The 67,460-nt window shown below is 64.3% G+C and overlaps 3 protein-coding genes across 5 annotated transcripts; 1 reads left to right on the top strand and 2 right to left on the bottom strand.

The window, feature by feature from the left end:
• Positions 1–7,383: 7,383 nt before the first annotated feature.
• TRPM5 (transient receptor potential cation channel subfamily M member 5) lies at positions 7,384–28,779 on the top strand. Its single transcript, XM_066378247.1, has 26 exons — positions 7,384–7,463; positions 11,152–11,219; positions 11,517–11,643; positions 12,112–12,292; positions 13,633–13,799; positions 14,413–14,596; positions 15,771–15,835; positions 16,011–16,202; positions 16,539–16,641; positions 16,788–16,906; positions 17,322–17,666; positions 18,295–18,435; positions 18,530–18,653; positions 19,226–19,371; positions 19,836–19,948; positions 20,092–20,184; positions 20,333–20,591; positions 21,389–21,507; positions 21,656–21,788; positions 22,769–22,943; positions 25,754–25,907; positions 26,312–26,493; positions 26,780–26,912; positions 27,304–27,376; positions 27,872–27,929; positions 28,215–28,779. Exons 1-26 carry the CDS (start codon positions 7,434–7,436, stop codon positions 28,412–28,414), a joined length of 3,684 nt encoding a protein of 1,227 aa, XP_066234344.1. The 5' UTR covers positions 7,384–7,433; the 3' UTR covers positions 28,415–28,779.
• Positions 28,780–29,657: 878 nt separating this feature from the next.
• TSSC4 (tumor suppressing subtransferable candidate 4) lies at positions 29,658–32,831 on the bottom strand. Of its 3 annotated transcripts, none has more exons than XM_066378034.1 (3): positions 32,702–32,831; positions 30,928–31,057; positions 29,658–30,813 (listed from the first exon to the last, which is right to left on the bottom strand). In XM_066378034.1, exon 3 carries the CDS (start codon positions 30,790–30,792, stop codon positions 29,839–29,841), a length of 954 nt encoding a protein of 317 aa, XP_066234131.1. In that variant the 5' UTR covers positions 30,793–30,813; positions 30,928–31,057; positions 32,702–32,831; the 3' UTR covers positions 29,658–29,838. The 3 variants fall into 3 exon arrangements, with proteins under 3 accessions (XP_066234131.1, XP_066234212.1, XP_066234055.1); XM_066378115.1 differs by having other exon boundaries at positions 32,698–32,779; XM_066377958.1 differs by lacking the exon at positions 32,702–32,831 and adding an exon at positions 31,938–32,691.
• Positions 32,832–34,353: 1,522 nt separating this feature from the next.
• Positions 34,354–54,290, bottom strand: CD81 (CD81 molecule). Its single transcript, XM_066377835.1, has 8 exons — positions 53,979–54,290; positions 42,558–42,672; positions 38,004–38,101; positions 36,972–37,046; positions 36,552–36,656; positions 36,039–36,140; positions 35,021–35,107; positions 34,354–34,933 (listed from the first exon to the last, which is right to left on the bottom strand). The coding sequence occupies exons 1-8, from the start codon at positions 54,042–54,044 to the stop codon at positions 34,871–34,873; spliced, it is 711 nt and encodes a 236-aa protein (XP_066233932.1). The 5' UTR covers positions 54,045–54,290; the 3' UTR covers positions 34,354–34,870.
• Between the last annotated feature and the right edge of the window lie 13,170 nt (positions 54,291–67,460).

The following is a 67,460-nucleotide window of genomic DNA, read 5'->3' as shown; positions in this document are numbered from 1 at the left end:
CCCTGGCCGGGAATCGAACCTGGGACTTCTGCACGCCAGGCCGACGCTCTACCACTGAGCCAACCGGCCAGGGCCCAGACCACCCTTCTTATAGCGATTTGCACAGATGTTATCTTCCCGATAAGGTATTCCTTGACCAGCCCATTTAAAAGTAAAATGCCCCAATTACTGCTCCCCCCTGCTTTATTCTTCTTCATGCCATTTTAATGATTTCTTTCTTTCATTTTTTACTTCTTATGTATTTCTCTGTTTGTTGCCTGTGTCTGATCTGACACCTAGCACAGGTCGGTACGTAGAGGGTGCTGTGTCTTATCTGACACCTAGCACAGGTCGGTACGTAGAGGGTGCTGTGTCTTATCTGACACCTAGCACAGGTCGGTACGTAGAGGGTGCTGTGTCTTATCTGACACCTAGCACAGGTCAGTACGTAGAGGGTCCTGTGTCTTATCTGACACCTAGCACAGGTTGGTATCTGACACCTAGCACAGGTTGGTATCTGACACCTAGCACAGGTTGGTACGTAGAGGGTGCTCAGTAAATCTGTTAGCTGACGATGAGCCATGGGTGAGGGCTGGCTGGGGAAGAGTGGGGGGTGGACGGTGAGGCCAGACAGCAGGGAGTGGGGTCCTCAGATGCCCGTAGTTTAAGGAATCTAAACACTTCTCTTCCCCTGCAGTCCCCAGAACAGGGAAAATGGGCTTCTCAGTCCCCTCTGGGGCCAAGAGGAAGGGGCCATGGCACAGCTGAGGACCCATGGGGCTGGGGTCCCCCGAGCCTGATGCCCACATCCAGGAGCCCCAGCCAAACCTGCAGGGCAAGAGCCTGAGGGTCCACACAGACACAGACATGTACACACACATACACACACATACATGCACACATATACACACAGACACACAAATACATACATATACACACAAACACAGATATAGACACACACATACACAGACACACATATATACACAGACACACAAATACACAGACATATGCACACACACATAAACATATACACACATATACATGCACAGACATATAAATACACAGATACACACATTCACATACATACACACACATGCACACATATACACACAGACACATAAACACACACATATACTCACATATACACACATATATACACAGAAACACACACACATACACATACACCCACAAACACACATGCATATACACACATACACATACATATACACATAGACACACACATAGACACATACATATACACACAAAAATACACAGATAGACATGCACATATACACACAGACACACAAATACATACATATACACACAAACACAGATATAGACACACACATACACGTAGACACACATATATACACATAGACACACAAATACACAGACACACAAATACATAGACATATGCACACACACATAAACATATACACACATATACATGCACAGACATATAAATACACAGACACACATGCACATACATATACACACAGATGCGCACGTATACATGCACACACAGACACACACACACACACACCTGCTGGCCTTTGCACAGCAAGCTCGGGGCACAGGGGCCACAGTGGGTTCTAAGGATGCCGGGCTCTGTCCTGTGTGCTGTCCCTGGCCCTGTGGGGCCTGGGGGGGTGTCCTCATTCCCGTTTCACACCAGCAACCTGGACCCAGCGTGGTGGAGGCGGGTGCACACACAGGAAGGACACGGGGGCACAGGCACGCATGGAGAACCTTCCCCGAGTCTGGGCCGCCAGCCTGCCCAGCTCTCCACAGCTGTCCGCTGGCAGAGTGCACGGCCTGGGCGGGGACACTCCTCTCTCTGTGGCTCTGCTGTGTGACCACCAAGCACCCCCGGGCTCCTCCCTGGAGCTCCAGAACGCTCCCGGGACAGGACAGAGTGGCCGGAGGGGGTGTGGGGGGAAGATGAGCCGGAGTCCTGGCTCAGAGCATCCGGGGCCTCTCGGCTTCTGTCCCGCATCTGTGGCGGGCTCGACGCCTCCTCCCGGGTTGATGGAAGGACTGCTGGCCCTGGGCAGAGGGGTGGCCGAGGGCAGGCACTGCTGGGGGCCAGAGGCCGGGCCAGACGGGACTCAGGCCAAAGGCAGCCGCCTTCAGGCCCTCCCCAACCAGTCCCTGCTCCTGGGTCAGAGGTCACAGACTAGCATCCACCTGCTGGAAGCAGGACCCAGAGCTTATAAGACCCTGATTATCCCTTCGGGGAGGGGACACTGGCCATGGCCATGGGCACCAGGACCCACGAGGCACAGCTGCCCAACAGTGGGAGCCCTGGCGGGAGGGAGAGGCTGGGGGTCGCCCGAGGGGGGGCTACAGGAGAACAGAGCATGGGGCTCCGCAAGGGGCTGTCCGCTTCACAGGGCGGCGAGCAGGCTGCTCAGAGAGAACGTCCCTGAAGCGGAGTGGCCCGCTGGGCATTTGGCCTCCGTTGACGCTGCCTGGGTCAGCCCCGAGTCCACGAAGAGTGGTGCTGTCCTGCAGAGCCTGCCGGCACGGCCAGAGGAGGCCCCAGGCCGGCCGGACCCCTCGTAGGGCCATGTCTTCTGTCCTGTGAGACAAAGGGTCAGAGTTGTGTCGGAGGGCTGGAATCTTCCGGCACATCACACCCCGCGTGGCACCCGGCAGGCATCGGGGGCGGGGGGCGTTCACGTGGGGCCTGCCCTCAGCCCTCCCCTTCCCTCCCCGGCAAGCCTGGGCCAATGGCAGGAGGCCGATACAGGTGGCTACGGCCATCTAGATCTGCATCCCAGAGACAGCAGCCTGGGGGGAGGGGACCGCGCTCACGGGGGGTGGCCTTGCCCCCACAGGAAGCTTCACGTGACCTCAACCCCGTCCTGTGCGGCCCTGGCCCCGGGGCCAACTGTAGCAAAGGGACAGAAGCAGCTAAAAATAAAACCGGAGCTCAGGCCAGCGTGGACGTCCGTGCAGACGGTGTCAGTGGGTGCACGTCTGCCCTGGGGGGCAGTGGAGCCCCAGGTGAGCTGAGCCCAGCCTCTCCCACCCTGCCACCCAGACACCACAGCCCCCAGGCCACAGGACTGTCACCCAGACACCACAGCCCCCAGGCCACAGGACTGTCACCCAGACACCACAGCCCCCAGGCCACAGGACTGTCACTCAGGGACCACAGCCCCCAGGTCACAGGACTGTCACTCAGGGACCACAGCCCCCAGGTCACAGGACTGTCACCCAGACACCACAGCCCCCAGGTCACAGGACTGTCACCCAGACACCACAGCCCCCAGGTCACAGGACTGTCACCCAGGGACCACAGCCCCCAGGCCACAGGACTGTCACCCAGACACCACAGCCCCCAGGTCACAGGACTGTCACCCAGGGACCACAGCCCCCAGGTCACAGGACTGTCACCCAGGCACCACAGCCCCCAGGTCACAGGACTGCCACCCAGGGACCACAGCCCCCAGGTCACAGGACTGCCACCCAGGGACCACAGCCCCCAGGTCACAGGACTGCCACCCAGGGACCACAGCCCCCAGGTCACAGGACTGCCACCCAGGGACCACAGCCCCCAGGTCACAGGACTGCCACCCAGGGACCACAGCCCCCAGGTCACAGGACTGTCACCCAGGCACCACAGCCCCCAGGTCACAGGACTGTCACCCAGGGACCACAGCCCCCAGGTCACAGGACTGTCACCCAGACACCACAGCCCCCAGGTCACAGGACTGTCACCCAGGGACCACAGCCCCCAGGTCACAGGACTGTCACCCAGGGACCACAGCCCCCAGGTCACAGGACTGTCACCCAGGCACCACAGCCCCCAGGTCACAGGACTGTCACCCAGGGACCACAGCCCCCAGGTCACAGGACTGTCATCCAGGGACCACAGCCCCCAGGCCACAGGACTGTCACCCAGGGACCACAGCCCCCAGGTCACAGGACTGTCACCCAGACACCACAGCCCCCAGGCCACAGGACTGTCACCCAGGGACCACAGCCCCCAGGTCACAGGACTGTCACCCAGGGACCACAGCCCCCAGGTCACAGGACTGTCATCCAGGGACCACAGCCCCCAGGTCACAGGACTGTCACTCAGGGACCACAGCCCCCAGGTCACAGGACTGTCACCCAGGGACCACAGCCCCCAGGTCACAGGACTGTCATCCAGGGACCACAGCCCCCAGGTCACAGGACTGTCACTCAGGGACCACAGCCCCCAGGTCACAGGACTGTCACTCAGACACCACAGCCCCCAGGCCACAGGACTGTCACCCAGGGACCACAGCCCCCAGGTCACAGGACTGTCACCCAGGGACCACAGCCCCCAGGCCACAGGACTGCCACCCAGGGACCACAGCCCCCAGGTCACAGGACTGCCACCCAGGGACCACAGCCCCCAGGCCACAGGACTGTCACCCAGACACCACAGCCCCCAGGTCACAGGACTGTCACCCAGGGACCACAGCCCCCAGGCCACAGGACTGCCACCCAGGGACCACAGCCCCCAGGCCACAGGACTGCCACCCAGGGACCACAGCCCCCAGGTCACAGGACTGCCACCCAGGGACCACAGCCCCCAGGCCACAGGACTGTCACCCAGGGACCACAGCCCCCAGGTCACAGGACTGTCACCCAGGGACCACAGCCCCCAGGCCACAGGACTGCCACCCAGGGACCACAGCCCCCAGGCCACAGGACTGCCACCCAGGGACCACAGCCCCCAGGTCACAGGACTGCCACCCAGGGACCACAGCCCCCAGGCCACAGGACTGCCACCCAGGGACCACAGCCCCCAGGCCACAGGACTGTCACCCAGACACCACAGCCCCCAGGTCACAGGACTGCCACCCAGACACCACAGCCCCCAGGTCACAGGACTGTCACCCAGGGACCACAGCCCCCAGGCCACAGGACTGCCACCCAGGGACCACAGCCCCCAGGTCACAGGACTGTCACCCAGACACCACAGCCCCCAGGTCACAGGACTGTCACCCAGGGACCACAGCCTACAGGTCACAGGACTGCCACCCAGGGACCACAGCCCCCAGGCCACAGGACTGTCACCCAGGGACCACAGCCCCCAGGCCACAGGACTGTCACCCAGGGACCACAGCCTACAGGTCACAGGACTGCCACCCAGGGACCACAGCCCCCAGGTCACAGGACTGCCACCCAGGGACCACAGCCTACAGGTCACAGGACTGTCACCCAGGCACCACAGCCCCCAGGTCACAGGACTGTCACCCAGGGACCACAGCCCCCAGGTCACAGGACTGTCACCCAGGGACCACAGCCCCCAGGCCACAGGACTGCCACCCAGACACCACAGCCCCCAGGCCACAGGACTGCCACCCAGGGACCACAGCCCCCAGGTCACAGGACTGCCACCCAGGCACCCCCACCTCCACCTCTCCGGCTGCTCACACGGACACCCCAGCACACGTGCACACACACACTCACTTCTTCATTTCTCCCCCTAGCCGTTTGCTGCTCTGGGTCCCGGTGGTGGGGGGGGGAGCAGCCATGGACGTCAGTGGCCCACCGTTCCAAGCAGGAAGCGGATGGCCAATGAGTGAGTCAAAGGCCGCTTCTGAGGGTCAGGCTCCCTGAAAAATAAAGCCAGGTAATGTGAGAAGAGAGACCCAGGGCAGCCAGGTGTCTAATGTGGGAGAGACCTCAGTCCTTGTCTCAGAGGGGCAAAGTCTGCTGGGCCTCGCCTGCCTGGGAGTCCATCCACTGCTAGCCCGCGGTCCAGGGGCTCCCTCTGGCGGCTGGGGCTCAGGGCAGCAGGACAGGGGAACCAAGACGAAGGCTAGATGGCCAGTGAGTGGGGCAGGCAGGGGCAGGGGCAGGGACAGGGGCAGGGGCAGGGGCAGGGCTGCAGGCTGGTGATTGGGTTTTCTCGTTGGGGTAATAGGGAGCCATGGAGGGTTGCAGGCAGGGGGAGGAGCCCAAGCCTGGTGCTGGGCTGGGGGTGGCCAGGGAGGGATTTCGGAGGTCAAGGGGCAGGACTGGAATAGAGGAAGGGAAGGGGGCGAGAACTCTGTGCTCCTGCCCCCACAGTCTCAGCGGGTCTGAGAGACTCCCTCACTCTCCACATACCCCCTGACATTGTCAGGACCCACAGTCCAGCAGGGCGAGAGGCTGCCCGGCCTTGCCAGGGTCCCCAAGAGCAGCCTCTCCCCTTCAGAATGGCCTGTGGGGTCCTTGCCCTGGAGTCCCCATTTCTTGCTGGAGCCTGGTGTTTCCTGAGGGGTCTCAGACAGCCCCTGTCCTCCCTGGGTGGGCTCCAGGTGGAGCTACCCAACGTGCCTAACTAACCCTCAGGTGGCCGTTGTGGGGGTGACCTGGGTCCCTGTCTGCAGGGGCCGAGCCAGCGGGGCGTCCTCCTGTCCTGCCTGGGCCTCCAGCGCCAGCCGCGCCATCTGGTGGCCAACTGACCAGACTCGGCCCACAGTCCCGGTGCGCATCTGGTGGCCAACTGACCAGACTCGGCCCACGGTCCCGGTGCGCCATCTGGTGGCCAACTGACCAGACTCGGCCCACGGTCCTGGCGCGCCATCTGGTGGCCAACTGACCAGACTCGGCCCACAGTCCCGGTGCGCCCTCTGGTGGCCAACTGACCAGACTCGGCCCACGGTCCCGGGGCGCCCTCTGGTGGGCAACAGGCCACACTGGCGAGGACATTGCAGCGTTTCAGCATACCGGGCCCAGACTGTCTCCCACCCCTGCCCGAACTCCGGGGACAACTGGGAGACGTCCTGGCGGGGAGGGGCGGTCTCTCTGAAGAAGGGACACACAGAAGTATTATCCAGCTCTGACTCTTCACAAGCTCCCCGAGGCCAGGTCCCCGTTTTTCAGAGAAACGGGGCTCAGAGCGGTTAAGGAGCCCGAAGGGTATGCGGGCGGCGAGAGCCCAGGACCGTGGGACTCCACGGGGCACACTCCCCAGAGCACTGTCCTGTCCTGCGCCCAGATGAAGGGACAGCATTCATGCAATGCCCCTGGAGCCAGCCAGCCAGCCGCGCCCTGCCACCTTCCTGGGAGGACCCCACTCCCCGGGCGCCGACGCCCCATGGCTTTGCAGAACCCCAGGAGAGAGGGGGGCCGCCTCTCCAGGGGACCCTCTTCCGCACGCCCTTGTTGGGAGAGGTAAACTGAGGCTGCGTGGGAAACTAGGCGCGTCGGGGAGAGGCGCGGGCTGGACTCGGCGGCAGGCCCGCGAAGAGAACAGGGCAAGCGAGGTGCTCCAGGAGCCACCCCCACATTGGGGTCACCTGCCCGGCTTTGGCCAGAGCAGGCCTGTAGGCCCGGCTGTCGGGATTGGCGCCCCACCCCGTCGTTGGCCATGGCATTGGCTGCCGGGTGCCGGGCGTGGTGGGTGCAGGGGAGGAGCCAGCAGCCGGCTCGCTAGTGCCCTGCTCGGTGGGCAGCCCTCACCCCGCTCCTGGGCCAGCAGCATGTCCGGCTGTCAGGAAGAAAGCAGGCAGGTAGGTGCCCCTGCGGCCGGCTCCCAGCTGGGACAGGAGTGGGGGTGACCGTCCTGTCACCCAGCTGAGCGGGAAGGAAGGGCAGGGGGACCGGGAGGGGAGGGACGGCCCCATGGTCCTGGGTCCCGGATCCACACAGTCAGGAGAGGCAGGTGGGGGTTAGAGCCCGGGAATGTGGGGGTGGGTGGCTGGAAGTACCTGGGGCGATGCTGGGGGCCCCTCCTCGACCCCTCAGGGATTTGGATTCACAGTCAGCCCAGGGAGACCCCTGAGTTTATGCCGGGCTGGAGGGGCCACGGCCCCGACCGCTGGCCTGCTGAGCATGGGAGACAGTGGGTGCCTTCTCCCTGCCCCTCACGTAGGGGGGCTGGGCCCAGAGAGCCTGAGGGCCTGGGGTGGTCCCCCTGAGGGGCTCTGCCCACTCTGAGGCCCTTCCCCTGAGGGCCTGGGGTGGTCCCCCTGAGGGGCTCTGCCCACTCTGAGGCCCTTCCCCTGAGGGCCTGGGGTGGTCCCCTGAGGCGCTCTGCCCACTCTGAGGCCCTTCCCCTGAGGGCCTGGGCAAGGGGAGGCCTCTGCTCCTCCCCCGGGCACCTTCGCTGCTGGGGCTGACCACCTGCCCGTCTTTCCTCTCAGGACAGTGGGGTAGGGTTCTAGCCAGGGGCTCGTAAGACCCTCACTGCCCCACCCCCTCCAGGAACAGGGGGACAGGACACACCGGGCACCTGCTCATGCAAACGCTGCTTATTTGCATCCCCGCCCCAGCCGGGCCCATTTGCCTGGTATCTGCGCAGTCCCCGAGGTCCCCCTCGGCCCGCCCATCGCGTGTGAAGTGAGGGCCGGCGGCCGTGGTCCCAGGGAGAGCGGGGCTGGCCGTCCACACCCCTGCTCAAGACCAGCTGCCCCATCAGTGAGGGACGGCCTGGGAGGAGCCCCCCACGGCCCCCACCCCAGGCCGGGGCCGTCCCCACCGGCCTCCTCTCTGTGCAGGCCTGCCCGAGGCTCACGGGCATGAATGAGTATGTGGTGTTTGTCCAGGCCCCCAAACCCCCAACCCACACGTGCCCTGGGAGGCAGGGGGCCACAGAGAACCGTGCACGCCCCCTGCTGGAGGAACGGGTCCAGATGTGGCCAAAATGCCCCTACGGTGGCCAGGCAGCACAGGACAGGGCCCTCCCGGGGGGGCCTGAGGGCCACCCCTGTGGGCCCCGCTCTGCCTCACCTCCCAGCACGGAGCATGGCCCTCTCTGTGCTGCCTGGACTTTGGGGTTGAAGAGTATCCCCCAAGATTTGTCTGCTCACAACCTCAGGGCGTGGCCTGATTTGGAAAGAGGGTCTTTATCGATGTGGTTCGTTAAAACGAGGTCACAGGCCCTGGCTGGTTGGCTCAGCAGTACAGCGTCGGCCTGGTGTGTGGGGGACCTGGGTTCGATTCCTGGCCAGGGCACATAGGAGAAGCGCTCATTTGCTTCTCCACCTCCCCCTCCTTCCTCCCTGTCTCTCTCTTCCCCTCCCGCAGCCGAGGCTCCATTGGAGCAAAGATGGCCCGGGCGCTGGGGATGGCTCCTTGGCCTCTGCCCCAGGCGCTAGAGTGGCTCTGGTCGCGGCAGAGCGACACCCCGGAGGGGCAGAGCATCGCCCCCTGGTGGGCAGAGCGTTGCCCCTGGTGGGCGTGCCGGGTGGATCCCGGTTGGCACTTCAGAAAAATACAAAAAAATAAAATAAAATAAACGAGGTCACAGTAGGGTAGGGTGGGTCCTGACCCAATGACCGGTGTCCCTGCAAGAAGGGGGAGATCTGGACAGAGGGACACAGCGGGCAGAGCCGGGCATGAGCACCCCGGGCACCCCCCACACCCTGTGGAGCCTCCGGAGGCGGTGCAGCCCCGGGACAGCTGAATGCCCAGTCTGAGGGAGGGGCTTCGTCACAGCTGCCCCCGGACAGGGACACAGCTCCTGTCTCATCTCCCTCCTCCAACCCCAACACACAGTCCTTGTCCTGCAACATCAGCCTGTGTATTCAAACCAGGGCTGACCAGCTCGGAGAGGCCGTATTCAAATCCCCCCACCCTGCAGCCCAGGCGCCAGGTTCCCGCCCTGGGAGCTGGAAGCCGAGGATTTGCATAGCCCCGCCCCCACCATGCCCCCCACCCCCCCAGGGCTGGGCCCCAGGGCCTCGGTCCCCAAAGCCTCTGGAGCCAGTGCTGCTGGCGTGGGGTGCGGGGTGCGGGAAGTTGGGGGCAGGCTGCGTGGCCACACAGCCAGTGGGGTGCTGGGCTTGGCCCAGGGAGTTCCCAGCCCCCCCTGGCCCGCCCACCGCTCTGCGGCCCTCGGAGTGGACCTGGGAGAGCGTTCTGGCGTGGCCGTGACAAACGACCACCACGTGGGCCTCTTAAAATAACAAGAACTGGTTCTCTCCTGGTTCCGGAGCCGGGTGTCCCAGATCAAGGTGTCTCAGGGTCGCACTCCCTCGGGGGGCTCTTGGGGAGCCCCTTTCATGCCTTTGACAGCTTCTGGGGTCCCCCCACCCCACGTCCCTGGGCTCGTGGCCGACACCCTCCCCCTCTGCCTCCATGGCCACATGCCTCTCCCCTGTTTGCCTAAGGCCACCAGTCCCGGGCCTATCCTGATGACGTCATCTTGCAAAGAGCTTATTTCCACAAAAGGCTCCATTCACGGGGACCAGGACTCAGGACCCGGCCACACCTTCTTCAGAGACACAGCGGGGACACGAGTCCCTGTCCCGCCTGAAGGGGCCCTGCTCCCCCGCCGCCGTCCCCTCCTGGGCACACAGGTGGCCAGACCCAAGAATGGGAGCCACGGCAGGAAGGGTTTCTGGAAGGACCCATTCTCCTCTCACAGGGCTGTCCTGGCTGGGCACTGCCCCGGGCGCCTCCTGGCCCCAGGTGCCAGGCAGGGTGACAGGGACAGGCTGGGGAAACAGCTCAGTGGGAAGAGGGGTGCTGACACCCCCGGCTGGACTGGGTGACTATGGAGCAGCCAGGGGACCCGGCTCCACAGGTGGACCTCGCGAGGCAGCGCCTCTCGGGTCTCCCAGAACCCAGGACCCCACTGGGGACACCGTCACTCCTCACACGGGCACTGGTTTCCGGGGGAGGGGTGCAGGGGTGGACGCACTCCCTGCCGAGTTTGCAGAAGGAAGCCATTAGAGACGGGAGGTGGTGACACGGTGGCCCTGGCTGGAGGCAGGTGTGGGGAGACCCTGGGAAGCAGCTCCGAGAGGCACTGGCTGGTGGGCACCCAGCCCCTTGTCACACCGGCCAGTCCTGGGCCCCCGGCCCTCGAGATCTGCGCATGGCGAGGGCTACCGCACTGCCCCTCTGGGGGCTGCAGAGAGATAACGCGGGCCCAGCACTAGACGCGGAGACCAGGGTGGGGGGCCAGGGTGGGGCAGGCACTGGATGGGAAGAGCCTTCCCTCCCAGGCCTCCAGGACCCACCTGGGCAAGGAGGGGGTCCCTTCCTTCCCCACACGGTGTTCCCCAGGCCCCCCTCAGCCACCCCCAGCCCCCGGGGTCCCCTGCACCTGAGCATCAGCCTCATCTTCTCACCTGCCCACCCCTGTCCACCCAGGTCCACTCAGGGTCCCCATCGCTGTGCTGGGCCGAGGGGGTGTGGGCTGGGTGTCCAGGAGTCTAGGAGACCTTGGCTAAGTCTTCCGGGGGTTTCCAGGACGCCTCCTGCCAAAGCCCCCGCAGAAGTGGCGACAGGAGTGCCTGGTGCAAGGTGCCCGCCAAGAGGTGAGAAGTGGGACCAGGAGACGGCGGGCGGGTCAGGATGCATCCCCCATCCCCACCCGCTGACTGGGACTGGGGCGGGAGTTTCAGGGACAATGGGGACAGGGGACTTGGCTGTGATGGTGGGGCATCAGGCTGGGGGGAAGGCCCCGGGGGGCAGGGACGCCCCCTTGGTGAGTCCACCAGCCCTCTGCCAGCCTGTTGCCGGGGGAAAGGGGCTTCCCTGGTGAGGCAGCCCCCAGCCTCAGGCAAGCAGGGGAAGGGGGCAAGGCTCGCCTCTCATGTCCTCTGTCCCTGCAGGAAGGTCCCCAGGCAGGAGGCGGGGGGCGCCGGTCCTGGCAGCCTCAGGGATGTAGGAGGCAGGTGGGGGCTGGGCCTGTGCCGGGGCGAGATCGAATTCGGAGGGTCCGGGAAGAAACGGGCAAAGGTAAGCCCACCGCCGCAAACCCTGGTGACTGAGCACCAGGTGATCACCGGGACCCCCTGGGCCCCTGCTCCTCCCTGAAACCTGAGAATCCTGAGGCCCGCCCACCTCCCCAGGGCTGCTTTGGGGGCCCCTGCCCACCCCCCAGGGCTGCTGTCTGCAGGTGCCCACCCACCTCCCCAGGGCTGCTTTGGGGGCCCCTGCCCACCTCCCCAGGGCTGCTTTGGGGGCCCCTGCTCAGAGCCCTCATGTGAGCAGAATTCTGGAGCTGGCAGAGCCCGCCCTGCCCAGCGCCCTCCACGCGGTGCACTCAGGACCTGCCCCCTGCCCAGCCTCCCCTCTCAGAGCAGAAGCGAGGCCGCACTGGGGTGGAGACTGCCCAGGCCGTGAGGCAGGCCCAGACCCGACCCCCGCCCCGCATGCACAGTGCGCCCGCCCCGCCCCCTGAGCCGCTGGCCCTCCGCCCCGCAGTTCATCAAGGTGCCCAGCAGCCTGGCCCCCTCCGTGCTCTTCGACCTCCTGATAGCCGAGTGGCACCTGCCGGCCCCCAACCTGGTGGTGTCCCTGGTGGGCATGGAGAGGCCTTTCGCCATGAAGTCCTGGCTGCGGGACGTGCTGCGCAAGGGGTTGGTGAAGGCCGCGCAGAGCACGGGTGAGGCCCAGGGCGAGGTCAGCTCGGGGCACGGGGCACGGGGAGGGCCCCCCAGGTCCAGGGCGAGGTCAGCTCGGGGCACGGAGAGGGCCCCCCAGGTCCAGGGCGAGGTCAGCTCGGGGCACGGAGAGGGCCCCCCAGGTCCAGGGCGAGGTCTGCTCGGGGCACGGGGCACGGGGAGGGCCCCCCAGGTCCAGGGCGAGGTCAGCTCGGGGCACGGGGCACGGAGAGGGCCCCCCAGGTCCAGGGCGAGGTCTGCTCGGGGCACGGGGCATGGGGAGGGCCCCCCAGGTCCAGGGCGAGGTCAGCTCGGGGCACGGGGCATGGGGAGGGCCCCCCAGGTCCAGGGTCCCAGGCCGCCCCCCGGACCCTCGACCGTGGAGCAGCCAGACTGCTGACTCCGGAGCCCACCCCTCAGCGGTGGTCCCCACGGCCCCCTCCCTGCACACGGCCTCTCGTGGGCACAGCTCCTGGGGCTACAGCACAGGGACTCAGGGTCCCTCCCGCGGGCCCAGCGCCTCCGCCAGGAGGGTCCTGACCGTTCTGTGGGCCGAGGCCTGGCTCCTCCGCTTGAAGGGCCCACAGGCCTCAGCGAGATGCCTCGGGCGGGGTAGGGGCAGCAGTGTTCCACCACCACTGCCCACGGTGGATGCTCCCCTCTGGGGCGGGGTAGGGGCAGCAGTGTTCCACCACCACTGCCCACCGTGGATGCTCCCCTCTGGGGCGGGGTAGGGGCAGCAGTGTTCCACCACCACTGCCCACGGTGGATGCTCCCTTCTGGGGTGGGGTAGGGGCAGCAGTGTTCCACCACCACTGTCCACTGTGGATGCTCCCCTCTGGGGCGGGGTAGGGGCAGCAGTGTTCCACCACCACTGCCCACGGTGGATGCTCCCCTGTCCCGGGCGCACTCGGGCCGGCCAGTCGCCGGGGTTAGAATCACATCACTGAGCTCATCTTCAGACCACTCACTCTGCCTGCGGGAAACCCAGCACAGGAAGTGGGGTTTCTGAGGTCCGGTGCACAGCCCTGACCGTGTGGCAGAGAGAAATGGTCTGAGAGCCGGACGGGTTGGGGGCTGGGCCGGGTGGGAAAGCCTCCCTGGGCTCTGGCCCCGCACGGGCGGCCGGGCAGAGCCTGACCCGCTCTCCTGCGCTGTCCTGGGCCGGGCAGAGCCTGACCGGCTCTCCTGCGCTGTCCTGGGCCGGGCAGAGCCTGACCCACTCTCCTGCGCTGTCCTGGGCCGGGCAGGGTGGGGGCGGCTCCACAGACACCCTGCAGGTGGGAGGACTGGGCGCTGCCGGGCACAGTGAACAACCCCCCGCCCCCGCCTGGGCCTGCAGGCGCCTGGATCCTGACCAGCGCGCTCCGAGTGGGCCTCAGCCGGCACGTCGGGCAGGCGGTGCGTGACCACTCGCTGGCCAGCACGTCCACCAAGGCCCGCGTGGTGGCCGTCGGCATCGCCTCGCTGAGTCAGGTGCTGCACCATCAGCTTCTGGACGATGCCCAGGTGAGTGCCCGGCCCGGAGCCCCAAGGCCGTGGAGGAAGGTGAGCCCTGGGGGGCCAGGAGGGTGGCGCACGGCGGAGGCCCCCAGTGTGGTCTGGCGGGCTGACCGCACCTCACTGAGTGAACATTTCCCGAGTCCGTCTGCATGCCAGTCCACTGTGGACAGACTTCAGAGCCCTGCCCTCGGGGCTCACGGGCTGGGCAGAGCGAGGCCAGAGCTCTGAAGGGTGGACACTATGAGAGGCTGTGGGAGGACCAGCAGCCTGGGCAGCGCTGTGTCCAGCACGCGGCCAGCAGAGAGCAGCATGGCCCAGGGAAGGGTGTGGGCAGGGGGCTGCCTGGGCAACAAGGACCCACCCAGCCCAGGAGGGTGCCCAAATGCCTGCCTTGGCCACTGCCCCACAGGCCAGGGCGGCTCTGGGCGAGTGGTGTCTGTTTCCACTCCCGGGCCTGTCTAAGGTAGGACCAGAGGACGCCCCGAGCCCCTGCAGCCCTGCCTTCTTTCTGGGGGAACTCCTCGCCAGCAGCCCAGCCCTCTAGGGGGTGGGAACGGGGCTGAGGAGAAGCCTTGCCCCCTGGCCTCACTGTGGGCAACGGGGGGGGGGGGGTGCCCAGGAGCACAGCCCCGTCCACTACCCGACGGAGGACAGCGGCGGCCGGGGCCCACTCTGCACGCTGGACAGCAACCACTCCCACTTCATCCTGGTGGAGCCGGACGCCCCCGGGAAGGGGGACGGGCCCACGGAGCTGTGGCTGAGGCTGGAGAAATACATCTCCGAGCAGAGGACCGGCTATGGGGGTGAGGGCGCCCCGGGAGGCCCCCGGGGAGCACAGGGCAGGGGAGAGGGGAGCACAGCACGCGGGCAGGGCCGGAAGAACCACCGGATGTGTGTGGTGGGAGAGTGGGGGGCGGGAAGAATCCCAGGCGGAGCAGGCACCAAGCCTGCCTGAGCGTGGAGACCGAGGATGTATAAGGGGGTGGGGAGACAGGGGGCGTGGCTGGCGGAGTAACAGGGGGCGTGGCTGGCGGAGTAACCCTGTCAGGAAGCCTACACTTCCCAGAAGTGCCACGGAGGCAGCTCCGTGTCCGCTGGGCCTCGCCTGGCCGGGGTCTCCGGCGGGGGGCTGGGGGCTGGAGGCTTCAGGAAGGTAAATGAGATGTGCACATTGGACCAGGCCCGTTTCCTTCCACGGGCCACGGGGTGCGCTGCCACCAGGGGGCAGTGCCACCCAGTGAATGGGAGCCCCTGGGGGCGTTTGAGAACTGGGTTTTCTAAGAAATGCAGGTGGGTCGCTCACATGTACAAACAAGGTAGAGAACGGCTTACGGGTCCTCACGAGCAATATGAAACGTTCAACAACCGAGCACGCCTTACCGATGAATACACACCCACAGCTGTGTGTGCTCTAACCATCCCCACGCTGGCTGGCACAACGTCACGCCTTGGGGGTTAGGGAGGACCCTGCTCACGAGCTGAAGCTCCCCCACCCAGCAGACGGACCTGACGGGTCCAGGCATCTCTGGGGGGATGCTTCCCCCTCGGGAAGTCTCATTTCTGGCCCCTGTTTGGAGGAGAAACCATCCCAGGTCGTTCCTTGACCCCTTCCATCAGCGCAGGGAACAGCCGCTGAGCACCTGGAGTGTGGCCGGCGCAGCCAGGGGCCAAATATTTAACTGCAGACGTGTTACTTGCTGTTTTAACAGCCACAAAGTGGCCATGTTGGACACTGGTGTGGGGGGGGGGGTGCAAGAGGGGCGGGAAATTGGTGACCTTGTCCCCAGGTGACAGGGCCTCTGACATGTGGCCCCTGGCTGCAGCCTGGAGCCCACACTTCCCAGAAGTGCCTCTTGGTTTGGCATTTGATCGGAAAACGTGGCAGGTTGGTGGCCTGAGGCCTGGCCCCACCGGGTGGGTCCCAGGGTCCACCGCTCTCCCCAGTCTGGGAGGACCTCACCAGTGCTCTGTCCACAGGAACCGGCAGCATCGAGATTCCCGTCCTCTGTCTGCTGGTCAACGGGGAGCCCAGCACCCTGGAGGTACGGGGAGGGCGCGGGGGCCTGGCTGGCTGGAGCCCCCTGGCGGGCTGGCAGGGGCCTCTCGCATGGCCCTGCCCACTGGGACAGAGAGTAGAGGAAGGGGGATGGGGACACCCGGGGGCTCGGGAGGCCCAGGGAGCTGACTCGGGGCCCCGTCCCCGCCCTGCCGCCTCAGAGGGTCTCCCGGGCCGTGGAGCAGGCCGCCCCGTGGCTGATCCTGGCGGGCTCGGGGGGCATTGCCGACGTGCTGGCTGCCCTGGTGAACCAGCCGCACCTCCTGGTGCCTCAAGTGGCCGAGAAGCAGTTGAAAGAGAAGTTCCCCAGTGAGCACTTCTCCTGGGAGGACATTCTGCACTGGACAGAGCTGGTAGGAGCCCCCAGAGACCAGTCCGGAGGGTGGCCCTGCCCGCCCCCCCCTCCGCACCGTACCCCACACCGTACCCCACACCGTACCCCGCACCGTACCCCGCACCGTACCCCGCTCCTGGGCGGGGCTGGCCCTTGGGGAAGTTCTGTGCCCTGCTCCCATCCAGCTTCAGGCCCTTGTGGAGCAGGGGTCCCAGGAGCAAGCCCCCAGTTTGCAGTGGCTCTGCACCAGGCCAGTGGGTGTCGGGCACGCAGGGTGGCCGGCCAGCGCTCCTGGCTCGGGTCACACCGTGTGGCCGGCCGGGCCTCCACCAATACCTCTGTGCCTGCGTCGCAGCTGCAGAACATCAGCTCCCACCCGCACCTGCTCACGGTCCACGACTTCGAACAGGAGGGCTCTGAGGAGCTGGACACTGTCATCCTGAAAGCGCTGGTGAAAGGTGAGGGCCGCGTGCCACGCCCACGGGAGGCCTGGAGAGGGCGCTGGGCTCGCCCTCAGCCTGCCGGCCCCACCTGCCCCGCCCGCAGCCTGCCCGCCCCACCCGCCCCGCCCTCAGCCTGCCCGTCCCACCCGCCCCGCCCGCAGCCTGCAAGAGCCACAGCCAGGAGGCCCAGGACTACCTGGACGAGCTCAAGCTGGCAGTGGCCTGGGACCGCGTGGACATCGCCAAGAGCGAGCTCTTCAACGGGGACGTGGAGTGGAAGGTGGCCTGCCTGCCCTGGGGACCTCCCCAAGCTCCGGTTCTGGCCAGTGGAGGGCAGGAGCCCCTGTTGAGGGGGCCCTGGTGGCAGGCGGGGTCCAGAGGGTCACGGTCCGTTCTCTCCTGGGGTCACCGGGCACGGGGGAGTGGGGCAGGGCACATCCCAGGTTGCAGCTCACTCTTCAGAGCGCCCCCCGCCCTGCCCCACGGGATGCTTTGAACAACCCTCGGCTGTGGGCTCGCACCAAAGCCCAGGGGACCGTGACACCCTCGGCCGCCGCAGCCCCAAGCTCTGCCCGCAGAGGGACAGGCCGGGTGCCGGGGAGCGGGGTCCATGCCAAGGGGTCCCTTCTGCACCCGCTCCTCTCATTCACCCCGCACGCCCCCACCCCCTGCCCTGTGTCCCTGCGGCCACGCAGTCCTGTGACCTGGAGGAGGCAATGATGGACGCGCTGGTGAGCAACAAGCCGGAGTTCGTGCGTCTCTTCGTGGACCACGGCGCGGACGTGGCCGACTTCCTGACCTACGGGCGGCTGCAGCAGCTGTACCAGGCCGTGCCCCCCAAGAGCCTGCTCTTCACCCTGCTGCAGCGCAAGCTGGAGGAAGGCCGCCCTGCGCCCCACGCCCGGGGGCCGCCCACGGGGCCGCCCGCCTTCTCCCTGCACGAGGTGTCCCGTGTGCTCAAGGACTTCCTGCACGATGCCTGCCGTGGGCTCTACCAGGCGAGTTGGCCGGCCGGGGGACCGGGGGATGGGGGACAGGGGGCGGGGGGACGGGGGGGGGACAGGGGGCAGGGGGACGGGGGGGCGGGGGGGACGGGGGGGACGGGGGACAGGGGGCAGGGGGACAGGGGGCGGGGGGACGGGGGGGACGGGGGACAGGGGGCAGGGGGACGGGGGGACGGGGGGACGGGGGGGACGGGGGACAGGGGGCAGGGGGACAGGGGGACGGGGGACGGGGGGCGGGGGGACGGGGGGGACGGGGGACAGGGGGCAGGGGGACAGGGGGACGGGGGGCGGGGGGACAGGGGCACGGGGGGGACGGGGGACAGGGGGCAGGGGGACGGGGGGACGGGGGGACGGGGGGGACGGGGGACAGGGGGCAGGGGGACAGGGGGCAGGGGGACGGGGGGACGGGGGGACGGGGGGGACGGGGGACAGGGGGCAGGGGGACAGGGGGACAGGGGGCGGGGGGACAGGGGCACGGGGGGGACGGGGGACAGGGGGCAGGGGGACGGGGGGACGGGGGGACGGGGGGGACGGGGGACAGGGGGACGGGGGGACAGGGGGACAGGGGGCAGGGGGACGGGGGGACGGGGGACGGGGGGACGGGGGGCGGGGGGACAGGGAGTGGGCAGGCACCACGCCGGAGGCTGACGACCCTGTCCTCTAGGAGAAGGGGCCTGCCAGGCGGCTCTTCGGCCAGAGGTGGCCGCTGGACCTGAGCCAGAAGAGCGAGAACCCATGGCGGGACCTGTTCCTCTGGGCTGTGCTGCAGAACCGCCACGAGATGGCCACCTACTTCTGGGCCATGGTGAGCGGCGGCCACGCTGCCCTCAGCCCGGGCTTCCCCCGGGGTCCCCCGGGAGGGCGGGGTGGCGGGCTGGCCTCCTCAGACAGTCTCCTAGGGCCAGGAGGGCGTGGCCGCCGCTCTGGCCGCCTGCAAGATCCTCAGAGAGATGTCTCACCTGGAGACGGAGGCCGAGGTGGACCGCACCACGCGCAGGGCCACCTACGAGCAGCTGGCCCTGGGTGAGCCCCCGGCCTGGCCTCAGACCGACCCCGTGGTGCGGGTCCCGGGTGACCTCAGTGACCCTTCAGGGCCTATGGCCACCTCCCAATGGGAAGGTGGGCCTCCACGTCCCCACAGAGGGACAGATGGGCACACAGGAGTGACGGTGCAGCCCGACACCTGGGCATTTGGTGGGAGGGGGCCACTCAGGGCGACCATGAATCCCAAGATCCTGATGGGGGATAGAGGAGCCCCAGGTGGGCCCGGTGGGGATGGTCAGTCCCCACGGAGCACACAGGCCAGGTGGGAATGGTCAGTCTCCATGGAGCACACAGGCCCGGTGGGGATGGTCAGTCTCCACGGAGCACACAGGCAGGTGGGGATGGTCAGTCTCCATGGAGCACACAGGCCAGGTGGGAATGGTCAGTCTCCATGGAGCACACAGGCCCGGTGGGAATGGTCAGTCTCCGTGGAGCACACAGGCCCGGTGGGGATGCCCAGTGGGCGGAGAGGCCCATCCGGCAGGGGTCGGCCCGGAAAGCGGGGGGCTCCGGTGTCCGGTGTCCGGTGCCAGCGCTGGTCCCGCGGGCAGGCCTCTTCTCTGAGTGCTACAACAACAGCGAGGACCGCACCTTTGCCCTGCTGGTGCGCCGCAACCGCTCCTGGAGCAGGACCACCTGTCTGCACCTGGCCACCGAGGCCGACACCAAGGCCTTCTTTGCCCACGAGGGGGTGCAGGTGAGCAGCCAGCTCAGGGTGGACTGCGCGGTGTGGCGGGAGGACGGGAGACACCCGCGGACCCCTCCACGGTGAGGCGGCTGGACAGGAGACACCGCGGACCCCTCCACCGCCCCCAGTTCAGCTGCTGCCCCCCATTGCTCCCCACATCCCAGCCATGTGGGGTGGAGGGCGCAGGAAGTGGGGGTTCCTTTCCTGGGAGCTGCCGCCCGACTTCCTCCACTGGCCACGCTTCCGCACGGCCAGCCCATGGCCACCTCGGGTCTCAGCGGAAGCGCCACTTCCTCCGCTCGGCCTTCCCCGGACCCCGCAGCCTGGCCTCAGGCATGGAACACGCTCTCACTCCCCCCCCGCCCCCAGGATGGAGGCCCCAGGAGGCAGGACCGGGTGGGGATGGCAGGGCGTGGGGCACAGCACGGGCAGAGGTGTAGCGAGGGAAGGCCAGAGCCGTGCCTTTATTCCAGGCCTTCCTGACCAAGCTCTGGTGGGGGGACATGGCCTCGGGCACCCCCATCCTGTGGCTGCTGGCGACCTTCCTGTGCCCCGCCCTCCTCTGCACAAACCTCATCACCTTCAGGTCTGTCTGTCGCGGGGCCGCTGCGGCTGGGCTTGCTGGTCCTGCACCCCCGCACGCCTTCCCCGGGCACCGCACACGTCCTTGCTGGCTGGGCGCCTCTGGGCGTCCCTCCTGTGGGCCCTGAAGGTCCCCTGTGCTTGCAGCGAGAAGTCCCCGCTGAGGACAGGCCAGGAGGACCTGCAGGAGCTGGACAGCCTGGACACAGAGAAGAGCCTGCTCTGCAGCCCGGGCAGCGGGTCAGGGCCTGGCGGAGGGCGGAGAGGGCGGAGAGGGGTCCGGGGGGCAGCATCCGAAAGGCCGGGCTCCATAGGCAGAGCGGAGGCTCCTGGCGGGCGGCGCCCGGCCACGGCCTCACCGCTGGCTGTGGCCTCCTCTGTGGTGCAGGATGGAAGCGCCGGCCCAGGCCCCGAGGACTCAGGGCCGCCGCGGCCCCCGCGCGGCCTTCCTGCTCAGCCGCTGGCGCAAGTTCTGGGGTGCCCCCGTGACCGTGTTCCTGGGCAACGTGATCATGTACTTCGCGTTCCTCTTCCTGTTCACCTACGTCCTGCTGGTGGACTTCCAGCCACCTCCGCGGGGGCCGTCGGGGCCTGAGGTCACTCTCTACTTCTGGGTCTTCACCCTGGTGCTGGAGGAGATCCGGCAGGTCAGCGGGGGAGCCAGGTCCCTGTGGGCCCCCGCCCGGTCTGCAGTGGTGGGGGGGCGTCTGCAGCCAGTGGGGGCCCAGTGGGGGACCCCCGCCCGGTCTGCGGGGGGTGGGCGTCTGCAGCCAGTGGGGGCCCAGTGGGGGACCCCCGCCCGGTCTGCGGTGTGTGTGTGTGGGGGGTGTCTGCAGCCAGTGGGGGCGCCGGATCCCTGTGGACCCCCGCCCGGTCTGCGGGGGGCGGGGCGTCTGTAGCCGGTGGGGGCCCAGTGGGGGAGCCGGGTCCCTGTGGACCCCCACCCGGTCTGCGGGGGGTGGGCGTCTGCAGCCAGTGGGGGCCCAGTGGGGGAGCCGGATCCCTGTGGACCCCCGCCCGGTCTGCGGGGGGGGGGGGGGCGTCTGCAGCCAGTGGGGGCCCAGTGGGGGAGCCAGATCCCTGTGGACCCCCGCCCGGTCTGCGGGGGGGGGGGGGCGTCTGCAGCCAGTGGGGGCCCAGTGGGGGAGCCAGATCCCTGTGGACCCCCGCCCGGTCTGCGGGGGGTGGGGGGCGGTGGGGGCCCAGTGGGGGAGGCGGATCCCTGTGGACCCCCGCCCGGTCTGCGGGGGGTGGGGGGCGGTGGGGGCCCAGTGGGGGAGGCGGATCCCTGTGGACCCCCGCCCGGTCTGCGGGGGGTGGGGGGCGGTGGGGGCCCAGTGGGGGAGGCGGATCCCTGTGGACCCCCACCGGTCTGCGGGGGGGGGCGCGTCTGCAGCCGGTGGGGGCCCGGGCTGCCAGTGGACCCTCTCTGGCCCCCTGCCAGGGCTACTTCACAGACGAGGACACACACCTGATGAAGAAGTTCACGCTGTATGTGGAGGACAACTGGAACAAGTGCGACATGGTGGCCATCTCCCTGTTCATCGTCGGTGTCACCTGCAGGTCTGTGGGGCCCTGGAGGCAGCAGCTTCTGAACTGGGGGGCTGGAGGCCGGGGGGCAGGGAGTCCTGCCTTTGCCGACACCTGGGCGGCGTGCCCTGGGGGAGCCCCCCCCGCGCCAGCAGTCCTTTGCGGTCCGCCCCCCCCCCAGGATGCTGCCCGCGGTGTTTGAGGCTGGCCGCACGGTCCTCGCCATCGACTTCATGGTGTTCACGCTTCGCCTCATCCACATCTTCGCCATCCACAAGCAGCTGGGCCCCAAGATCATCATCGTGGAGCGCATGGTGGGCCCCCCGCTGACCTGGGCCCCGACCCTGGGTGGACAGTGGGCCCCCGCTGACCTGGGCCCCTCGATCCTGGGTGGACAGTGGGCCCTCACTGACCTGGGCCCCTCGATCCTGGGTGGACAGTGGGCCCTCACTGACCTGGGCCCCTCGATCCTGGGTGGACAGGGGGCCCCCCGCTGACCTGCGCCCCTCGATCCTGGGTGGACAGTGGGCCCCCCGCTGACCTGGGCCCCTTGATCCTGGGTGGACAGGGGGCCCCCCGCTGACCTGGGCCCCTCAATCCTGGGTGGACAGTGGGCCCCCCGCTGACCTGGGCCCCTCGATCCTGGGTGGATGGTGGCCTCTGCTGACCTGGGCCACTCGATCCTGGGTGGATAGTGGGCCTCCCGCTGACCTGGGCCCCTCAATCCTGGGTGGACAGTGGGCCCCCGCTGACCTGGGCAGGTGGTGGGGCCCCCACTGACCTGGGCCCCCGACCCTGGGTGTACAGTGGGCCCCGCTGACCTGGCCCCCGACCCTGGGTGGACAGTAGGCTTCCTGCTGACCTGGGCCCCTGACCTGGGCAGGTGGTGGGGCCCCCACTGACCTGGGCCCCTGACCCTGGGTGGAAAGTGGCCTCTGCTGACCTGGGCACGTGGTGGGGCCCCACTGACCTGGGCCCCTGACCCTGGGTGGATGGTGGCCCCACTGACCTGGGCCCCTGACCCTGGGTGGATGGTGGCCCCACTGACCTGGGCCCCTGACCCTGGGTGGATGGTGGCCCCACTGACCTGGGCCCCTGACCCTGGGTGGATGGTGGCCCCACTGACCTGGGCCCCTGACCCTGGGTGGATGGTGGCCCCACTGACCTGGGCCCCTGACCCTGGGTGGATGGTGGCCCCACTGACCTGGGCCCCTGACCCTGGGTGGATGGTGGCCTCACTGACCTGGGCCCCCTGGCCTGGGCTGTGCCTGCTCCTCCCCTGCCCCCACTCCAGATGAAGGACGTCTTCTTCTTCCTCTTCTTCCTGAGCGTGTGGCTCGTGGCCTATGGCGTGGCCACACAGGCGCTGCTGCACCCGCACGACGGCCGCCTGGAGTGGGTGTTCCGCCGTGTGCTCTACCGGCCCTACTTACAGATCTTCGGGCAGATCCCGCTGGACGAGATCGACGGTCAGCACCGGCCGGGGGGTGGGGTGTGCCTCGGGGCCAGGCTCCAGTGGGACCCACCTGGGTACGGTCAGCACCGGCCGGGGGGTGGGGTGTGCCTCGGGGCCAGACTCCAGTGGGACCCACCTGGGTACAGTCAGCACCGGCCGGGGGGTGGGGTGTGCCTCGGGGCCAGGCTCCAGTGGGACCCACCTGGGTACGGTCAGCACCGGCCGGGGGGTGGGGTGTGCCTCGGGGCCAGACTCCAGTGGGACGCACCTGGGTACGGTCAGCACCGGCCGGGGGGTGGGGTGTGCCTCGGGGCCAGACTCCAGTGGGACCCACCTGGGTATAGACGCACAGAGTCCAGTTTACCTAGGTTCCTTCTGTAATACACCCCGGACGTGTGGTCCTTGAGCCCCTAGCCTGGAAGTCCCTGAGGTCAGCCCCTAGAGCCCTCACACCGCACAGGGCCAGGCCTCAGGGCCCCTGACCTCAGGCCTGGGGCCGCGCCCTGTGATAGGAGGAGGCCTTGAGGTGGCAAGGGCTGGTCACCTGCCGGGGGGCTGCCTTGCCCTGGGTGGTCTGTGGTCTGTGCCAGACGGGGGATGGGCAGGGGTCGTGCATGCAGTGGGGGGCCATCCACTCCACCCTGACCATCGCCTGGCATCTGGGCCCCTCTGGCTGACCCCACGCCCCGGACCTCTGCCCTCCTGCCTGACCTGCTGGGCAGTGAGTCTCCCTGTCACCTACCTGCTGGACAGGCCTCTGCTGCCAGGGTGTGCCTCACTCACTGTCGGCTGTGTGGCCTGTCTGAGGACACGGTGTCTCCGCACCAGCCCCTGTGCAGGATTGGGGGGCTGGGGGAGGCTTCGAGAATTTCCCACAGTAGGTACAGTGTTGGGGGACAGAGCTGCTGCCTGGTTGAGGGCTGCCGGAGAGCCCTGGGCTGGGGAACGGGGACACCAGTCCAGGCCCCTGGGACGGCTGGGGTCTGTGAGGGGCGGGGACTGGCCTCCTGGAGGAAGGTGGGCCAGCTGCCCCTGTCAGGGGCCCAGGGCACCAGCCCCTCCGGACACTCCTGGGCCACAGGCAGTCACAGGCACGCTGGGTCACTGAGCCCTGACCCTGACCTTCGTAGCTAATGAGGCAAAAACTCACAGTAAACATTTGCCAACGGGGTGACGCGTGATTGAGGCACACGGACCGGCGGGAAAGGGGCTGCGCCGTCATGGAAATGGCCTCTGGCGGGGGTGTCCCGAGAGGCCCGTGCCCTCAGGCTGTCTTCTCTGCCCCCCACCGCCCACTGCACCCGCTCCGAGTCTGCCTACCCACGGCACTCATTTTCCGGACCATTAGTTACCCAGCCCCTGCTGCCATCATCATGCGGCCCCCGCCAGGGACGGCGCCGTGAGCCTCGGGCAGGAGCAGGATGAGGGGGTGCTTTCAGTGCGGGAGCGGGGCACCCCAGCCCCAGTGACCAGACCAGCCAGGCTGGTGTGGGGCCCCCCGGGGAGGGCAGAGGGCGTGCACACTCCCCGAGGGGTCCAAGCCCTCAGACAGGCCTGAGCTGCCCGGTGGCCGGGCAGAGAGAGCCCTGCAGGGGAGACTCTGTGGCCAGTCGGGCCAGGGTCGGCACCCTGAGGTTGGTGAGCCCGCAGGTGCGGGGCCGAGAGCAACTCACTCCCACACGGGCAGAGAGGGAAACGGGCTCGGGCAGCCCGCCGGCTGGCACCTCCCCGGGCCGAGGCAGCCTCTGTGCCCTCCCTGTGCCCAGCTGAAGGGAGGAAGGGAGTCCCAGGGACTTTCATTCCTGGCCCGGCCTGGTGGCGCCGTGGTGAGTCCCCGGGAAGCTTGGGGTCTTGTTCCCTGTTCACTGCAGAGCCGCTTTTATCGGGCAGGCCGGGCCCACCTCCCGGGGGCCTGGGGGAGAACAGGGGGTCGCCGTGTGCCCGCCCACCCACCCCTCATTACTCAGGAGAGAGGAGAGGGGGTGCGCCAGTGAGGGAGTCGGGGACACATGGAAACAGTCCCTGCCGCCCGGCGAGTGTGCACAGTAGGGCCGGGCACACTCGGGGACACAGACCTCTGCAACACCCAGACCGTCACAGTGTGAGGAAGTCTATTGTGCACATGCCTGTATACATGTTCTATTGTGCACACACCTGTATACACCCCGTAAAGACGTTCTGAGCGCCCAAAACCACCATGGGCCTCCTCCCCCTCACCCCCTGGACTGTCCTGTGGGCTAGGCTGGGCTGGGGCCCCAGGGATAGCCCTTGGAGGAGCTGGCTGAGGAGGGACCGGGGCTCCAGTCCTCAGGGGGGCCCCCCGCCCAAGGCGGGGGCTCGGCCTGCTCCCCCACGCGCTCCCTGGGACAGGGTCTGTGTCGTGAGAACCCTGAGAAGGCCCGCAGCAGATGCTGTTGCCCCCTGCCTGGACCAGCTCCACCGGGGAGCTTGGGGCAGAGCCTGGGGAGGGGATGGGGTGGGGTAGGGTGGGGTGAGAGGGCAGCAGAAACCTGGGGCCTTGGTCACCCCGTCCCTCAGGCCTTAGTCTGCCTCCAGAGCCCGTGGCCCTGGCCGTGACTGACCTGCCGGAGGAGGGGACGTGGGGCTGGTGCTGACCGTCCATCCGCTTTGCAGGGGACTGGGGTGGCCCGTGACGGGGACTTTGGGTACTGACGCCAGGTCGTACCCTGAAAGCCAGGCTAGCTGGTCACCTAGCCAGTGCTCTCCATGCCCAGTTGGCCGTCGCCCCCTGAGGGCGTCTGCCCGGGGCTGCCCCATGGGTGGGTGCCCTCACAGGGCCCCATGGGGCTGCCCGCCTTGCAGAAGCCCGCGTGAACTGCTCCGTGCACCCGCTGCTGCTGGAGGGCTCGCCCTCCTGCCCCAACCTCTATGCCAACTGGCTGGTCATCCTCCTGCTGGTCACCTTCCTGCTGGTCACCAACGTGCTGCTCATGAACCTGCTGATCGCCATGTTCAGGTGCTCCCCCCCCACACAGTCCTGGGCAGTCCCGGTGGCCTTGGTCCCGGCCATCGCTCCCCCTGCTCCCCACGGGCTCGAGCAGGGAGAGCCCTGGCTGTGAGGTGGCCCCCACACTAGCTCCTATTCTGGGGGGCGGGGGCGCTGCAGTGCAGACGGGTGGGGGGAGGTACGGCGTGCGGTGGAGTGGAAGCGTCCCAGTCCTGGCCCCATGAGCTGCCGCGCCTGGCACCGCTTCTGGGACTGAAGGCCTGGCGGTGCGGCCAGCGCCTGGGCTCGTCCAGCACAGAGCGGGCCGTGAAGACCCCCAGAGGGGCAGGCCCCGCTCTAAGACACAAAGCCAAGCCTGGGACGGAGGGCACGGGGTGGGCGGGCCCGTGTCTGAGGGGCTGCGCGGTCCGCAGCTACACGTTCCAGGTGGTGCAGGGCAACGCGGACACGTTCTGGAGGTTCCAGCGCTATCACCTCATCGTGGAGTACCAGGAGCGCCCCGCCCTGGCCCCGCCCTTCATCCTGCTCAGCCACCTCAGCCTGGTGCTCCAGAGGGTCTTCCAGAAGGAGGCCAGGCAGAAGCGGGCGCGCCTCGGTGAGGCCCTGGGGCTGGGAGGCAGGGGCCTGGGCACCCCGCCCTCCTCAGCCCCCCGGGCAGCGGGCACAGGCTGAGCCTGGAGGTCCCTGCAGCTGGGGTCCCCGCTGCCCCTCGACCTTGTGTCCTGGGCTCTGGGCAGCGGGCACGGCTGCATGGACGTGGATGGGAGCCTGCGGGTGGGCATCACTGGAGTAGGCATCACTGGAGTGGGCTCCCTGCCCTCCCCCCACCCCCCGAGCCCACCTGGCTCTAGCCGAGCCTGCGGCTGCCCCGGCCTCCCCAGAGAGAGACCTGCCGGAGCCCCTGGACCAGAAGATGGTCACCTGGGAGGCGGTGCAGAAGGAGAGCTACCTGAGCAAGCTGGAGAAGAGGAAGAGGGACAGCCAGGAGGAGGTGCTGCGGAGAACGGCCCACAGGTGTGTCATCGCTGCTGGGCGCCCCCGGCCCTAACACTGGGTGCGGCCCCCTGCTGCTGCGCTCAGGATGAGCCGGGGAAACTGAGGCCCTCCTGACCCTGAGCCGGGCTCTGCTGGGGCCTTGCCTGCCCTGCATTAGAACCCCGGCCTTCCCCCGTCTCCCCAGGCGACCCCAGGACGGTGCACCCCAGCCCCCGCCGTGCCGGCAGGGAGGGTGCAGAAGCACTGTGCACCCAGGTCAGGGGCGAGGGGAAGGGCCAGGGCACCCCGGATTCAGGCACCCAGAAAGGCCTGTGACTGCAAGCCCACCCAAAGGGCCTGGGCGACAGGGTGAGGGAGGACAGGGGTCCTGCGGCCAAGGGCGGCCTGCTGACCCCCTGCTCTGCCACAGGGTGGACGTCACAGCCAAGCACCTCGGGGGCCTGAGAGAGCAGGAGAAGCGCATCCGGGCCCTGGAGTCCCAGGTGGGCCGCACACGGACACGGGGTCGCCGGCACCCTGGCGGGGCTGAGCATGCAGGGTGGGGGGCCTGGAGACTTGAGAGGCGGGGTGCACACGGACACGGGGCTGCCGGCACCCTGGCGGGGCTGAGCATGCAGGGTGGGGGGCCTGGAGACTTGAGAGGCGGGGTGCACACGGACACGGGGCTGCCGGCACCCTGACTGGGCCCAGCATGCAGGGTGGGGGGCCTGGAGACTTGAGAGGTGGGGTGCACACGGACACGGGGCTGCCGGCACCCTGGCTGGGCTCAGCACGCAGGGTGGGGGGCCCTCCCTAGCGGGGTCCTTCACAAGCCCCCACACTGCCTACACAGACACAGAACTTCACCTTCCTTCGAGTGAGCCAGAGGGAGGGACCCCCCATGGCGGGAGGTAGCCGGGGAGGGCGCATGCGCCCTGCTGTCCAGAGAGCTCTGGGGCCTTGGCCTGGAGCTTCCCTGGACATCTTCCCTCTGGCAGGTCAGCTACTGCACGGTGCTCCTGTCCTCCATGGCCAACAGGCTGGCCCCGGGCAGCAGTAAGTGTGTGTCTGGGGAAGGCTGTGCTGTCATCTGCCTTCCCCTGCCCTGGGTGGGGACCTGCCCAGGCCTCTGATGGCCCTTGGCTGGTCAGTCTTCAAGGTGGAGCAGATGCCGTCTCACCAAGCAGACTGACCCAGCCAGGCACCAACGTGCCCTTGTGGACCCCCAAGGCTCTGCCCCAGCCCCTCCTCTTAGGGCTGCCTTCCCAGCCCTGCTCACCTCTGGGTGGTCACCGCGCCCTCTGCCCGGCCTGCCTCACTGGGCTCCCTGAAGCCCAGCAGCCTTCCTTCCCCAACAGACTCCTGGAACTTCGGCATCGGGAACCGGCAGACCTCTGCTGAGCACGGAGGGGGCCCGGGAACCAGGGAGCACCCAGAGGCTGGCCCACTGCCCCTGGACACCTGAGCCACGTGGACTGTCAGCACAAGGGGCCCATCGTTCCCCCTCGGTCTGGCCCTCCGGCCCAGATCACGGCAGATGAGGCCGTGACCCTTAGCTACTTTACCCCAGGTCCTGTGAGCACACCACTCCCCACCCCAACCCCACCATCATGGCCTTGTCCATGTCCTGCTTGGCACCTTCGGAGGCCTCGTCTTGGCCGGGGAACTCAGTGATGAGGTGCAGGCCTTCTCCCCATGGACAGAGCCTCTGGGAAGTGACCAGCCTGCGCTAGGACAGCATTTGAGTAACTGTCCATGCCCAGTGGGTGGGCAGCAGTCTCGGGGCCCACAGCTATCTCCTATCCAGCCTGTCCTGTCTGCTAAGACACTCGTGTTTCCAACGTGTTAGTGGTTAGAATTACTGCCCTTTAAGACCTAGACCCCTAGAAAAATAAAAATATTTTAAAAGGCCTGAGCCCAAGCGCTCCCTCTGCGTGTTGGTTCCCACTCCCAACAACTCACACGTGAGTGCTGGACCCTGTCCAGCCCAGGCAGCAGCCCCACGCCCCTGCCAGCCGCTCTGCCTTAGGTGGACCCGGGAGAACAGGCCCACACCCGGGCTGAGGCCTTGCGGATCACAATGGAACCCTGGGAGGCTGGGAGACATTCAGGTCACCAAGTCATAAGCCACGTGCAATGGGAGTGGGTTTACCCACCCTGTGGGGTTGGGGTCCCAGCTCCTACACTTTCCAAGGTCGGCGAGGGTGGCCAGGCCAGTCCCTCCTTCCCTTGGGAGCCTGGAGCCCCAGGGTGGGCAACACTGCAGCTGGCCGACCCCTCCCCAAGGCCTGCTGCCTGTCTCAGGAGAGCAGTGGCCAAGGGGACTGTCCTCACTCCCCTGCTGCTGGGCCCCCTGCACAAACCCTGTCGTCCCGGTGAGGGGCCCCAGGACACCTGTCATCTGCACACATGGCCTGGGTGGGACACATCCGAGGAGCAGGTGTGGCCAGGTAGGGGAGGGCCCCTACCCCCACCCCAGCCTCCTTGGACCAAGTTCATCAACCACCCTTGCCCCCTCAGCCTGTGGTCTGCGGGCTTCTGGGCAGAGGCTGATGCCCCAGGCCTTCTCCACGTCCTGCTCTGGACTGAGAGGGTCACCTCAGTCCCTTTAAAGAAGATCTGCCGCTGACGACTGGAGCCGGCGACTTAAAAACTCTCCGAGCCCATTACTCCCGAGTCAGGAGGCTCAAGTGTGGGAACGGGGCGACTGGGTGGGCCAGAGAGCAAAGGGGGTGCAGCCACACTGGTCCTGGGGGGCGAGGATCAACACAAAGACACCGAGCCTGAGAAATACCCAGCCTTTACTGCTCCCCTGTAGCGCCCAGCGGGTCAGGCCTTCCATTGTCCCTCTGGCAAAGAGCTCCAAACACCACTGCCAGCCAGAGCCAACAGCACCACCTACAGGCAGCCCACTGGCTCCCTGCCCAGGGGACGGGGCTCCTCAGGTCCAGGGCAGGCTCTGCTCTCAGCCCTCAGGCCCTGGGGCCTCCGGGCCACAGCTCTTGCTCCGGAAGTGGTCTCTGCTCCGCTTCCTGCTGCCATGGAAGCCAACCGTCTCCACCACCGGCTCACTGTGGGGGTCCCCCTCGGGCACGCCCACCTCCTGCAGGCCCCCTCGTGGGCCCCCACACTCCTCGGCGTCGGGGCTCCCGGGCCTGGCCAGGTGGGCCAGCAACACGGAGCCCTCGGCCCCGCCCGGCTCCCCCGCCTTCCTCAGGACCCTCTTCCTCTCGGGTCTGGCCTCCGCAGCTCGGGCCGGCTTGCTGAAGACGACTCTCCCCTCCCCGCAGCTGGAGGGGTCCTGGTTGAAGGAGGGCACGTAGTCGCTGGGCGCAGCCAGGCTCCGGGAGCCCAGGAAGGCCAGGGCGGCGGCCTGATTGCTCTGCTCGCTGGCCTCCGCCACGTCCTCCAGGCTGTACTTGGTCCAGCGCTCGGGGTGGGCCACATAGTCGGGAACAGGGGGCACCCTCGGGGGGACAAGCCTCTGGCTGGCTCTGCCCGGGAACTCTGCTGGAGGCTGGCTCGAGGGGGCCCGGGGCCGCTTGAAGCCCCCGCCGTCACCTACACTAGTCTGGCCGGCCGCGGGGGGAGCCGGCCGGGCCGCCCCCTCCAGGCAGTCGAAGATGCTCTGACTGCGCAGGGAGAAGCTGCTGCTGGTGCCTCGCAGGTGGAAAGGCTGCACCGCAGCTGTGGGGGGGCTCCTGGGCGGCGGGGGCGGCTCGTCCGGGCCAGAGTCCCCCTGCTCCTCCCCCCCGGGCGGCCCCTCTGGGGACAGAGCCTCCAGCTCAGCACTGCCAGGCAGACTCAGGTCGGAGTCCGAGTCGCTGAGGGAGACGGTGTCGGAAGGCAGGGCGTCATACTCCGTCCCCTGCTCGACCTCCAAGCCGGGAGGGGGCTCGCCAGCTCCTGCCCCAGCCATGTATCCCGGGACCACGCACACCTAGACCAGAACAGCCGTGAAGTTTGTGTCTGAGGACAGCCTGCAGTTCAGAGACCCTGCCCCCGGGGTCCCCGCCCACCCACCCCCATCCCCGAAGCAAAGCCCGTCCCTCACCTGGCTGTGTGCCACGTGCCAGTGCTGAGACCGGGAGCTGGTGAGCTGAGGGCTGGCAGAGGTGGCAAAGCCTGGGCTGTGGTCTAGGCCCAGAAGCCCCTGGCAGGACTGGTCAGCTGCTCCACTGTAGCTGAGAGGGAGGGAGAGAGAGGGAGGGACAGCGACCATCAGCGCAGACACCAAACATTGAGAAGTGGTGCCACCACCCAGGGAATGGCACAGACCAGGGATGCGGTCCTCTGACACGTCACCCCGCTCCGTCCCGACAACCCTCCCACGCTAAGTCTAAGCCAGACACCGAGGCCCCTGCCGGTGGTGGTGGTGGTGGGGCTTTGGTAGCAAGCAGCCAAAGGAGGCTGAGCCCAGAGCCAAGAGCAGCGTCCGCAGCCCTCCGCTCACTTTCGACTGGGGGCGACCGTTTACAGCAGGGGTCCCCAAACTACAGCCCACAGGCCACATGCGGGCCCCTGAGGCCATTTATCCGGCCCCCACCGCACTTCCGGAAGGGGCACCTCTTTCATTGGTGGTCAGTGACAGGAGCACATTGACCATCTCATTAGCCAAAAGCAGGCCCATAGTTCCCATTGAAATACTGGTCAGTTTGTTGATTTAAATTTACTTGTTCTTGTATTTTAAATATTGTATTTGTTCCTGTTTTTTGTTTTTACTTTAAAATAAGATATGTGCAGTGTGCATAGGGATTTGTTCATAGTTTTCTTTCTAGTCCGGCCCTCCAACGGTCTGAGGGACAGTGAACTGGCCCCCTGTGTAAAAAGTTTGCGGACCCCTGATTTACAGGGTGCTTGGCTGGTGCGTGGCACACAGCCCGGGCTCCACCTGCCTGGCCTGTGGGAAGGTTGTTCCTGTTTGCTGGGAGGTGCCCTGAGAACTCCGGAGGGGTCCGCAGCCAAGCCCTGGGCATCTGAGGGCTAAGTCCTCCGGGAACAGGGGGTGTCAGCACCTCACTGGGCAGCCAGGTCCCTGCACACGCGCCCGCGCGCGCACCCCACCTTCCCAGCAGAGCACGGAGGAGCTGCTGCCCGGTGTCCAGTGGCCCAGTGTGGCCGGGCACCTGCAGCCGTATCTCCAGGCCCAGCCCCCTTGGCCGCCCAGGATGACCCATGGCTGGTGTGCCCTCCTCGCCCCCAGCCCAGGGGGACCCCGGGGGTGACTCTAAGTGTCCTGCACGAGCCAAACACAGGCGAGACACCCCCCCCCCACGAATGAACACCTCCAGGGGACAAGGGGGGCACCCCGCGCTTCTGCTGGAGCGGAATCTGCCCGTCACACAGTATTGCAGGCCAGGCTGGGGACCCGGGCTGACCCCTGCCTCCCAGTCCGCACTGCGGGCCCCCGCCAAGGAGAAGGAGGCTGCTGAGGGGGCCGTTCCGGGGGCCCCGGGGATGGAGCCCCGGGAGAGGGGGTCGGGAAGTCCGCGTCTCGGAGCTCTCCGTGAACTTGGTGAGCTCAGAGGAATGCAGAACTGCCGCGCCCAGGCCGGGGACGGGGGGGTCCGGACAGGCCAGACGCCTGCGAGCGGGACGGGAGCCCCCGACTTCCTTCCACCTCGCTCCCCTCTTGGAATCAGAGCCTGTCCCCATCGGGGCCTGGGTCTCGGGGACCATGGGCCGGGCCTCACGGGACTCGCGGTCCTAAGGACCAGGCCTCGAGGCGCGGGGGACACAGAGCACGTCGCGGAAGTAGGCTGCGCACGGAGAGGCCTCCGGGAGGCCCAACCGGCCGGCGCCGCCGTGTTTCCACATCACAAACTTACTGGATTACTGCGGCCCCGCCGTCGCCATCTTGCGTCGCGCTCGGCCTTCTGGGAAACCGAGTCCTTCGCCGGCCAAACGACGTCGGCTGCCGCGCATAAAGAACTACATCTCCCACAAGGCACTGGGACGCTTCTCTCGAGGCCTGTCGGGATGTGTAACTCTTGCGCATGCGCCTCCTTCCTAGCCTCCCGTCCCCGGAAATGGCGCCGCTCTTTCGCGAGAACAGGCCCGGAATTGACTAAGGGGGCGTGGAGGGGCGGAGGCAGGACTGCGCGAGGTCTAACGGTCGGTCAACGCCGCATCCCCGAGGTCCCCAGCGCCCCCTACTGGAAGCCGTGAGGGCAGCGGCCCCTCAGGCCGGAAGTGCGTATTGCGCGCGGCGGACGCCGTTCGCAGCACTTCCGGCCGGAAGTGACCGCCCGCGCCCCTTGTGGGTCTTGGGAGTGGGACGGGCTTTGGATTGACCGCTGGTCTGAGCCCGCAAGGCCGTAGCCGAGGGTACCGCGGAGTGGGATTGGCGGCCGGGTCTCGTGGGCGGATTACTGCCGCCCGTAATCAGAGGATAGTTCTTGGCCCCCCCTGCGCCCTCCGCGCTGGGCAGCTTCATGCCCCACAAAGTCCAGGTGCCTCGGCCCCTGCCTGCTGGACGGCCAGACCTCGCACCCAGACCTCGGTCCCTGTCCCAGGGCTGCCGTCCTGGCGTGCACTGGGAATCCAGGGTTCAGGCCTTTTCTTCCCTGCAACCACCGGACACCTCATTCCTAAGGGCCCCCAACCCAGTGCCCTTCACCTGGCGTGCCGCCCAGTCCAAACCAAGCCCTAATTCTGCAGTGTCAACATTGCAGGATGTCCCAGGGCCTTGAGCGTAGGGGGCAGTAGAGAGGAGGCAGTCCTTTGGGCCATCCTGTTCCACCAACTGACCACGGTGGCACCAGCTGTGGGGGGCAGACCCGCTGAGACCCCAGGACCCCACCCCTCCATTACAGGGCTGTGGTTCATTTCCAAATCAGCCCCCAAGGAGGCCCCCGGAGCCCTCCTGGCCTCAAGGGATCAATTTAATGCACACACAGTTCTGTGCTTGTATGAGGTGCATGGTGACATCACCCGGCATTCCCCACGGTGGGGGGAGCAGGGACAGCAAGCTGATGCAAGAGGTAAATAGGCCAAAGTCCACTGTGGTGGGCGGTCCAGGTGGACTCCCCCAGGCGGTGGCCCAGTCCAACCTTTCCAGCCCCTGCAGGATGCAGCTTGGCCCACGCCACCCAGCTCCTCGAAGACACCGAGATGGGCAAGGAAGGGATGCCCGGGAAGGACAGTGCATCCACGCTCTACAGAACTGTCCCTCAGGAGGGAGGAAGGCCAGTATCACAGAAGGCCACCTCCAGCACCTCCTGCACCACATTCTCTGGCCCCATCCCTCCGGCCCTCTCCAGGCAGGGAGGGTTGCACAGGGCCCAACAAAGGGGCACTCGTCACGTGGAGTGCTCCCTGGGGAATCCCCATCAACACCCACCAACGGGGTGGGCAGTACACCTAGGTCCGGCCAGGGCCACAGAACTGAGCCCACCTATGCCAGGCTCCTCTATGCCTTGTCCCCCTACCCCCCACCCCCCAGTCTCAAACACTGCGGGCACAGGAAGGGGCCGGATGGTTTGTTAGCATGCCTGTTTTTTCCTTCTTTATTGAATGATTTTCAAGATGTAATTACAATGAAAGGTGACGCGTTAGAAAGGACAGGTGCATTGAAGGCGTAAGGCTGCTCCTAGACCCACTCTACAGACAGGTGGCAGGTAGGGAACAAGGATTAAAAACAAGGCGTGAGCAGTGTGGCTCATGGGGACAGGTGGGCGGGAGGGAGGTGCTCATGCCCCCCCCATGAGGTCTGGCTGAGCAGGCAGAGCTCCCAAGTGGCCCCAGAAGCAGAGGGGGGACCCTGCCCTGCAGTCCCCAAGGCCCACTCACATGCCACCTACAGGTAACATTTGCCCCAAAAAAGTAACGGGGGACTTCAGGACAAAAACAAACCTCAAAAGTAAAAAGGCTAGTAAGTGTAGCAGAGTAATACCAGAAAAATTATATACAAGGGCGGCGTGACGGCCCCTCCTCAGAAATGTCCAGGTCTCTCTGGGGGCACCGCAGGGGTCCCCGCGGCCCGACCAGCTGGAGCCTCAGTACACGGAACTGTTCCGGATACCACAGCAGAGCACCATGCTCAAGATCATCTCGAAGATCTGCAGGGGGGCAGCAGGCAGGTCGGTCAGCACCCGGAGACCCGTCGGGGCCCCGAGAAGATGCCCCACCCACCCCACCCCACTCACCATGATCACGGCGACCACAATTGCCGCAATGCCAATGAGGTACAGCTTCCCGGAGAAGAGGTCGTCAATCTTCTGGTGGCAGTCTTCCTGTGGGGGACGGTCAGCCAGCAAGCAGTCAGGAGTGCTGGTCCTCCGCTGCCCCCAACACACACACACACACACACACACACACCAGCCAGGGGCCCTTGCAGACAGAGCACAGGGGCCGGTGAACAGGGCCAGGTCTCTGCCGGCTTTTAACTGACACCCATTTTAAAACATATGTGGAGGTCCTGGCCGGTTGGCTCAGTGGTAGAGTGTCGGCCTGGCGTGCAGGAGCCCCGGGTTCGATTCCTGGGCCAGGGCACACAGAAGAAGTGCCCATCTGCTTCTCCACCCCTCCCCCTCTCCTTCCTCTCTGTCTCTCTCTTCCCCTCCCGCAGCCAAGGCTCCATTGGAGCAAAGTTTGCCCGGGCGCTGAGGATGGCTCCATGGCCTCTGCCTCAGGTGATAGAATGGCTCTGGTTGTAACAGAGCGACGCCCCAAGATGGGCAGAACATTGCCCCTTGGTGGGCATGCCAGGTGGATCCCGGTCAGGTGCATGCGGGCGTCTGTCTGACTGCCTCCCCATTTCTAACTTCAGAAAAGTACAAAAAAAAACCCAACAAAAAACAAAGAAAAGAACATGTGGAAACTGCCTTCTTCCACTCAGCAATCCCTAGGCACAGGACGAGCACTGACCTGGGAGGTCAGTGTGCCCTCCACCCCCACTGCCAGCTGGACTTGGAGCGCTGCCCCATCAGGAACTGGGCAGACACTTGCTTTCCCCACGGTCCTTTGGCAAAACCCAGTTCCTGGCTCGAGCACCCTGACTCAGGCCACGGCACCACCCAAGTGTGGCCGCATCCCTGCTAGTGCCCGCTGCAGCCCGAGTAGCCCGGCCGCAACCCAGGACCCTCAGTGGGCAGGGGCAGGCAGGGAGACGGGGGAGTAGGCAGGCCCAGCCCACCCCGGAGGGCCCTGCCTGTCACCATGCACCTTGAAAAAGTTGCCAATGACGGAGCTGCCGGAAGGACACAGGTTGTTCTTGAGCAAGGAGTTGGTCAGGCTGACCAGAGCGCTGGAACCACAGCAGTTGAGCTGCAGAGAGAGTGTGTCCGGGGTCAGCCACGTGCACGTGCAGGGGAATGACCCAAGGGGAGGTGGCCAAGGACACGCATCCCGCAGGCTGCAGAGGCCCCTGTACTGCCCGAGCCCGGCGCGGGAGTGGGGGCTGGGAAGGTCCCCTCCTTCCCTTCCTCCCGCTCAGCTCTGCTGCTCAGACACCCCCACGCCGGCTGACAGAGGGAGCCCATGGCCAGTCCCGAGTGCCCCCTCCTGCTCTTTAGGTCTGACCTGAGGCCGGACTCAACCCCTGCCAGGCTGCACCCCACCCCGTCCCCCAGCTCCCAGGCCCCCCACACCGCCCTCACCCTTGTCCCCCAGGCCCCCCTTACTGTCCCCACCCCCTCCCTCAGCCCCCCCGGCGTCCCCAGCCCCCAGGCCCCGCACCGTCTCGTGGAAGGTCTTCACCACAGCCTTGGCATTGTTGGCCTCGTCGTCCAGCATGGCCTGCTGCAAGGCCTGGTCGTAGAACTGCTTCACGTCCTTGGCGATCTGGGGATGGGATGCCATTGTGCCAAGTGAGGGCCAATCCCCAGGGGACCTGCCTTCACCTGGCTCTCTAGGACAGACCCAGCCATACCCTACCCACCACCCCCTGAGTTGGGCCCCCATGCCACCTCCCTCCAGGAAGCCCTCCATGGCCTTCCTACCAGGCTAGCCCCAGGAAGAGCCTCAAAAAAATACCCTGCAGTCAGACCTGTTCCCCCACAAGCTGAACAGGGATGCCCCGCCCCCCTCTCCAAGCTGGGACTGTGTCCCCACCACCACCACCCCCCACCCCCCACCCCCCCGCGGACCCAGGCTCACCTGGTCCTTGTTGACGAAGCCCCAGATGCCTGCGGCCACTTCACAGGCAAAGAGGATTACCAGGCAGGTGAAGAACTGGAAAGGCCACACAAGGGCCCAGCAGGGAGGGCAGAGAAAGAGAGGTCAGAGCAGGCTGGAGACAACTCAGGGCTTTCAGAAGCCCCAGACCAGCAGGGGCCAACTTGGGGCTCAACTTCCACAGAAAACCAGTCACCCATGGGTACGCGGGGGTGGCTGGCACTACCCACCCGCCTGCCCGCGTCCTGACTCCTGACTGGGAATGGGCCACATGGAGCCGAGAGGCACAGAGTCTAAGACCTGGCCCGACATTGTCAGTGCCCCCCAGGCCTGGGCTCGGTGGGTGGGAAGGCACAGGTGCCCCCCTCTCTCCACCCCCCACAGAAAAGGGGTCACCGCAGGGTGCTTCAGCTTGCCCCACTGGAGATACTGGCACAGGCTCCCACTCTGATCCCGTGGACCGGCCAGACCTCAGCTTTGCGTCAGCGAGGGACGTGTCAGGGGTGGGGGAGACCTGAGGTTGGGACTCGCTCCCTATTCTATCTGTGGCCTTTTCTTAAAAAAGAAAAAGAAAGCAATGTAGGGCCCGGACATAACAGTGGTGTTTAAGACCCAACAGGCAAGGAGAACCGGCATTCTGGGGAAGGTGCCCAGGCCACCGGGACCCCTCCTCTAGGGCCAGACGGACAAGGAGAACCGGCATTCTGGGGAAGGTGCCCAGGCCACCGGGACCCCTCCTCTAGGGCCAGACGGACAAGGAGAACCGGCGTTCTGGGGAAGGTGCCCAGGCCACCGGGACCCCTCCTCTAGGGCCAGACGGACAAGGAGAACCGGCATTCTGGGGAAGGTGCCCAGGCCACCGGTACCCCTCCTCTAGGGCCAGACGGGCGCGGGAGGTGCCCGAGCTCCTGAGCACGCGCACAGTCTCCCCCGGAGCTCCCGGTTCTGCCCATGGGCGTCAGCCCTGCGCCCTCCTCGCCCCCGACCCACTCCCCAGCCCAGCCCAGCCCCTACCGTCCCCAGCAGGCACTGCGACTCCTGGATGGCCCCGTAGCAGCCCAGGAACCCGACGAACATCATGACAGCGCCCACGGCGATGAGGATGTAGATGCCTGGGAAGAAGATCCACAGGCCCCTCAGCACCCTGCCGCCGGTCCAGGGAGGACTTCCCGGGGAACGTGGTCCCCAGAGCCCACGCCCCAGACCTCTCGCGGGCTGTGTGCACACACCACTGCCCAGGGAGGGGCCAGGCGCTCCACGCCTTAGGGAGGAACAAGGACTCTGCATCCCGGCTGCCAGTGGACGGCCCCGGGCCTCAGGTCCCTTTACTGGGCACCGAGTGGTTGGGACTCGCTCCCTGGGGCTCAGTTCTCTTTACTGGGCACCGAGTGGTTGGGACTCGCTCCCCGGGGCTCAGTTCTCTTTACTGGGCACCGAGTGGTTGGGACTCACTCCCCGGGCCTCAGTTCTCTTTACTGGGCACCGAGTGGCCCTCTGGAGAGTGCCCAGGGAACGCGACATCAGGGCTCTACGGCTGTGCTTTTCGACCACCGGGTCTGCGAGAGCTAACCACCCGGATGTTGTACGTAGATCATAGTCATCAGGGTGGTTAGCTCCACCGCAGATGGCACCTGGGCGCAAACCCGCGGAGGAAAACCACTGTGCTGCGGAGACCACCCCTGACCTCGTGACCCCTGCGACCTGCAGCTGCAGCTCTCTGCTTCCCCCGGGCCTCCGCCTCCAGGATGTGGCGGGTTGAGAAGGACCACCCCGCCCCCATCTTGGTGCTCTTGGTGGGGAGAGCCCAGCTGTTGGCCTGGGGGGTGGCGTGGAAGGGGGTACAGCCCAGGGATCCTGGGGCACCATCTGCTGCACCCCCGGCCGGCAGAACGCAGTGCCCACTGGTTGCACGGGTCTTGGGCAGGGGGTCGAACTGGATGCTCTGGGTGGCTCCTCAGGCTGGAGCTGCGGGCTGGGGCCCACTGGACGCGGTGGCCTGGTGACGGGGCCGCCCGGCCCTGCTGCCAGGATGCTGCGTGGCCGTGGGGGGCAGGGCCAGCTAGAGAATGGCACATGGGTAGGTTTGTCCCCCTGCCCTGCCGGCATGCCAGCCAGGCGGGGCACGCGTCCCTGAGGAGGTCGAAAGGGCCACGTGGAGCAGGGTGGAGGGAGCACGGTGGGCCCGGGAGGCTCCAGCCTGGCCATGCGGCCCTCCTTGGTGCCCTCAGCCCACCAGACAGACCCTCTGGGGAACGCTGACCAAATCTCTCCAAGGACCTCCCAAGCCCCAGACCGCTGGCCGACCCTGAGACTCTTGGCCCCTACAGTGCCCAGGGCCCGTCTTTCCCTTCCCGGCCAGCCCCAGACCAGACAGAGCCTCCAGGCAGCCCTGGGTGGACCTGGCTGAGGGGGGGAGCCTCCTGCCCCGGCTGCCCTCAGGGGGTCCTCGCATGGGGGCAACAAGCACCCCGAGCCAAGCCTCCCTTCCTCAGGCCCTGACCCCCACGATGTGAGGGCAACAAGCACCCCGAGCCAAGCCTCCCTTCCTCAGGCCCTGACCCCCACGATGTGAGGGCAACAAGCACCCCGAGCCAAGCCTCCCTTCCTCAGGCCGACACCCCACGATGTGAGGGCAACAAGCACCCCGAGCCAAGCCTCCCTTCCTCAGGCCCTGACCCCCCACGATGTGAGGGCAACAAGCACCCCGAGCCAAGCCTCCCTTCCTCAGGCTGACCCCCACGATGTGAGGGGCAACAAGCACCCCGAGCCAAGCCTCCCTTCCTCAGGCCCTGACCCCCACGATGTGAGGGCAGCAAGCACCCCGAGCCAAGCCTCCCTTCCTCAGGCTGACCCCCACGATGTGAGGGCAACAAGCACCCCGAGCCAAGCCTCCCTTCCTCAGGCCCTGACACCCCACGATGTGAGGGCAACAAGCACCCCGAGCCAAGCCTCCCTTCCTCAGGCTGACCCCCACGATGTGAGGGGCAACAAGCACCCCGAGCCAAGCCTCCCTTCCTCAGGCCCTGACCCCCACGATGTGAGGGCAGGGGCGGTACGGGGCTCCCACTCCATGTTGCTATGTGAGGAGGTCAGTGCCCGGGAGGGGAGTCTCGTGTTCTGGGTGGTGGAGGGGCCAGCAGACCCTGGAGCAAGTCCCCAGCCCATACATAGTCCCACAGTCCCCAGACCTCCTCCCAGCGCCGGGGACCTGTCCGGAGCTCCTGCACCGGCTCTGACAGGTGAGGTCAGGGGCCGCACTCCAGGCCTGCAGGGCTGCCCGCTGCTGACGTCACCCAGCTGACCCGCCCGCGCCCACAGCCGCACAAAGAACCGTGGTGAGGCCCCCCCACCGTCTATCCCTCTCCCCCCCCAGCAGGACCGGCCCACATCAGCGCCAGCAGGAAGCTCCCAGGGGCCAAGGCTGGCCCTGCACAGGCAGGGACTGGCAGCCGAAGGGGCTCTGAGAAGCTCCGCTCACAGGGGGGAGCACAGCAGAAGCCCAAGTCCAGAGGGTGCACGCTCTGTCCCCACCTCCCTCTGCCCGGTGGCCCAGCAGCTGAAGCCGCTTCCCTCGGGCAGGCTTTCCCGGCACCAGGGGAGGCAGCGTTAGGCCCAGGTGCAGCCCCGCGTGGTGCCCGGGTGGGGCACCCGCTCCAATGCCAGCCCTGCCCCACAAGCCTCCCTCCGGGGGCCACTTTCCCCACGGGAGCCTGGGCAGAGCCCTGAGGCCTGCCCCCTGCTGCCAAGGGCCAGAGCGGCCGCGGACCTCCGCGGGCCGCCCCCAACCCTCCCCGGCAGCCCTGACCCCAGCCTGTGTCCTGTGGCCCTGCTCTCGCCCGAGCCCAGCTCTGGCCTGAAGCAGGTGAGCCTTCAGGTCCTCCCCAGCCATGCCCAACTCTGAGCTTGGCAGCCTCGTCCCCAGGACAGAGCCCCCTTCTCAGACCACCTGCCCAGTGGGCTGGTTCAAGTCTGCCGCCAGCAAAGCCCATCGCTCATAGGACCCCAGGCCCCGGAAAGCAGACACAGAGGAGCGGGTGGCGGCAGCCCTCACATGTTTGGACAGAAAGATGAAGACGCAATGGGTCAGACCTGGCAGTTGCTGGCTTAACCTCCCAGGGGAGTGGGGGGAAGGAGAGGCCTGTGAGGAGCCCCCCACCCAGGAGAGAAACAGCCCTCAAGGGGCCAGGGGATGCCCCGAGTCCTCAGACACTGGTGCGCTGGCCCAGGGTTGGCGGCCCCCATGGGTGATCTCGGGGCGCTGGGCTCCTCCTGAGCCCCAGCCTGGGAGGAGCTTCGCAGTCTGGGGGGGACTGGGAACCTGCAGGTGGGGGTTCAGGACCCCCCTGGGGAAGCCACTAGAGCTCCAGGCTGCGGTCTCTGAGGAGGAGGGGCCGCCTGTGCGTCCCTGGAACCAAGCCCTCCCCCCCTTCCGGCTCAGAAAGGGCCGTGGACAGGGAGGGGACAGGCACCCCCCGTGTGGGATGGCAAGTGTGTGGGGACACCCCGCAGCAGCAGCCAAGTGCGTCTCCCAGGCCCACGGGGGCCTTGCACAGACGGGCCAGGGAGGCGGCCCCCCCGAGTCCTGAACCCCGAAGGCACAGACCCACTTCCCAGGCGGGCCTGTGGGGACAGGGAGGAGAGAGGAGCAGGCCCGGGGGACTACTCCTTTAAAGGGCAGAAACATCTCGGCCGATGCTGTTACAGAGCCCCACAAGGGCCAGGCCCCGCCTCCCGTTGGCTGGGACCCACCAGAGGGAGGGGTGCTCCGCTGTGCAGTAAGCCCTCCTCCCTTGGTCACCCCTGAGCCTGGGTTTGGGGCGGGTGGCTCAATCCCCCCCCCCCCCGAGCCCGACAGACGTCGAGGGTGCAGCTGGTGCCCAGGAAGCCAGTGGGCCAACAAGCAGCCTAATACAGCAGCAAGGTGTGGTTGTGGCTGTGGCTGTGGGTGTGGGTGTGGGTGTGGCTGGCCTGAGTCCCACGGCCCCCACCCCCCTCGGGGGCCTGAGTCTCCATCCCCAGGTCGAGGCTCTGCTCCCGCTTCCTCAGCTGCTGGTCTGGCTCCCCAGGCATCCAGCCCCACCCCGTTCCTGGGAGCCTCCCCCAAAATACCACCACACGACAGCCCTCCCACCCCCACCACTCAGCTGCTGCCCTGCAGCCCTAGCCCTGCTCCTGGCTCGGCCCCCGGAGGCGATCCGAGGGCCCCAACCAGCTAGTCCCCCCCCCCCCGCCCCACACAATTCCAGCTTTCCCTGGGAGCGTGGCTCCTGACCTGAGCCCGGTGCCGGACCACCCGGGGTGAGGGGGTGCCCAGGCTTCAGTGCCCCTCCAGAGCCCTCCGTGCCCTCTGGCTGCGTCTCACCCTCCTTCCCAGAGAGCCCCTTCCTGGTGGCTGCCTCCTCACCCCAGCACATAGCAGGCCACTCAGGCCTTTGCCTCCTCGTGGAAGCCCTCCCGGACTGCCCTTCTGTGGCCACCCACACCTGCACTGAACTCCCGATCAGATTCCCTGCTGAGCCATCCACGCTGGCCCCCTGCCCAGAGCCAGCTGGCCCCGTGTGAACTTACCTACGTAGAAGGTGTTGGGTGCAGGCCTGTCTTCGAGCTCCAAATAGAGGAGGTTGGTGGTCTGCGGGTCATGGCGAAGCCACAAGGCCACGCCCAGGATCACGCCTCCGGCCAGCTGAGGAGAGAGCAGGGCAGGCAGGTGTCACCCGTGGCCCAGAGCGCGGCACTGCGGTGTGAACCGTAACACACGGCGCAGTCCCACCGGGGGCAGGCGGGTGTCACCCGTGGCCCAGAGCACGGCACTGCAGTGTGAACCGTAACACACGGCGCAGTCCCACCGGGGGCAGGCGGGTGTGGGCCGCCCCCTCCGCCCGGCCGCGGTCCAAGGGCCTCCCACTGCCCCCCGCCCCGCCAATGTCCACGTTGCTGCCCTGGTTTTCGAGCTGCCCCAGGAAGGCCTGGGCACTGAGGACGCTGCAGCCATCAGGGACCACGCTGCAGGCCCCCACCACTAGTGAAATGAGACTCCAGGACAAGTGACCATGTGTCAGACGCCGGACACCCAGGTCCATCGGGTGCAGAAGGAAGACTCCTTCCGTGGAGCCGTGTCCCAAAGACTGCACGGGACATACTTAACGCCCAGAGTGCACTGGTTGTCCATCTGAAGGTCCAGCTTTAACTGGATGTCCTGTATTTTTATTTGCTGAATCTGGCCAGAGGCCACAGCAGACACCCAGCACCCCAGGGAATGTTGGGCCCCTCCCAGGGCTGGTGCTGCCAACAGTCCTGAGCACGTGGGCACCCCGCGGAGGGGGCTCCGAGCCTGCCGGCAGGGGCGGGGAAGGGGTCTGACACCATTGAGGCTGGGGGGGGACCGGGGCAGGACAGTGCAGGGAGGGGAGGGGGTCTGACACCATCGAGGCTGGGGGGGGGGGCCGGGGCAGGACAGTGCAGGGAGGGGAGGGGGTCTGACACCATCGAGGCTGGGGGGGGGACCGGGGCAGGACAGTGCAGGGAGGGGAGGGGGTCTGACACCATCGAGGCTGGGGGGGGGGACCGGGGCAGGACAGTGCAGGGAGGGGAGGGGGTCTGACACCATCGAGGCCCGGTGCGGGGGGACTGGGGCAGGACAGTGCAGGGAGGGGAGGGGGTCTGACACCATCGAGGCTGGGGGGGGACCGGGGCAGGACAGTGCAGGGAGGGGAGGGGGTCTGACACCATTGAGGCTGGGGGGGGACCGGGGCAGGACAGTGCAGGGAGGGGAGGGGGTCTGACACCATTGAGGCTGGGGGGGGACCGGGGCAGGACAGTGCAGGGAGGGGAGGGGGTCTGACACCATCGAGGCTGGGGGGGGACCGGGGCAGGACAGTGCAGGGAGGGGAGGGGGTCTGACACCATTGAGGCTGGGGGGGGGGCCGGGGCAGGACAGTGCAGGGAGGGGAGGGGGTCTGACACCATTGAGGCTGGGGGGGGGGACCGGGGCAGGACAGTGCAGGGAGGGGAGGCACTGAGTGAGGAAGGGAGGGGCTGGCGGTGCTGGAGGAATCCGGGTCCGCCCTGGAAGGGAAGCTGCCGCTGTGTTCTCCAGATCAGCCGGGAGGGAGGCTGCCCTGAGCAGTCGGGCAGGAAGGAGGGCCCGCTTATAGCCTGGTGAGGGACGGGGGCTCCCAGGGCCCTCAGAGGACTGAGTGTGACTCAGGGGTGGGTGGGGGTGTCCTTGAGGATGAGCCCACACCCGGCCCGGTAAGGCCTCCTCCTGCCCGAGTATCTGACCAACTCGGACAAGCAAGCGCCCAGCTGCCCTCCGCACCCCAGGTCCCTCCCCGGGCTCCCCGGGGCTCTGCAGGGGCGTACCTCAGGCACCCGGCAGCAGCTGGGCTCCCACCCCCGAGAGGGGTGAGTTGGAACCCCCAAGAAGACCTGGCACCCTTCACCCCCAAAGCCCTCAGCCCCCTTCTCCCAAAGTTCAACTGGGTCTCCTGGTCTAGCGGGGAAGGGGCGGCCATGGTTGCCACGGAAGCTCTTCCATCCTCAGTGGGTCTACTGTGCACCCGCTGGCCAAGGTCCCCTCCAGGGCTCTTCCATCCTCAGTGGGTCTACTGTGCACCTGCTGCCAAGGTCCCCTCCAGGGCCGGGCCCCCGGCACCCAGCACCTAGGCCCGCTCTTGGGAATCTGTCACACCCAGGAGAGGACTGGAGGCCCGGGGGGGACACGCCTGAGGGCCGCGGAGGACTGGGGGCCACGGAGGACTGGGGGCCCGGGGGACTGGGGGCCGCAGAGGACTGGGGGCCCGGGGGGACACGCCTGGGGGCCGCGGGGGACTGGGGGCCGCGGGGGACTGGGGGCCGCAGAGGACTGGGGGCCGCGGGGGACTGGGGGCCACGGAGGACTGGGGGCCCGGGGGGACACGCCTGGGGGCTGCGGGGGACTGGGGGCCGTGGAGGACTGGGGCCCGGGCAAGTGCCCCAGACCTGGAGCTGGCAGCCATCTGTGGCTCCAGGGGGGGTTGAGGGTTGCCGTGGCAACTCTGGCTTGAAAACATCACTTATTCTGTTTTGAAACTGTGGTCCAGAGACGGCTTTGTGAGATGTTCCAGGACCGAGGGGGAGGGGTGGGCAGCCTGTCCAGGGCCTCGTCTGTAGCCACAGAGACTGGGCCTCAGTGTCCCCACAGCAGCGGGGAGGCCAGGCGTGCAGTGGTGCCTGGCTAGGGCAGGGACCACCCCCACCGTCCCTGTGTAACCCCTCACCCCAGAAACTGAGGGGACAAGCCAAGTCTGGGGACACATGGTCCCTACTACCCACTGCCCCTGGGGAGTCACATAGCCATCACTCCCCGTCAGGGGAAAGGCTGCTGGCCAGGCCCCTCCAGATGCCCCCTGGCCCCTAGCCTCCCCTCCTAACCAGCAGTAAACAGGGAGGCTAATCTCGCCTACCCGGCACGGTGGGAGCCTGGCTGAAGTGTCCCCCACACCCCGTGGGCCCTAGGTCACCCCCCAGGCCTGCAAGATCAGCCACCCACACAGAGGAGCGGAGGGAGGGGTGGGAAGGTGTATGCAGGGCCCAGAACCCCAGAACCTCAGCCCAGGAGGGTGGGCCGGGACCCTAAACAGCACATGACGCCCCCGGTTAAAGCCTGGCCCTCTGAGACGGCTGCGGTCCCAGGCTTGCATGTAGCTAAGCAGGGACACGGACCGAGGTTTTATAAAGAACCTGCAAAACTCAAAACTAAGAAAACAAACAGCCTCCACTTTTCTGAACAGACCAAAGATCTGAACAGACACGGAGAGAAGGGGGGGATTCGGAAGGAAGTAAACCCGTTGTCATCCGTTAGAGAAAAGCAAATCACCCCAACCGCAGGGCACCGCAGACAAGAGCGCCGACCACAGTCTGCGCGGGGGAGGGCACAGCTCAGTCCTACCTCCCCTCTCCTATTGTGCCCCTGCCCACAAGGCTCGTGTCCCCTGCCCACCCACCCCCACCCCCGGGGAAGGGAAGCTGCATCCACACAGAGACCTGCCCCCCCATATCTTCCCGTGAAATAGCCCCAAACTGGGAACAGCGCAGCCCCGACGTCCACCCCACAGGGGAAGGGGATGCAGGATCAAAGCTAACGGAGGGGTGGCCACACCGTGGGACCCTCCCTGCAAGAAGGAGTTAGGACTCCTCCGTGAAGCGTGAAACTGACACCTGCCTGACTCCGGAGAGTTCCACAGCTGGGCACCAGCCAAGAGGAAGAGGCAGAACCACGTGAGACAGAAACCAGACCAGCGGTTGTCTGGGGCGGGGGAGGGGAGGGGAGCGAGGGATCACCAGGTCCAAGGACACTGGGGGCTGATCAATGGGATCACTATCGTGAGGGTGGGGATCCTTTCACAGGTGTTTACTTATGTCAAAACTTAACCAGCTGTCCATTTTAAACTGGTGTCATTTATGTGAAATAAAAACTTAAAAAAAAAAAAAGGCCCTGGCTGGCTAACTCAGTGGTAGAATGTTGGCCCAGCATGTGGAAGTCCCGTGTTCGATTCCCGGTCAGGGCACCCAGGAGAAGTGACCAACTGCTTTCTCCACCCCCTTCCCTCCCCTCTTCTCTCTCTCCTTCTTTTCTCTCTCCTTCTCTTTCTCTCTCTCTCTCTCTCTCGCTGTCTCTCTCTCTTTCTCTCCTGCAGCCATGGCTCAGTTGGAGCAAATTGGCCCTGAATGCTGAGGATGGCTCCATGGCCTCCACCTCAGGCGCTAAGAAGAGCTCAGTTGCTGAGCAATGGAGCAAAGGCCCCAGATGGGCAGAGCATCACCCCCTAGTGGGCATGCCGGGTGGATCCCAGTTGGGGTGCATACAGGAGTGTCTCTGCCTCCCCTCCTCTCACTTAATAATAATACTGATAATAAAAACTTAAAAAAAAAACACCTCACCCCCAAACCCATGCTGACCAAACTTCTGAGCAGCAGGGACTAGTGTTTCTTCTGGGTCCCGAGGGACCCCAAGTCTTGCTGGCTCACTGGGCCCGCAGTGACCTCCAGCAAGCACCTCAACACGCTGAGGCCCCATCCATAGACCCGAGGACACACGTATGTCCATTACCAGAGTCCAGAGCTCATGGAAAGCCAACAGTCATGGCCTCACACAAGGCCCCAAGCCCCGGCCTGACCGGTCACTTCCCAAGTCCACCTTGGCATCTCTGTGCCTCGATATCCCGTGTCTCTGAAAGGGGTTCATAAAGGCACAGAAGCGGACATCCGTGGACACTGGGCGAGAGGCCGCTGTCCACAGACGGTGCCCGAGAGCCTCAACAATTGCCACCAGCGGCGTGGAAGGCAGACGTATCGGGTGCCACCGGACACACCTCCGCCCACACGGGGCCGCCGGGAAGCTGGCCGTGGGAAGGAGGCAGCTGCTCTGGCGGGGCAGTTCCCGGGAGGGGGCCCACAGGGAGCGCCTGGAACCCTGCGAGGGTCCTGTTTCTGTTCCTCTCCTGCTCCCTTCTGAGAACCAGTCTTAAGTAACAGCCCTGGAGAAGGACGGGGCAGACAAACACGCCGGTTCCTAACCAGCCCGGAGGCATCTCCACGCTGGGTTCCTAACCAGCCCGGAGGCATCTCCACGCAGGGTTCCTAGCCAGCCCGGAGGCATTTCCACCCCGGGTTCCTAACCAGCCCGGAGGCATTTCCAAGAAGCCCCTTGAAGGAGCTGGGTAGGCCTGGGGCACCCTCACCAGCTCCCGGGCACTGACCCCCTGGCTGGAGGCCTCACCCTCTGCAAGGACCCAGACAGGAGGGGGCCCTCCCCCCACCATGCTGCCCAGGGAGGCCAGCCAGCCAGCCTGTCTCCCTGCCCCCACAGGGTGAGCCCCGTAACGGCCCCAGGTCCTGCCCACGCGTTCCACGGGCAGCAGAACAAGTCCCTCTCAAGGATGTCTGGTCTGCAGCCCAGACCCCGGGGCCAATGCCCTCCGAGGGCCGCCGGCTCTGCGCCCTGGCCCCGGGGCCGATGCCCTCCGAGGGCAGCCGGCTCTGCGCCCTGGCCCTACCCCGCCACTGTGAGAGGGGTGTCCATGCTGGCTGGAAAAACGCAGGGTAAACAAACCACCCAGCCTGGCTTGGCAGCTGGGCAGTCCTGGGCGCCCGGAGACCAGGCCCAGGACGGCCGTGGAGGCCGGAGGCAGGAAGTGAGGCAGGAAATGCTCTCGGTGCCGCTGGCATAAGTCAGAGTCAAGAGTCCGAGCAAAGACGCTTTCAGGACGGGCCGTGGAACAGAGGGGTCGGCGGGGGAGGAGGGGTCCCCGCAGACTGACCGCGCCTCCATCCACCCTGAGGGGACAGGGCCACACTCCTCCCTGGTGGCATCCCAGGCTTCCGCAGGGCGGGCAGCTGCCCGCTAGGACCCGGCGACGGCAGGAAGGATGTGAACCAGGAAGAGCAGGGACCCTCACCGCCGCGCCAGGAAGCAGAACCCTCTCCCAGCCCCACGACCTCCGGAAGCCGCCTAGCCAGGCATCTAAAAATAGAAGTGGGGAGTTGAGGGGAGGACACTGGCCCTCCTGGACCCCACTGGCTGGGGAACAAAGGTGCCCCTTTCCACCAAGAGGTAAAGGGAGGCCCCAGCCACTTCCCAGGGTGCAGTGGCGGGGAGGGGCCCCGGGGGCCCCCCAAGGACCAGGCTGCTTCCAGGACCAGACCCTGCGCCTGCCACCCACTCCCCGGGCGGAAGACCCAGGGAGTGGCCTGCTCCCCCTCCCCAAACCCACCCCACTGGCTGGAGGAGCCCGTCCTGTCGGAAGCCCCTCTCTGCCCGCTTTGGGCCTTGCAGGGTGGGGCACGTGGACACAGACGTGACCTGCCAGAGAAGGGTGCAGAGGGGCGCTCGTATCTGACGAGGAGCAGCGGGGTGGGCTGGGCCCCACTAGGGAGGGGGTGAGGTGGGCGGGCTCAGGCAGGGTGTCCTCGGCCAGGAGCCACCGAGAAACGGCCGGGCAGAGGCTGGACCCTGCTCCCACCCAAGCACCGTCGCCTGTCCTGGGGGTCCCAGGGCCCTGGAGCCAGGCTGGGCTGTGAACCACTGAGGTTTCCAGCTCTGGTTTCCAGCCTGTCCCCACGACTTCCTCATGTGGTCGCTTGTGAATCTCAGTGTTCTTGTCGCCCAGTGACAATGCCTGATCCCAGGACGGGGCAAAGGGGACAGCTGCGGCCCAGTGCCTGCGGCCACGGGGCACCGCTACTCTGCGTGAGCCGCAGCCGGTACCACCTGAAGACAGAGGGGAAGCCTGCCATCCAGGGAGCAGGGTCCGAGCTGCAGTCACTGCTCCCTAAAACTCTTAGGCACCTCCCCGCCCTGAGCCCCACAGCAAAGACCTCTGGGGCTCAGACCCCCCCAGACGGGCAGCCCAGGGAGGTGGGCTCCCTGCAGTCCTCTCTCCTGATCCCACTACCGTGCTCAGTGCCTCCAACCCCCGGGGTCACTCGGCCTGCGTCTCCGCGCCCACCACCAGGAGCTGGCTGGCAGCCATGGCACAGGACTGACCCCAATGTCGCCCACAGGGGACGGCACAGCTAAGACAGGTCACGGGGTGCCATCGGCCCTCTCCCCGACAAGGCTGACCTGGGCACAGGACCATCGGTAGGGCACCAGTGGGACACCCGCCTACCTGTGCCTGCTCCACGTGGCGGGCCAGCCCTGGCTCCTTCCTCCCTTCCGTCCACCTCTGCGACCACGATCACGTCACCCCAGTCACTTCCAAAGTCGGAAGCGGGGGCTCGGCTTTAGGGAAGAGGGCAGGGCGGGTCCCTGCTCCTCCGAGGCCTCCGTGCTGTCCCATGGACCCCCGCCTAGGTTTCGGGCGCCCCTGAGGAAGCACTGGTGTCATCCTCACCGCCGTGGCGCTGGCAGCCAGCTTAGGACGGGAGAGAACCACGGCCAGGGGGTCAGGCACAGCCCTGTCCGCCTGCGAATGCGCCCCCAGCATCTGAGGGCCCGCCGGGAGGCCCCCACGCGGTCCTGTGCCCACTCGCTCTGCCATCAGGAGGAGGCGATGGGAGGCCCCGCCCTACAAAGTGCGTATGTGGGGAAGGTGGGGGGACTCAGAAGTCCAGAAGCTTCCGGAAGCATCTTGGCTCAAACCACATTCTGCTAGATAGGTGGTATTCCACCTCGTTTCCCGCCCAGGATACAGAGGTCCAGCCACCGGGCAGGTGATGTCTCCAGGGCTGAAAACCACCCAGGCCTCTTGCTGAGTGTGCCAGGCCTGGGTCCTGGGGCCCCAGGATCAGAACAAGAGCCCCCGGGCTTCTCTCCCACCCCCACCCCAGGGCCTGCTCCAAAAAACAGGGGCCCAGGGCAAAGGTGGCCCCCCATCCGTCCCTCCATCCGACACGCCCGCGGACTCCTGGACTGTAGACCCTTATTGATTTTATGACCCAGCTTCTTCCTCATCAGGGACCTCAGGTGCAGAGGTGGAGGCCGGGTGCCACAGAGGCTGGGAGCTGGGGTGCTTGGGGGGAGTGGGGTGGGGTGGGGTGCCTGTCCGCTGCCCGGACTTGGAAGCTGTGTGAGATGGAGAGATGGAACTGAACTGAGCTGGGTGGCGCTGGGCACCCTCGGGGGGGGGCAGGGACCCTGTGAGCACCAGGACTCAAGACACCCTCACGGAAGCCATCCTGTCCCGGGACAGACAACAGACTTCCTCTCCAACACCTGGCCTAGCCCAACGGCCATCTCCCCAAACCTTGGCAGCCCAGACGCCGGAGTGCTCCGGCAGTGGTGGAGGGAGGGGGCTGGGGGCAGGGGTTCTGTTTACCCACGCGCCTGAAACCAGGTGCAGGAAATCCCCGGGCCCCCCACCCCCACCCCCGAGCCTGCCAGGGCCACATTCACTCTCCCAGAAGGAAGGCGACAGAACCACCAAGTGACAGTCAGTCAGTCATGTGCCGTCTGGAAGCGAAAATTAAATGCCGGTTAGCATTCCCATCGGCCCCGCGTCCCAGCCGGCTCAAGCGCCACCACCTCTGGAAGGCGGCCACCAACTGCATTAGGTGGAGGAGCACCCAGTGCCAGGTGGGGGACGCTGGCAGCCGCTCTCCCCGCAAGGACCAGCACGGCACTTCTAGGGCTGTGTGGGCAACCCCCGAGGAGAGAGAGGGGTATCGTCATACCCACATACCCATCCTGTGGGTGAGGCCAGCCACCTGCCAGCTCGGGCAGGGACAACAGGGGTGGCAGCCTCCGCGTCTCCCTCACCGGCCCCAGCCGCGGGGTCTCGGTCCAGCCACCTCTGCCAGGAAGCCCCCGGCCCACCCTGACGGGCAGGATTCCCACGCTGCATGGCACTGGGTCCCCCTGCTCCAGGCCTGGCCTCCTGCCTTGTCCCCAGCCTCACAGTGTGACACCCGGCCGGCCAGGGAGCCCCGAAGTGGATGCCGCCTGGGGCCCACGGTCTTGGGGTGAGTGGGTTTGCAGGCATGCCCGTGTGGGCGTGCGAGAAGACTGGGCTCCTTCCTGAACACGCAGGGCGGTCGCCCGAGGCGGCTCCCACGTGCCTGTTTACTCTCCGAAGCGGAACCCTGAATCGTTCCGGGATCCAGACAGCCCGCTGTCACTCGTCTCTCCGCTCCTGCCCTCAGCTCCCATCCTGCACGGTGGCAGCAATGGCGAGGGTGTGCAGCGAGTGAGCAGCGGGTCAGGCTGGGCACTGGGAGCCTCCTTTCCCAAGGCACCGCCCCCCAGGTGTGAGCTACTCCGCCACCACCTCCCCCCCCCCCCGCAGCAGGATTCCGGGGACCCCACTCTAGAGGGGAAGAAGCTGAGCCCCAGGACCAGAGCTGTGGGATGGGGCCTCCACCCAGGTGCCACCCCCCAGCACCGGGTTCTGCTCCGCCAGGGTGTGCCCCCCCAGCCCCGCATGGCTCAGCTCTGTATTCCGCCCCCCCACCCCCCGCCCCCCCACCACAGAGGGTGACCCAGCATGGGTGGGTGGGGCCACAGTGACCGTGGACCATGGCAACTAGGAGCAGATACAGTTCTCTGCACTCAGCTGGGCGGGCCCAGGAGGGGAGAGGCCTCGGAAACATTTTCTTAAGTCTCAATAAAGAAAGCCCCCTGGGATGTGCTGGGCCTCCACCCCAGCTGCCTGGGAAAACCACCAGGCTCGCCCAACTGAGCTCCGAAGAGGGGGGCGGGCGGGGAGGGAGGTGGCTGCTAATCTGGAGAACACTGGGCAGGTGGGAGGCACACTACCCAGTCCTGGAGAAGTCCCCTTCCTTCACCAGCCCCCCACTTCCCGGACAGAGTGCTTGTCCTCAAAACCAGGCTCAGGGGCCACCGAGGGACGTCTGGGTGCTCCCCTGACCCCTGCTTGCCAGGGCCGAAGCAGGCAAACCCTGAGTCCACAATCATGCCCTAATCCAGGCGTCCCCAAACTACGGCCCCCTGAGGCCATTTATCCAGCCCCCACTGCACTTCTGGAAGGGGCACCTCTTTCATTGGTGGTCAGTGAGAGGACCACTGTATTTGGCAGCCCTCCAATGGTCTGAGGAACAGTGAACTGGCCCCCTGTGTAAAAAGTTTGGAGACCCCTGCTAATCCTAACCCTGCCCAGGGCACGCCTGGCCCACCCCCAGGTTAATACAACACCCCCAACTCCACCCCGAGGCCAGACACCCCAAATCCCTCCCTGCCTGAGAACGACCCTGACGTCCCTGCTGTCCGGGTGGGAAGCAGATGTCTCCGTCCCCACACACTTCCTCTAGGGACCATTTATAAAGTTTGCTCTCCTGGAGTCCCATCTGAGAAATACACTGTCCACCCAGCGGGATCCTGGTCCTACACAGAAGGAGGTCCCATCACTGGTTAGGGGACCGGCCAAGGGAGGCAGGGCATGGCCGAGAGTGGGGCTTTTCCGACACCCGCCCATTCCTGGTATCTTCTCTTCTGGCCTCCCCAGTTCCAACTCTGACAGGAAGTGAGAACAAGAGCGAAAGCCGTCAGTCAGCGGCTGGCAGGCGGCTGAGACCCAGCCAGGAACCATTCTCAGACTGGCAGCCCGGACACCCTCCCGCACCCAGACACGACCGCCCTGTGGGGGCTTCTTTCCAAAGCGGGTGCCCAAGCCCAGACCCAGACCCGGGCCTCCCCGCCCCCCACCCCACTGCAGGTCAGGGACACACAGGTCTTCAGGCTGCTCCCCTGTTGCCAACTAGAAGGGCTGCTTCTGCCCCACTCCTCTCAAGTCCTCCATGGCCCCCCAGCTGGAATCTCGGTCTGAGTGAAGAGAGCAGAGGATCGGGTCCCACAAACTGGGGCCACCATGGTGCAGGCACCACTACCACACGGACCACATCAGGCCCAGTGAGTCTCTGGACGCCCCCAAACAATTCCCAGGGTGGCGGCAGCTGGTTGGAAGGGGTGGTGGTGAGCTAGGTTGGGCCAAGAGTGGGGAGGACCGTCCTCAAGACTCGGAGAGAAGGTGCACTCCGGGGACCCGGCCGCCCACCCAGGGGCGGTGGCCCCGATGAGCTCATGGGGGCGGGACGCCGTGAGCCCCGCCCTCGAGCCACCCCTCCGTCCCCGCGAGGCAGGGTGGTCCGAGAGAAACAGTGGCCAGAGAGCTGAACGGGGCCGGGTACGCACCCCACCGCATCCATCCCCATTCACCACCATCACCAAGCGGAAGGGACCCGAGTCCCTGAAATGTCCCTGTCCGGCCGCGGGGCTCCGGGCCCCGATGACCACAGGCCCTTAAACCCGGCTCGCAGCCCCCTGTCCCACCCCGCCCGCCGGCGAGAAGCCGGGCGACCCGAACGGACGAGCCCCACCGCCGCAGCCCGCCCGCCCAGGACCCCCCACCCCGCGCCGGGGCGCGCACAGGTGGCCCCACAACTTGGCGGCCCGACTGCGCTCCCTCGGCGGGGCCTAGCGGGGCGCGCGGCCTGCGGGCTCCGGGGGCGCCCCGCCTCGCCCGGCCCCGCCCCCCGCCCCCGGCCGGGACTCACCCAGAAGACGAAATTGAAGACGAAGAGCAGGTACTTGATGCACTTGGTGCAGCCCTCCACCCCCATAGTGGTGCGGGCGGCGGGGCCTGCGGGGTGCGCGGGCGGGTCCTGGGCGGCGGGGTGCGGGCTCCGGGGCCTGGAGAGAGAGCGGCCGGGGGGCCGGGACGGCGCGTTCCGGAGGCGCGGGGGACGCGGGGGGGGGGGCGCGGGATGCGCGGGGACGAGTGGCCACGGAGGCCGGGCCGGGACACGTGAGACCGTCACCGCCGCCGCCGCTGCCGCCGCTGCTGCGCGCTCGCTCTGTGCCGGGGCGCGCGCCCCCCTCCGCTACTTAAATGGCGCCGAGGCCCCGCCCCCTGGAGGCCCCGCCCCCGGCCCTGCCGCGGACCGCCCACCCGCCCGCGCAGCAACCCCCCTCCGCACCGTCAGCGCACACTTTGGGGACTTGGTGCAACGTCAGGACACCAGACCTTGGGCGCGCTGCGCTGGGCGCCCGAGGACAGCCCTGCAGCCAGGAAGCCCAGGAAAGAACCTTTCCCTCTCTCCTCCTATCCTCCCTCAGGCGCCTTGTACTACTTACTACCCAAGGAGGCTTCCTGGAAGAGGTGACGCGTCAGCAAAGGTTCAGCCAAGAGAGCAGCGTGCTTCGTTAGCCCGGCTCCCCGGGACGGTGGGAACCTAGGTGGGTCATGAGGCAGGCCTGAGAGTCAGTGGGCCGGCCTGTGCTGGACGCTGTTCTCAGCAGCCAAGCCCTTGTCCTCTGGACCGAGCAGTGGCTGACCACTGTTTGGAAAGGTCACTGAGACTGTGTCCCCTAGATGAGTGTTAAATGCCTAGGAAGCCCAAACGACCTGCAAGAGGACCTACTTCCGCGTAGTTCATGTAGTTCATGTATCTCATGCACACGGTGGTGGTGCCAGTACCTGGGAGGCCAGCCCCACACTCCTACTGAAATGTGCGCTTGTGTGGGGGGTGGGGGAGAGGGGGGGGAGGGGGGGGAAGACCCCACTGCCTGGTCATGGAGCCAGTCTCTAGCAAGGTGACACGCCAGTGAAGACACGGAAATGACCACTAGCCCAAAGGACATGACTGACCACTTGAGACGTGTGGCCTTGTGCCGCTGCTGAGAACTGGACTTTTCATCGCCTGGGTTCGATTCCTGGCCAAGGCACACAGAAGTGCCCATCTGCTTCTCTATCCCTCCCCTTCTCTCTTCTCTTTCTCTCTCTTTTCCCCTCCCCTCCTGCAGCCAAGGCTCTATTAGAGCGAGTTGGTCCCAGGCACTGAGGATGGCTCCATGGCCTCCACCTCAGGCGCTAGAATTGCTCAGGTTGCAACAGAGCAACGCCCCAGATGGGCAGAGCATCACCTCCTAGTGGGCATGCCAGGTGGATCCCGGTCGGGGTGCATACGGGAGTCTGTCTCTGCTTCCCCTCCTCTCACTAAAAAAAAAAAAAAAAAAAAAAAAAAAAAAAAAAAATTAATGAATAAATAAATAAGTAAATACGATTTGCCGTGGCTTCATGCTTGTGTTAGCACTCCCAAGCATGTGTTCATTCCTAGTCTATGTTCGTGTCTGTCCAATGGACACTCTAAGACAGGGTTCCCCAAACTTTTTACACAGGGGGCCAGTTCACTGTCCTTCAGACCGTTGGAGGGCCGGACTATAAAAAAAACTATGAACAAATCCCTATGCACACTGCACATATCTTATTTTAAAGTAAAAAAAACAAAACAGGAACAAATACAATATTTAAAATAAAGAACAAGTAAATTTATATCAACAAACTGACCAGTATTTCAGTGGGAACTTTGGGTCTGCTTTTGCAGTGAGAGGGGTCAATGTGCTCCTCTCACTGACCACCAATGAAAGAGATGCCCCTTCCGGAAGTGCGGTGGGGGCCGGATAAATGGCCTCAGGGGGCCGCATGCGGCCCGCGGGGCCGTAGTTTGGGGACCCCTGCTCTAAGAGGAACATAAGTCTTCACCTGGGGGTTGGCCAGGGCCGTTTTTGTTGAGAAAGAGGCAGAACAGGCTTCTGGTGTTGGGTCCTGGGCGCCCTGCTCCACCCACAGTGCCCACAGCCCCGTTAACAGGACACTTCCAGCCCCAGGTGTGGGCTGAATCCTCCCTCAGAGAATGGCCTTCCCTGGGCCCATCTGGGCAGGGGTACAGAGGGGACATGGAGCCCACCATGCGGGAGTGGGCAGGGGCAGCACCTTGCACTCTGCGTCACCGGCCTCCACTCCAGCCCCCGAGGCGGGTGTGCGGGGGCAGGGCCAGCTTGGCCTGTGCTGTGTGTGCTTCAGTCATGAGTGAGGTATTCAGGGGGTGCCTGCTGGGTGCTGGGCACTATTCCAGGCTCTCTGGCTGTGAGGGAGCCTGGCAGCCAGAACCCCTTCCCCTCAAGGTTCCTAAGGCCTTGGTGAGGGTGACAGATGTCATTCCCCGGGATGATCATGTCTTCTGTTGATTCTGGGACGGGAGAGAATTCCCAGGATGCTTGAGAGAGTCTCCAGGGGTGGGGTGGAGGGGTGGCAACCCTCCCATGGGGGGGGGGGCTTGGAGGAGTCCACAATGTGCTCAGAAGAATGAGAAAGAGCCAGCCCTGCTTTCCAGGTATGGGGTGGGGTGGGGGGCAGATTGGAGGAGCAGAAAGGAAGTCAGTGGGGTGGGAACGCATCGCAGGGGTGGGGTGGGGGGGGTCAGAGTGAAGAGGGCTAGCGGCCAAGGCTGGGGCAGGTGGCCAGGAGAGCTGGCACTCTGGGCTGAAGGCCAGAGTGGAGCTTCTTCAGCTCTTGCTGCAGTGGGAGTGAATTAGAGGGGTTCGCAGGGAAGCCACAGGCCTGGCTCCTGGACAGACAGAATGCGGGACACGAGTGGCAGCAGGCTCTTTGCCCCCCCCCCCCACACACACACACAGTGGGACCAGCACTCACAGGCGCCTGCGGGCCCACTGGGAAAATGGGCCATGAGGGTCAGAGCTACCTTCCGGCGCTGGCATGTGTGTGTGTGTGGGGGAGGCTGTCTCAGGGACCCCTTCTGACGTGCTCGGCCCAGTGGCCCACCCACTGACCGCGTGAGGACTGAAGGGAACTCTCCCACATGTTAGCCAGGGTTCTCCAGAGCAACGGAACCAACCAACAGAATATACGTAGGTGTGTAGTATAGACTCTATATTATAAAAGGGACGTGATGGAGCCCAGGACGTCCCAAAGTTCCAGTCAAGAGGTCCCAGAGCCCCGGAGCTGACTGAGGGTGTGGGTCCCAGACAGGCCGGAGGCGGGAGGAAAAGGACCCGCCCCGGCTGGAGGAGCGAGGCCAGAGGAGAGGGAGACTCCCTCCTTCCCCTGCCTTCAGTTCCCTTCAGGCCCCGGTGGGCTGGGGGCGCCTCCCCCCCCCCCCACACACACACATTGGGAGGGCCATCTGCGTCACTGCCTCCACTCCAGTGCAATCTCCCTCACCTGGGGACACCGCCCAGACACGCCTAAAAATAACGTTCTGTCTGGGCGCCCTGTGGCCAGTCGTGTTGATATCACAGGCAGCAGTGAGAAGTGTGCCAGTGTGATGTGTGTGTGTGGGGGGGGCAGGTGGGCACCCAGGGACCGAGTCCTGGGAAAGGTGCCCATTTCGGGCGGGCTGACTGGCTGAGCTGGGGCTCCCGGAGGCACCAGGGACAAGCACCCAGCTGAGCTGTGTTAGAGAACGAAGGAGGGAGGGGCGGGGCTTGCCTGCACCACGCCCCGGCGGCCCCGCCCCGGGAGGGGACTCCCCTCCTTGTGCCTCCCCGCGCACCCCCACAGGACAGGGAGGGGCTGGCGGTGAGAAGGGGGAGACCAGCCAGCCGCCCTGCTGGGTTTGGCTCTGTGTTCCCCTCCTGTGACTTGGGGCTGTTCCCTCCGCCCCCCAGCAGCCTTGGTGCCCTGGAATGTGAGGATGTGTGTGGGGGGGAGGATGATGTCCCGGCCGGCCTGGCCCACGGGAGGGAGACCAAAGGCCACGGCATCCTCTAAGCTGGTTTGCCAAGCACAGCTCCAGGGGGCTGGTGAGTCACTGCTCTCCTGGGGCGTGCATTCGGTTAGTAGGTGGGGGGAATCGCTGAACCCCGCCCTGTGCCTTGATTTCCTGTGGAAATAAACAAAGACCACCCCAAATCAATGAAACAGAGGCTGTTTACGCAGAGCGTGCCACATCAGGGAGTCGCCTCCCTTACTGCCCTGGATTGAGACTCAGAGGCAGGCCCCAAGGGAGACAGTGCTGTACTTTTTTTTTTAAGACTTTATTTATTCATTTTAGAGAGGAGAGAGAGAGAGAGAGAGAGAGAAGTGGGGGAGGAGCAGGAAGCATCAACTCCCATATTTGCCTTGACGGGGCAGTCCTTGGTTTAGAACCAGCAACCTCAGCGTTCCAGGTCAACGCTTTATCCACTGCGTCACCACAAGCCAGGCTTGCTTGCTTGCTTGCTTGCTCTTTTTTTTTTTTTTTTTTTTTTTTTTTTTTAAAGTGAGAGGAGCAGAGATAGTGAGACAGACTGCCACATGCGCCCCAACCAGGATCCACCCAGCTGATCTGGGGATAATGCTCGAGCACTGAGCCATTCTTAGCACCTGAGGCGGATGATCCTCAGTGCCCGGGGCTGACGGGACATTCTAACCAGTTGAGCCACTGGCTGTAGGAAGGGAAGAGGGAGAGGAGAGAGAGCGGGAATGGAGGAGAAGCAGATGGTCGCTTCTCTTGTATGCCCTGACCAGGAATCGAACCCAGGATATCCCTATGCCAGGCCGATGCTCTGTCTACTGAGCCACTGGCCAGGGCCACGTTATACGTTTTGTAAGAAAGGAAGACTTTAACATCCTCTAAACCAGGGGTCTCAAACTCAACTCAGCATGTGGGCCGCAGAGCAAGATCATAGCCGTTCGGCGGGCTGTACTAGGTCTACAAAAGGCAACTGTTACGCAACACTTTTCTCACTGCAGTTGAAAACAACAAAAAAAAAATCAGTACAAGCACAATCGTACATGCAGTTTACTCAGTGTCACAAAACGACCAGAAACTGTAGTTCGCATCACAACTGCTGTTAACTAAGCTAATATCTAGCTAGGATGCTAGAGAAATGAAAAATACAAGTAGGCCCCTAGGCTTACTTAATTTTATCCAAAATATTTTGAACTTCGTGGATTAGTCTGTGGGCCGCACAAAATTGTTCGGCGGGCCGTGAGTTTGAGACCCCTGCTCTAAACAATCAAGGTACGGCACCATGCTAAGAGGAAAGGACATCCAACGAGCCTCTCAGTAGTTGCAGGTTAAGCATGTGACAAACTCCGGTGCTCCATCATGATGAAAAGACTCGGGGCCCCGTAGTGGCAGCCGCCTGCTGATATCACTCCTGACAGTGGAAGACGGAGCATTCCCCCTAAGGCGAGGACCAAGACACGGAGGTCCCTCTCACCACTCACTCAGCATCGCCCCGGAGGTCCTGGACTTCTTTCCTGTCGGCAAGAAGAAAGGATAAGAAGGCATCCGGCCTGACCAGGCGGTGACTCAGTGGATAGAGCATCGGACTGGAACCCGGAGGACCCAGGTTCAAAATCCCAAGGTCGCCGGTTTGAAAGCGGACTCATCTGGCTTGATTGTGGGCTCACCAGCTTGAGTGTGGGATCATGGACATGACCCCAAGGTCGCTGGCTTGAGCAAGGGGTCACTCGCTCTACTGTAGCCACCGGTCAAGGCACATATGAGAAAGTAATCAATGAACAACTAAGGGCCTGACCTGTGGTGGTGCAGTGGATAAAGCGTCGACCTGGAATGCTGAGGTCGCCGGTTCGAAACCCTGGGCTTGCCTGGTCAAGGCACATATGGGAGTTGATGCTTCCAGCTCCTCTCCACCTTCTCTCTCTCTCTCTCCCTCTCTGTCTCTCTCTCTCTCCCTTTCTCTCTCCTCTCTAAAATGAATAAATAAAATTTTAAAAAATTGTTAAAAAAAAAAATAATGAACAACTAAGGAGCCACAAAGAAGAATTGATGCTTCTCATCTCTCCCTTCCAGCCTGTCGGTCCCTGTCTGTCCCTCTCTCTGTCTCTGTCTCTCGGTCTCTCTCTCTCTCTCTCTCTCTCTCTCTCACACACACACACACACACACACACACAGGCATCTGTCCCGGAAAGGGAGATGAAAGGAAGCCTTGAAGTCCCTCCATTTTGCAGAAGTTGCGATATGGTCTGGTCCCTAGAAATGTAACAGGAAAGGAGTGAGCCCCGGGCTGCGTAAATTCACTGAGAAGTAAACGTCACAGAGACAGACAGACGTGAGCCAAGGCGGGGTTGCCGTCAGCTCCCTGGGAGGTCAGAGAGAAAGAAGTCAGACAGAAAATCCTAAGGAATGTACTCAAAATCTTTTAAAATGAATAGAGGTGTTCAGCACCGGGGCAGGTTAGAAGATCATTTTATGGAGGAAAAAGGATAAATCAGCTTTCTTTTGGTACACCGGCCAGGAACCAACATGGGACAGAGAGGACGTGTCCCATCTGTGAGAGCAGCACACAGGACGCACTGCCCAGGAATAACTTTAGCCAAAGCATAAGCCTTGTCCACTGGGAACAGAAAACGCCGTCCAGGGGGGTGAACGATGGGCTAACAACACGGACAGAGAGCCGGCGTTCCTGGGTCAGAAGATGCTATCTTGTCACAACCACAGTGCTTCCCCAGATCAGCTGCCACTCAGTGTGATTGTCACAGATCACAGATCCCCGCCGGCTTCCCCAGGCTCACCCTACGTACACCACGACGACGACGGAGTGGGCTGGGGGGGAACGGAACAGCCGGAATCGTCATGAGAACGGACAAAGGGGTTGGACACACGGCCCCCAATTCAAACATTCTGCAAAGCCCCCAAAGACGGCGTGGCCTTTGGCTTAGGACAGACAGGGAGACCAGATGAACAGAAAACCCAGAGCCCCGGCACAAGGCACAAACCGTCACCGACAGGTGCACAGGCTCCCATTCCCCGTGGCCCGGCTCCCTGGGGGTGGGGAGGAGTCAGCATGCGTCCTCTCCCTGTCGGGCGTGGGCGGGATCAAGCTAGGAGCCGGTGTCACCCATCTCGGCCCTGGCCTCTGTCGAGGGGTTACCGCCATCGTGGGTTTCCCACCTGACCCACCACGACCTGTTTGATTCACCTCTTCATCCTCAGCGGCTGCCCCTCTCTCTCTCTCCATCCCTCCCCTCCCCACAAGCCTCCCCCTGGGAAAGGGACGTTAGCTTTAAAAACATACTTTGTTCTTTATTGGGGGGATCATCCCTGCTTCTGGCATTTGGAACAGCAGCCCCCGGGTCCTGGGACCACGGCATCCGGCAGAGGAAACGTGGAGGTGACTTGAGGAAGAAAGAAAAAAAGAGTTGTCCTACCAGTGGATGCAGGTGGCCGAGCAAACACCTGAGGACTATCAGCTTGTCGGTGCCAGTCACCTTCCAAACCTGCAAGGGGGCTCTCCTGGTGGGCACTGCCATGGTCTGCTGTAATGCATCCCTCAAATTCCTGTAGTGGGCCCTGGCTGGTTGGCTTAGTGGTAGAGCGTCGGCCTGGTGTGTGGGGGGGTCCCGGGTTCGATTCCCGGCCAGGGCACACAGGAGAAGCGCCCATCTGCTTCTCCACCCTTCCCCCTCTCCTTCCTCTCTGTCTCTCTCTTCCCCTCCCGCAGCCGAGGCTCCATTGGAGCAAAGTTGGCCCGGGCGCTGAGGATGGCTCTGTGGCCTCTGCCTCAGTCATTAGAATGGCTCTGATCGCAACAGAGCGACACCCTAGATGGGCAGAGCATCACCCCCTGGTGGGCATGCCGGGTGGATCCCAGTCGGGCGCATGCGGGAGTCTGTCTGACTGCCTCCCCGTTTCCAGCTTCAGAAAAACACACACACAAAAAATTCCTGTGATGATCTCCACGGGGCTGGGCCCATAGGGGCATCCTCCAATAAGCCGGGTTTCCATTGCCCATGTGCCTGACCACACAGCCAGGCCACTGGCCACTGCCCATGACTCAGTAGGAACCACAGCATGGAAGGTGTTCCCACATTCGGTTCTTTCATCAGCTCTGTGGCTGGTGCCGACGGGGACCGGGGCCTGAGCCGGTCTGCTTCGGGCCGGTTGGGCCTGTGTGGGTCCTTGACTTCGTGAAGGAGTGATTTCACAACAGGAGTCCAGGCGATGTTGAGAGCGTGTTTGTTACAGCTGGGGACAGTGCCACGGAGGAAGAGGTTGGAATAGAGGAAGCCACAGGAGGCAGCCTGGGCAGGCTGGTCTGGTCCCTAGAAATGTAACAGGAAAGGAGTGAGCCCCGGGGCTGCGCAAATTCGCTGAGAAGTCAACGTCACAGTGACAGACAGACGTGAGCCAGGGCGGGGCTGCCGTCAGCTCCCTGGGAGGTCAGAGAGAAAGGGGGCCTTGGAGTCAGGGGCAGGGGTCAGCCTGGGATGAGCTACCCCTGCCCGCTGCTCTCCTGGTTGCCAGTCTCATGGGGACCCTGAGAGTGAGTGAGGGAGAAACCTGTGGGTTGCTCTAAGGCAGGGGTCCCCAAACTTTTTACCCAGGGGGCCAGTTCACTGTCCCTCAGACAGTTGGAGGTTTTTTAAAAAAAAAAACTATGAACAAATCCCTATGCACACTGCACATATCTTATTTTAAAGTAAAAAAAACAAAACGGGAACAAATACAATATTTAAAATAAAGAACAAGTAAATTTAAATCAACAAACTGACCAGTATTTCAATGGGAACTATGCTCCTTTCACTGACCACCAATGAAAGAGGTGCCCCTTCCGGAAGTGCAGCGGGGGCCGGATAAATGGCCTCAGGGGGCCACATGCGGCCCATGGGCCGTAGTTTGGGGACCACTGCTCTAAGGAGAAAGTGCGTTTGGGTCCTTTGTCTTGAGTGTTTTTCTTTAGCCAGTGGGAATCCTAGGGGAGAGCTGGGGTGGGGGGTCATGTGTCCTTTCGTATGTTGATTCATCAAAAATGTGTGTAAAGAGCCTGACCAGGTAGGTGGTGGCGCAAAGGCTAGAGTGTCGGACTGGGATGCAGAAGACCCTGGTTAGAAACCCCAAGGTCGCTGGCTTGAGCACAGGATCACCAGCTTAAGTGCAAGGTCACTGGCTTGAGCGTGGGATCACAGACATGACCCCATGGTTGCTGGCTTGAGCCCAAAGGTCGCTAGCTTGAGCATGGGGTCACTCGGTCTGCTGTAGCCCCCCAGTCAAGGCACATATGAGAAAGCAATCAATGAGCAACTAAAGTGCCCCAATGAAGAACTGATGCTTCTCCTCTCTCTCCCTTCCTGTCTGTTTGTCCTTGTCTGTCCCTCTTTCTGACTGTCTCTGTCTCTGACAAAAAAAAAAAAAAAAAATTGTGTGTGAAGAGGGGTCAGGGTTATTTTGTGATTAGTTTTAAATTTAAAGAACATGATTGAAGAGGAACCAGGACCGAGGCTGGTCGGCTCCCTGGGAGTGTCTGGGGTGTGTGAGCCATTTGCTCCTACGTTTCCTTGGTTAAGGAAGAGAAAAGTTTGTGGTTCGTTGGCTGGCTGTAATTGTTCAAAATGTTGGGCCTTGTTTAATGATTGTGCCTCAGTTTCCCTTACTCCACTTGTCAAGGGAGTTTCCCGGCTTCTTCCTCTCCAGCATCGCGGCGGACAGCATGCCATTCGGCCCCCTGAGCTGACCCTGTCTCCGCTCTCCCACCGAGCAGTGGCCTTCCGACCAGGAGGTCCGCTCCCCGTGGGACCGCCGTCCACACACCAAGCAGCTCTGGGTAGGTGGTGTCGGTTGGGGCACCGCCTGCAGCCCCAGACTCAGTCCCAGAAGAGTGGGGTCCCTGCTCGCCCGTGAGCGCCCCCTTCCCTGGGATTCTCCAGGCACAGGCCTGCGGGGGGGACCGTTCCCTTCCTTGTCAGAGCATCTCTCTGATGGCCCACGAGACACGGTGGGTATTTCAGGTTCCTGATTATTTATCTTATCCTTGGGTCAGGGCAGCTCCAGTTAATATCGGCTGGCGGGCTCTTAACACGTGCCTCCCAGATGAAGAGTCTCTAGACTAGAGCCCCCCCCCTCCCCGGAGGTCGTCGTCGCCCGAGGGTTTGGCCGCCAGCCTCCGTCTGCACCCCACGTAGGTCTACACCCCACATAGGGCCCCCCACACGGAGAATCTGTCCCTGCCAACACCCTGGCTTCTGCACCATGCCACGTGGCTCAGGCAAGCTTTAGCGCAGGGGTCAGGAACCTTTTTGGCTGAGAGAGTCATGAACGCCACACATTTTAAAATGTAATTCCGTGAGAGCCATACAACGACCCGTGTACATTACGCATTATCCAATAAAAATTTGGTGTTGTCCCGGAGGACAGCTGTGATTGGCTCCAGCCACCTGCAACCATGAACATGAGCGGTAAGGAATGAATGGATTGTAATACAGGAGAATGTTTTATATTTTTAACGTTATTATTTTTTTATTATTATTATTAAAGATTTGTCTGCGAGCCAGATGCAGCCATCAAAAGAGCCACCTCTGGCTCGCGAGCCATAGGATCCCAGCCCCTGCTTTAGCGCCTGCGCTTGTTTGAAGGGTGATGACAGGCCCGTGTTTACGGGCGTTAAGTAGGGGAACCCCCTGCAGTCCACCCACCCCTGCCGTCAGTCACGCATGCAGGGGAGGAAATATCATTTTCCTTCTACTCGTCTAAGTTCCTCTGGCTGGACCAGTAATCGGAGTGACACAAGACGCAGGAATGGGAGTAAATAACCAAATGTATGACGTAGGCACGAACGGGATTGTCCGTTCGACTGGGGGAACCCAGGACCGGTCAGGTTGTTCTAGCTCACATGTCCTCCTGATCTAAGGAGAAGACGCGGGGTGGGGGCTGAAGGGTGGAGGGGGTTGTAGTTCCGACTTCAAAGAGCAAGAAGGCCATTCACACGGAGATAAAGAGTTACATGCTTGCTAAGTAACATTTTCATTTATTTATTTATTTGTTTTGCTGGGCTGCCTCTCACCATGGAACTCAAGGAGGACTTGGAGCCCAGGGCCTGGCTGTCTGTCTGTCTGTCTCCCTCGTTCTCATTAAACTGTACTCATCAGTGAGGCTGTCTCTCTCTCTCTCTCTCTCTCTTCCTGGACTAGGCCCTTTATTCAAATCCCTTCAGGCAGTTAGGGAGATGGTTACAGGTCTGGTTTGGTTTCGTTTGTTCTTTTTTTTGTTTGTTCTGAGTCTCATTTCATAAAAATAACCAGCTTTAATCAATTATACCCCATAAAGGCATGTTTGGGGTCAGTGTGGACACGGGGGGTGGGGCCTGTGGGTGACTCTGCTTCCCCCGCACACACCGTGTCCAGCCCCATAATATTTACAATCAGGCGACATAATATTGATACAATCAGTTCCAACATTCCAGCTTTCATAATCTGCCCCTCTCTGACATTTTAAAAATTCATTTTAGAGAGGAGAGAATGAGAGAGAGAGAAAGAGAGAGAGAGAGAGAGAGAGAGAAGGAGGGACGAGCAGGAAACATCAACTCCCATATGTGCCTTGACCAGGCAAACCCAGGGTTTCGAACCTGCAACCTCAGCGTTCCAGGTTGACGCTGCATCCACTGAACCCCCACAGGCCGGGTTCTCTTGCATTTCCATCGTCTCCCGTCCTTTGGAAGCTGGAGTCAGGGCCTCTCGAGGGTGATGTGTTTGGTACCGCAGTGCCTGAGGCTCATGGGTCAAGCAGTCCTCCGCCACCTGTCCATTGTAGTACCCACTCCTGGTCCATGGGCATTGGGTCCCCAGTAGGGGGCTGAGCACAGGAATCCTGGCCCTGTGGTCAATCTTTATTTTAGTTAAATGGCCTGATTTTTTTTTTTGCCCCAGGCCAACCTAGGTCTGAAGTCTCCTTAGAGTCTCCACCTGCCGGCTTTTTAAATGCCTCCAAAGTGGGGTGCACAGCACCGACCTGTTTGAAGCCCTGTCAGGTCAAGGGACCGGAAGGGGGTGGGTCCCTGGGTCCCGCCCAACCTTGATAATGTTGTATTCAGACGCTGTCTGTTTAGCCCCCGACCATGACCTTTTGAGTCATCGAAGCTCTGAACGTCGGAAGACCCGCCACGCTGCTGGGACATCTCTCCCCATTTTCTTATTAGTTCACTGTTTCTGTTTTGTTTCGCTTGGCGGCTGTGAGGGGAAGCTGAGTCAGCAGCTTCTTCCAGAAGACTTCCTGGAAACGCAGTGAAGGGTGTGTGGACCTCCCCGGAGGGCGTTTGGAACTTCCTGTGAATCAGGACTCATTTCAAAATAGTGTTTAAAAGAAAAAGAAAATAGCCCTAGGTCATGAAATTTGAAAAAATCCGATACAGTGGCAACTTTCGTAGGAAATGACACTGCAGACCCACGGACCCGAGAAGAAAGAAAATGAAGAACTGTGGGTCAAATAAGTTTGCAAATATGATGTTGGTGTTTGCTCGCTTAGAGTTTGCATTGGGTGTGGGGGACAGGCTGTAAGCAGGCAGGGTCCTTATAGCCTAAGAGGTTTAGTTTAAAGACTAAGCTTTTCCCACCCTTTTAATACTAAGATCTTCTCAACACTAAGCTTACCCCACACCCTTGACTGTTGCATGATGTGGGGTGGTGCGCTCCTATGAGGAATCCCATTTATGCCTCAGATAAGTGACTTTGTATCAGAGACTTCCTTATTTGTATATTGGCTTAAAGGTTTTGATTTCTACACTATAAAATGAAACAGAAGCTCTCTTTCTTGGTTCCTGAAGTTAGAATTGCATAGGAGAAGCAGCCAAGATGGTGGAGTGCTGAAGGAGAAGCCAGTTTGTGCAGAGTTTGTGCAGAGAAGGAGATGGGGAACAGAGGTGAATAAGGCTGGAGCTAGAAACCTTTGATTCTAGGAAACTCGGATAAGTCAGTGACTTTGGGAGCCCTGAATGGAAAGGGAAGTGTTATCCCACTGTGTGTATTTCTTGCCTGCTGGGTGCGAGCTAGGATTAAAGGCAATGGCCCACCAGTTCTTGGCTCCGTTGTTTCATTACCGTCTGTCTCTTGGGCAGATAAAATATATTATGCTCACTTTGTTAAAGATGGTGCTGCCCACGTGGAAGGCCATCACCCAGGTGATGGTATTGGTTGCCCTTCTTGCTTGGGATGGGCGTGATTACATTAATGTGTGTTGGGGGCAAGCTGTGGGCAGGCAGGATCCTTGTAGCCTGGGCTTGGTTTTAGGACCGTTTCCCACCCTTTTTGATGTGGGGTAGTGTACTCTCATGAGTAATCCCATTATGCCTCAGATAAGTCAGTGGTCCCTAACCTTTTTTGGGCCATGGACTGGTTTAATGTCAGAAAATATATTCACAGACCAGCCTTTTAGGGTGGGATGGATAAATGTATCACCTGACCAAGACAAGTGTCAAGAGAGAGTCTTAGACGGATATAACAAAGGGCATCTGGTCAT

The sequence above is a fragment of the Saccopteryx leptura genome, chromosome 1 (assembly GCF_036850995.1).
Source record: "Saccopteryx leptura isolate mSacLep1 chromosome 1, mSacLep1_pri_phased_curated, whole genome shotgun sequence".
In the NCBI taxonomy this organism is placed as follows: domain Eukaryota; kingdom Metazoa; phylum Chordata; class Mammalia; order Chiroptera; family Emballonuridae; genus Saccopteryx; species Saccopteryx leptura.
The sequence above is the reverse complement of the archived record's forward strand: the minus strand, read 5'-3'. Positions and strand labels throughout refer to the sequence as shown.

Excerpts from the sequence above, each read along its gene's own strand:
- TRPM5 (XM_066378247.1), top strand. The coding sequence starts at position 7,434 with ATGTCCGGCTGTCAGGAAGAAAGCAGGCAG. Across the intron at positions 18,436-18,529 it reads CCACCTACTTCTGGGCCATG|GGCCAGGAGGGCGTGGCCGC; the intron begins GTGAGCGGCGGC and ends ACAGTCTCCTAG. Across the intron at positions 21,508-21,655 it reads ATCGTCGGTGTCACCTGCAG|GATGCTGCCCGCGGTGTTTG; the intron begins GTCTGTGGGGCC and ends CCCCCCCCCCAG.
- TSSC4 (XM_066377958.1), bottom strand. The coding sequence starts at position 32,050 with ATGGGTCATCCTGGGCGGCCAAGGGGGCTGGGCCTGGAGATACGGCTG. Across the intron at positions 31,058-31,937 it reads CTCCGTGCTCTGCTGGGAAG|CTACAGTGGAGCAGCTGACC; the intron begins GTGGGGTGCGCG and ends CCTCCCTCTCAG. Across the intron at positions 30,814-30,927 it reads GGCACGTGGCACACAGCCAG|GTGTGCGTGGTCCCGGGATA; the intron begins GTGAGGGACGGG and ends GTTCTGGTCTAG.
- CD81 (XM_066377835.1), bottom strand. The coding sequence starts at position 54,044 with ATGGGGGTGGAGGGCTGCACCAAGTGCATCAAGTACCTGCTCTTCGTC. Across the intron at positions 37,047-38,003 it reads CGCAGTGCCTGCTGGGGACG|TTCTTCACCTGCCTGGTAAT; the intron begins GTAGGGGCTGGG and ends TGGCCTTTCCAG. Across the intron at positions 36,657-36,971 it reads GCTTCGTCAACAAGGACCAG|ATCGCCAAGGACGTGAAGCA; the intron begins GTGAGCCTGGGT and ends TCCCATCCCCAG.